Source organism: Panulirus ornatus, chromosome 2 (assembly GCF_036320965.1).
Source record: "Panulirus ornatus isolate Po-2019 chromosome 2, ASM3632096v1, whole genome shotgun sequence".
Lineage (NCBI taxonomy): Eukaryota > Metazoa > Arthropoda > Malacostraca > Decapoda > Palinuridae > Panulirus > Panulirus ornatus.
Window position 1 is genome coordinate 14864604 of NC_092225.1, and position 60948 is coordinate 14925551.

Genomic DNA, 60948 nt, shown 5'->3' on the forward strand with positions numbered 1-60948 from the left:
TATTGTCAACAAGAATGGACAGTCTGCTTCTGAGGAGGGAACATTTGAATACAGTTCTTTGTCAAATTCATCATAAATAAAAACCTTGTTCTGCTTTTTAATTTTAAGTCCTCATTTCTTAGTCCTAAGGTCAACCATCTTACTGTATAGTGTTAGACAGGCAAGTTCCAAATAATCAAACCCATTAGGATAATCAACTTCTTTACTCAGTACAGTTTGATCTGTACTACATTATTCCTAAAACCATATATTAGAACTTGAAATGAAGAAAATGCTGTTTTCAATAAATGTACAATACAGATATCATGCATCCATAGTGTTAAAAGACTAACAACAAATTTCATTTCAAACCTGCATGGAGAAGCCTTGAAAAGCACTTCACAAGTGTAGATTGCTCTCAGGAATACATGAGGTATGCTGACCAAAGTGAGTATCTTCAAAAATGGAGTAAAATGATATGCATACCTCTATGTTGGGTCTTCATCCCAAGGATGATGATATGGCACAGTCTGAACCTACTGAAATAAATAATTTGCTTCATTCACATCCAATCTCCCTCATTCACTACCCCCTCTTCCTGTGAATCATTTCAAGCTAACAAAGTTATGCAATATTCTCACAATAGGGGACTGGCCACAATTCCAGAGAACTCTGAACAAGCTTCCTACAATTAACTGTTTCAGGAAAATTCTATGAAAAATTCTGTTAAATATTTATAGATGTTAAATTTTCTGGCAAATCAAAGTGCATTACAAGGCATAAGCTTCTAAGGCCATTAACTTTTTAACTTCCTACACCTGATTCAATCCATCTTAAGAATGGGGGCACATATAATTTTATACAGTTCAAGTACAATCTTTCCTACAGTTGTCTTACTTCACTTCCTAGATGCTGGATCGGGTAAATTTTTGGGTCAAAATTCTATCTACACACAGCTATCTCTTACTGGGCTCACTCAAAAAGCTATTTCACCCATCAAAAGCTATATAATACTGTGCTTGAACAGAGAGCTACACTGCAAACTTGCACAGGCAAAATCTTTCCGGTAGTTTAGATCACAATGAGCTAGACTGTAAACTTGCAGAAGCAGACTTTTCCAGTAAATTAGGCCAATATATTTTATGTAAAAGACTGAACTGTCATACACCAATTTCATACCCAATAAGCACTACATGATATTACTTTTAATTACACAACCTCTTTCCAACTCCATTTGAAAAAGTCTCTAACTATACTTGATACCCACCAGTATTCACTACCAAATGCACACAAATTCACCACCAAACTGGCAAACTTTTTCCGTCATGTTGTCTCCCAATTTTGTAGGGTTACACTTCAAGTGTGAATGCTTAAACTGCATCCCAATTCCAGGTGTCCCATTGTCCAATTCTTTAACAATTTCAGAAAACTATATCTGTGTTCGGAAGTACCCACAGTGTCTCCAACTTTTTAAACAACCATCATGTCTGAGTAAACACTGATTTAATTTCCCACAGAGCAGGATAACAACCATCTCAGTAAGATGGCTCACATTTAAGGTGTGGGATGGAAAGTGATAACATTAAACACCAAAGTGCATTATACACTTATACACCACTCCTGAAAACAGTTTTTATGTTGTGGAATGAATTGATGGCATTACACAAAAAATGAAAACTGAGCATTGATAAAAAATAATTCATTCAATTCATGGAAGGAGCCTATACTTCCAAGCATATAAAAACATTGTGTTGTAGTTAACTAACTCCTATACTTCTGACAGATAAAACAGCAATGACCTTGATATAACATGGCTGGGACTCAGGTTAGCAGCCAACATAAAATCTACTGTTTATGTTTCAACAGAATTCATAATTATTTCCAACTTCCTCATACCTAATTATTAACCAAAATTCCATGTAAACTGTAAAAAAAAATAATTCTTTCACAATTATACTGGTTTCACTTCCTCACTATGGGAGATAATAGATTTGGTCCAAAAAACTGGAAAAATTTATTAGCAAAATGCCTTTCACTGATGCTTCAGTTCCCAACCATCATTCTGTAACAAGACTTGAAATTTTTACCACTTACATTATAACACAAGTTTCCATAGTTTCATTTCAATTTCATGAAAAGGGATGTACCATTCTTAAAACTTTCATTGTGTTCACTATGAACCTGACCAACTGTATGAGGGGCAAATGCAAGCTAAATTATATCTGAACAAGTTCCTAGGCATAGGCAGGCTAAACCATATTCTCAAGAATGAATGAAACTACAGAAAATATATGTCACTGTATCTAGAAGATTACCTGCTGCACTGATGTGATGTTTCACATAAAATGAAGGCTGGAAGACACAGTCCATTTTAATGGCACAATGGCTGCATTGTAAACCAGCTACCACAGAAGAAAGCAGCCACAAATTTGAGGAATACTTGCACTCACTGGATGCTTCTGGGGCTTTCTCTTATATCGACATTCTACAAAAAATAAAATCGCATTTTTCCCAAGACCCCTTAATCCATCTTATATTTGCAAAAGAGGCAGTTTTTCAATAAATGTAAAAATGAAATTTCTTTGGCAGACATAAGCTTACTCATGTTACATTTTGTCAAAATTTCTTGGAATGAAGTCAAGGCAATAAAGTATTCACTATTCTATAAAACTTTCGTCTTCATAATCTGGCTTCTAAGAATATTATTGTCCTTTTGGATATTGCAATAGTTACTGCAACTCAAACCTTAATTAGATTCTTGAAGCTTGGTAGGCTATGCAGTAGGAGAATGCGAGCTGCAGTCCAAACCTGAATCACTGCACAATGTACATGGGGATGTTCTTTCACAGAAGAGTATATCTGGAGAGCCACTGAATCCCTTGAAAAGAAATATCAGTAACCTACCCTATCCTGAAGCCAGCATAAGTGTTAGGATGAGTTATATTTCATCAGCTAAAAGTAAATGCATAACTAAAATCCAGAGTGAATTGAATTAAATACATGCTTTTAACTAACTGAGGCTGCATCCTTGCAACTGTGAAGGTTAAGATTGGAACAAAGCAACAAAATGCCTCTAAGTGACAAGCTACATGTTAAAAGGAAAAAATAATTCTGCCCCTAATTACTATCCTATAAAATCTCCCAAGTATAATAATTTTCCCAGAGAAACTACAACAGGCTATGTAAATGATTCCATCCCTTGACAGACAGTAATGAAGACAAAACATTTACCAAAGAGACAAAACCAGAAAATATTGATCAAAGGTTCACCAGGACTTAATCACCACAGGGAAGCAAGCTCCATTCAATGATCTGGGAAAGAATGTCCTGTATCATGATTACAATAATTCTATAGCATCCTCATGCACTATAATCAGTTGTTGCAGCCTTTTTGAATAAAACTAATTACTTCAATATGTTTAAAACCTGGTAAAGCAATACTTCAGCCTTGAGCTATTAGTACTTTTGAATGTTAGTCATTTTTTAACCATTGTGGCGGAGTGTGATTCAGAGTTAATTTTATGATATAAAAAATCAATTAACATAATACTGATGAGAGTATGAAAACCAGGTAAAATATAGAATAAATAAACATAAAAGTTGTGAAAGTTAATGCATAAAGACCTATGAAACATCACATTACCTTCCTTAACATCAAGTATTTACCTTAATTTCAATATAATTTGAAACTAATCAATTCCAGTGATCACAATATGCATGCTGCTGTTGTGCATTATGTTCCTGAATATAAAATGCTCAACAACATCTTGCAAATAGTGACTAACTTAATTAGCTTTCATATATTCAAAACTAGATATATCTAAGCTGCTGGAAGAGGTTAAGTGAGGTTTTCATAATCACTGATAATCCTAACCCAGACAACCATTACTTTCTTTTGATATTATAAAATACAGTACTCATATACACACTCCAACAATCAATCTTTTCTTTAAACATTTCACTATCATTATAAAATAAAATCATTCACAATCAAAAGCTATCAGCAGTGCAAGGTTAAATCACAATTTCATCTAAATTAAGCTCCATAGTCACTATGCTGGTAATCTTCTACACTCAGCACTTACTTGATTTGACCAGACAAGTGTTACATTTTAATTCAGTCCATGACCACATGCCCCAAGCTCTCCACAAATGTGCCATGTAGGTGAATTCTCACCTGAAACTATTCTATGCTGATGATGCAAGCACTTATTCCTTTGTAGCATTTTGGTTTCTTGCTTATGCATTAACCCTCTATAGTGTTTTGTTGTCCATCTGCCCTCTGTATCTTACTGCGATGCACTCATTCCAGCCACAAGAAACAAGCCTCTGTCATGCCTTGTAGAACATCTCAAACCCAATATCTGCTCTTCTTTGCATATACAACGATGCTCCAATCTGCAAAAATGTTAGTCCCCATACCCAAATATTTTTACCCCCTATGGTTTTCCTCTTTCAAGATAAAAAGTTTGGGCTACCAGTAGTGTCAGCTTCCTAAATTGATAAAGATAACATCTTGAATATGGTTGAAATTACTAAGAACTTGTCAGTACCTACATCCTTCAGCATTACTAAGAACTTGTCAGTACCTACATCCTTCATCTTAACAGCACCCACACTCCAGAACTTTCACCAATACAAACTCAAAAGTTGAATTTGCAAGGAAATGAAAATTTTTATCCCTAACAAAGTAGCAAAAATGAGTCCTCCTATTGTATGAAACATCAGTACATGAATTGATGTCAAAAATTCTTTAAAACTCAAGAGCTATGAAAACTGCCTGACTTCCCCACAATACTGTATATCTTTTTAAAATCTTCAAGACCAATACTTACTCACAAATAGCAGCACTACGACAAAATACTTTTCACATATCAAAACAAAAATATATTCAAACTTCTAAACGAGGTTAGGTACATTTTCCTGAAGTTCATGTGATTTCAGACAAGCATTTCACGTACATTTACATCAATTAACCCCGTATTTTCCCCAATTATCGTAATTCTCATTAGATTTCACATAATGAAATACTTCATTTCATATTCAAACTCTTGTTCTATTCCTGAAACAACAACTACCATATCAAAAAATCTCTTTATGAAAAGCTATTACCATTGCAAGGCTAATATACTATTTTACCAAAATGATCACAAGTACTGTCTATACAAGATATCTTTCACCCTAAGCTTAGGACACTAGCTAGATGTTCTTCCCCAGGATGATTGTAACACATTTCAAAAAACTATGGTCAGGGTTCTCCATGAATGTACATTGTACCTGTAGTTGTGGACTCTCACCTGAGGCTGTTCCATGGAAAGGGTGCAAACTCTTGAGACAGCAATCCTCCCATGTAGAATTCCCATTTCTCTTATGTGCATCTGCCATCTAACTTACAGCAAAGACCTCTATCCAGCCATAGGACACGAACCTCACTTAAGCCAATGAGTACCTGTCACACCCTTCATCAGCTCTTCTTTACAAATGTGGCATCCTTCCAATCTGCAAAACTTTTATTACCCATACCAAATGGCTGTCACCCCTATAATTTTAACTTTTTCACAAGTAATTCTTCATTACTAGTCCTATCCACTTCCAAAGTCAATATTAGTTAAAATCTTGCAATTTGTTGAAATTACGTTGCATGCATCAGAAACAGCTTCCTTCCTCTTAACACTTTGGCATTCAAGAACTCTACTACAAACTTACAAAATGCACTGAACAGACATTAGCAGATGCAACAAACCACAAAATGTGCATTGTGAACACATCATCAATCTGATCAAATTAGGAAAATATTCCTTACTCCAAAGCAAAATCTTCCACTGTAATTAACCCTAATGCAAATCATATACATTTTCCCGTTGAAACAAACATAAATGAAGACTTATGTTAGTGTCAAAGATTGACAGTACCTTAGTACCAGAACAAACTCGAAAAAGATGCTTTCCCTTGTTTATATATATATATATATATATATATATATATATATTTTTTTTTTTTTTTTTTTTTTTTTTTATGCTATTCGCCATTTCCCGTGTTAGCGAGGTAGCGTTAAGAACAGAGGACTGGGCCTTTGAGGGAATATCCTCACCTGGCCCCCTTCTCTGTTCCTTCTTTTGGAAAATTAAAAAAAAAAAAAACGAGAGGGGAGGATTTCCAGCCCCCCGCTCCCTTCCCTTTTAGTCGCCTTCTACGACACGCAGGGAATACGTGGGAAGTATTCTTTCCCCCTATCCCCAGGGATAATATATATATATATATATATATATCTTTTGCGCAATCCATCACTGATTCCCTAAATACATCCCATTCCTCCCCCACTCCCCTTACTTCCATTGTTCTCACCTTTTTCCATTCTGTACTCAGTCTCTCCTGGTACTTCCTCACACAGGTCTCCTTCCCAAGCTCACTTACTCTCACCACCCTCTTCACCCCAACATTCACTCTTCTTTTCTGAAAAACCATACAAATCTTCACCTTAGCCTCCACAAGATAATGATCAGACATCCCTCCAGTTGCACCTCTCAGCACATTAACATCCAAAAGTCTCTCTTTCGCACGCCTGTCAATTAACACGTAATCCAATAACGCTCTCTGGCCATCTCTCCTACTTACATAAGTATACTTATGTATATCTCGCTTTTTAAACCAGGTATTCCCAATCATCAGTCCTTTTTCAGCACGTAAATCTACAAGCTCTTCACCATTTCCATTTACAACACTGAACACCCCATGTATACCAATTATTCCCTCAACTGCCACATTACTCACCTTTGCATTCAAATCACCCATCACTATAAACCCGGTCTCGTGCTTCAAAACCACTAACACACTCATTCAGCTGCTCCCAAAAACTTGCCTCTCATGATCTTTCTTCTCATGCCCAGGTGCATATGCACCAATAATCACCCACCTCTCTCCATCAACTTTCAGTTTTACCCATATTAATCGAGAATTTACTTTCTTACACTCTATCACATACTCCCACAACTCCTTGCGCTACCTCGCAAACGCGGGAGACAGCGACAAAGTATAATAAAAAAAAAATATATATATATATATATATATATATTTTTTTTTTTGCTTTGTAGCTGTCTCCCGCGTTTGCGAGGTAGCGCAAGGAAACAGACGAAAGAAATGGCCCAACCCACCCCCATACACATGTATATACATACGTCCACACACGCAAATATACATACCTACACAGCTTTCCATGGTTTACCCCAGACGCTTCACATGCCTTGATTCAATCCACTGACAGCACGTCAACCCCGGTATACCACATCGCTCTAATTCACTCTATTCCTTGCCCTCCTTTCACCCTCCTGCATGTTCAGGCCCCGATCACACAAAATCTTTTTCACTCCATCTTTCCACCTCCAATTTGGTCTCCCTCTTCTCCTCGTTCCCTCCACCTCCGACACATATATTTTCTTGGTCAATCTTTCCTCACTCATTCTCTCCATGTGCCCGAACCATTTCAAAACACCCTCTTCTGCTCTCTCAACCACGCTCTTTTTATTTCCACACATCTCTCTTACCCTTACGTTACTTACGTAAGTAACGTAAGGGTATATATATATATATATATATATATATATATATATATATATATATATATATATATATATATATATATTTATATATATATATATATATATATATATATTTTTTTTTTTTTCTTTTAAACTATTCGCCATTTCCCGCGTTAGCGAGGTAGCGTTAGGAACAGAGGACTGGGCGTTTTTTTGAATATCCTCACCTGGCCCCCTCTGTTCCTTCTTTTGGAAAATTCAAAAAAAAAAAAAAAAAAACACGAAAAGTTACCAAGTGCACTTTCGTGTAATAATCACATCATCAGGGGAGACACAAGAGAGAAATATAACCAAATGGCGTCCTAGCTTCGTCTCTTCGATGTATATCAACTGACTTATATTTCTCTCTTGTGTCTCCCCTGATGATGTGATTCTTACACGAAAGTGCACTTGGGAACTTTTCGTGTTTCATTTTCCCCGTGGACTCATAGGAATATCTTGATCACGCGCAAAATTGTGATCCTTTCCAATATATATATATATATATATATATATATATATATATATATATATATATATATATATATATATATTCTGTTTCCCATTTTAGAAAACAGAATATATATATATATATATATATATATATATATATATATATATATATATATATATATATACATATATATATATATATATATATATATATATATATATATATATATATATATATATATATATATATATATATATATATACTGGAAAGGATCCTTGCGCTACCTCGCGACAAAGCAAAAAAAAAAAATATATATATATATATATATATATATATATATATATATATATATATATATATATATATATATATAGTCTTTCTTCATTTCAGTTGACTCCATCTAGTGCAAAGTTCTACAACATAATTATAATAAATTCAGGTAAAGCAGGACTTAGGCAGCATTAATGGCTTGAATGTTATGGAATTTGGTGTTGGAATGACTATTTACAAATTAAGATCAAGTGGGTGAGCATGATGGAGAGCATTTTAGCTTAATCTTTTTCATTTAATAAGGCAATATAAATAAGGGTTACGCATTTCAGGCAAAATGTAAGATGAATGTTTAAAGTAGGCGCAACTTTAAAAAAAATTACAAATTTACAAACAATTCCTCCAACCAGTCTATATGTACCTTCATTTATGTATAATTAGAAAAATCATGGTCACAATTTCCAAACCGTTATCATGCACTATCTACAATCTAGTAGAGAATGCCCCACAACAGCTTTCAATGGCAACCACAGTACTTTACACACAAGAATTCAGATATATCTCTAATGCTAGGAGGTTGTATACTTTCTTAGGTTAAGGTGTATTTGTAAAATTAACAAACCTACATAACTTAAAACCACACAATTTCTTAAATAAAATGATCCAATTTACGCTTTGCTAAAGGTATTATGTTCTTTAAATACTTTAGTACAACTAGATAACTTAAAATCGAAAGCTCAAATACACCTTGTCCTAAATTTAGATTTGTATCACTACTGCTTTTTTTTTTTTCTACCAAGCAAATGATTTTCATCTCATATCGATTGTACTTTACATGCTTCAGGATCTATAACTGTACCTTATGAGACTCCAGCCTCAGGCCATTCCACGTCGAGCATATACTTGATACAGCAGTTCTCTGTGGCGTTTTGGTAAATAATGTACGTCAGCTCTATTTAACTGCGGGTTGCGCACTCCTGCCAATAGACTCGCACCCAGTCTGCTCTTCCATACATTAGCAGCAGCGATCCGATCTGGAAAACTTGGTTCCAAAACCCAAGTGTAAACCCCCTTCCCCACGATTTTTCCCAATTTCATGTTTAACGGTGTATTATCATTGATAGATTAATGATCTCAAGATTTTTAAGTAATCCTCAAACCCTTAAACGTGTCTATACAGTGCATTCCAAAGCTCTCACTGAATTGGGCTTAAAAATGTTCTCACAAAAGCTGAATTGCATATAAAAGTGCCCAGGAAAGCACGAATTTAACATACCCAACACTAAATCTGGATGTCTGCTGTTTAATGTGATAGTGTCATCTTTAATCCTGCAGTTATCCGATAAGTCTGCTCTGGTTTCTCCACAACCAAATGAGGTGCTGTTGTGTTCCTACAACAATTTACTAAATCATCTCTGGTTGCCCCACCACCAAAGCAATCATGGAACTTTAGAAACTGTGGTATCTATCCCAACACTAATGCAAAGCCTATGACAGGTGTGAATACATCATGGTTAAATCCTTACTAATCTCTGTATGTTACTGTAACAATATCAAAGGGTACTGTAAACTGACACCAATGCCTCACCTCAACTTTGTTGTCAATTCTTGGTTTGTGTTGAAACATCGACAGGCTACAGCCCCAAAGCAGCAGGAACACCAACAAACTGAAAGTACTGTTAATTGTTGCCCCTAATCTAACAATATTAACCAAATCCTATATCAGATAAAAAAATCTGGCGTATTTGGGAATCGAACCCAAACTGCTTGCCCTTAGTTCACCTCCTAAGAATCCAATACTAACATAGACTAGAAAGGTATGTTTTCTCCATTGTAGTAAATATACGTGGAGATGAATTTGGTTTCACTATCTACCAAAAATATCATTCATTATTAATAAACTACATATATAATGCGATGATTAATGGGTTGTCTTTCTGTGAAGTGAAGGATGAAATGTCTCGGAGACCGAGCCCCACATGGGAAACTTTAATCTTACTCTATAAAGCTTGATGATACAGAAGATTCGTCCAATGAAAATAGTCAAACTGGGTAGCAGTTACCTGGACCCAGCGATGTGCGACGTTCACGTCAAGTTGCAACTCCCATCACCAGTCGTCCCCATCATAACGGGAACAGCCCATGGGGTAAGAGAGAGTGTAAGTGCAATGTGGGAGATGATGAGACCATGTAACAACAATTTCCAAACAAATTAAATAAAGGACTACTTTTCCACATAGAAACGACTGTGAACTGATCAGAACCTTAAAATAGCTAGCATATTAAAGTAGCTGTTATGGTATCGACACATCTTACTCGATTTTGGAAGAAAATAATTCTGCATTTAAATTGCAACATTGACATGATCAGTGGGGAGGATACTTGATACCACAAGAATCTGGACGAGATGATCAGCGTAAAAGCTGGATGATGTAGGGACTGCTCGACCACGACCACCAATCAGGACGCTGCCCTTCTGGGGGAGGGTCAGGTCAGGTGACCAGGATGCTGCAATGTAGAGTGAATACGATAGCCCTTCCCCAAGATGTCATCTCTAATATATTCCACAAAATAAGGCCAAAATTCACTCGATAAAATGCGACTGCCACATCGTCATAAACAACGAAGAGGATTGCACTGGTAAACCCTTTCTCCGGATGCAACACTTTTGCAGACCTGACCGCGGTTTCGCAGTTGGCAGCTCACCACGACTCAGGAGAACCAAGACAATACAGGTCCTCAACAGCTGGAAAAAGGAAATCATTAACTAATACGCTGATTTGCGAGACACGGTTTTCCACTTTATTGACGAAAATTCACAATACACTGCACTTAATACTAGAGTCACTTATTTCATCTACACAATTTTCATTAAAATTGGTAAATCGCGTAAATGAAAAATAAAAATTAACACTTCTGATAATATATAGATATATGTGATGAATGACTGCGTGATGAATCTTGAACTCTTCCGGAAAGGACTGAAGGCTGGTCGGAGGAGCTTGGCTGCTTTCTCTCTCTTCTCTCTCTTCTCTCTCTCGAGGTCTGCTTCCGAGTGACATAATTGCAGGTCGGGGGATGTAGTTATAGTCAGCCTCAGCGCGGACCCACCCTTAGGTGCTTGCGTATTCCTCCGCGACGGTGAAAGTAGAGCCACATCTTTTTGATTGTGTTTGCAGACTTGCCTTCACTTTGAGGCCGTATGGCAAATAATCTAATCCAATTTTACTGTGTATAAGACAGTGTAAAACCGCTTTACAGCATTATTATATAGCACATCCCAAGCAATATACGTATTGTCGCGGATGAATACATATGAGAACAGTGGTGATGCGGTCGCAGTGGGAGCAAAAGACGGGCAACAGGACGTGACGTCACACACGGTGAGGTTCGTTTCCGTTCTATTTTCAAATTCTATATACAAGAGAAATTGAACCCCATCCACAATGCAGTTAGGCTCCTGCATTATAGTATTTCTTGTTCAATTGGCTTGACTTCTACAGACATGAAAATTAAAGTTGGGTACGAGTTGAGAATTATTGATTTGAGAGGTTTTACTGTATGTAGCATATGGACCTGATATTGAAATGGTAATGAACTTGATGATGATGATTATAGGTAAATAGACAAGCCTATGGAAAATACTTGTATGCCCCGAAAATTTGGCTTTGCTTGGGAAGAATCTAGAAGCATGGCGGGGCGGGGCGGGGCCGACCAATGGAGTTTCCCCACTAGTCTATCGAAAGGATGAAATAGATGAAGAGTTTTGTGAGTTATCTATCATTTCGTAACTAAATGATTACATTTAAGTTTCCCAGTCTACATATAACCACTTGTGTAGAAATGTTTATCCTTGATTTCATGGATTTAATGAGATTACCATTGAGTACTGTTACAAGCTACAGTCGTTCTAAAATCTTGAAAAAAGTTATATATATTTTGAGTACGTAATTCCTAGGTATGCTATGAATTTTCAGATAATTCGTTTGTCGTAAGTTGTTCATACTGAATTCATCGCAAAGTAATTCAAGACTTTTTCTCAAATGTTCCAGCGTTCAATACTTTTGCATTAAAAAGGCATAATGTTGCTTTAGGTTAGGAATGTCGCTCAGGATAACGCTATTGATTTGGGCTGCATCATGACGATGCAATACAGAAATTTTGGTACACTGAATCATCATGATTCAATAGAAATTATGGTACCCTTAGTCGCCATGCATTAGAAATTATGTACAGTAAGACTACTAATCACCTACAGTGTTGTCTGCTACATGTAAACAAAAGTGGTACACAAAAGTACCGTAAAGTACAACAGAACGACCCTTGAGCACGATCCTTGAGTACGAAGAGAAGAAAAGAATAAATCTTAGTATCACGAGAATTTTATATGTATATATATATATATATATATATATATATATATATATATATACGAATAAAGTGTATATGAACGCGCACCTTCATATAACATACAAACCAACATAAAAAAAAAAAAAATATATATATATATATATATATATATATATATATATATATATATATATATATATATATATTATCCCTGGGGATAGGGGATTAAGAATGCTTCCCACGTATTCCCTGTGTGTCGTAGAAGGCGACTAAAAGGGGAGGGAGCGGGGGGCTGGAAATCCTCCCCTCTCGTTTTTTTTTTTTTTTTTTTATCCAAAAGAAGGAACAGAGGGGGCCAGGTGAGGATATTCCAAAAAAGGCCCAGTCCTCTGTTCTTAACGCTACCTCGCTAACGCGGGAAATGGCGAATAGTTTAAAAGAAAAGAAATATATATATATATATATATATATATATATATATATATATATATATATATATATATATATATATATATCATTTCCAGCACATCCATCCTCCTGCGCACAACTCTATCCATAGCCCACGCCTCGCAACCATACAACATTGTTGGAACCATTATTCCTTCAAACATACCCATTTTTGCTTTCCGAGATAATGTTCTCGACTTCCACACATTCTTCAAGGCCCCCAGAATTTTCGCCCCCTCCCCCACCCTATGATCCACTTCCGCTTCCATGGTTCCATCCGCTGCCAGATCCACTCCCAGATATCTAAAACACTTCACTTCCTCCAGTTTTTCTCCATTCAAACTCACCTCCCAATTGACTTAACCCTCAACCCTACTGTACCTAATAACCTTGCTCTTATTCACATTTACTCTTAACTTTCTTCTTCCACACACTTTACCAAACTCAGTCACCAGCTTCTGCAGTTTCTCACATGAATCAGCCACCAGCGCTGTATCATCAGCGAACAACAACTGACTCACTTCCCAAGCTCTCTCATCCCCAACAGACTTCATACTTGCCCCTCTTTCCAAAACTCTTGCATTTACCTCCCTAACAACCCCATCCATAAACAAATTAAACAACCATGGGCTATGGATAGAGTTGTGCGCAGGAGGATGGATGTGCTGGAAATGAGATGTTTGAGGACAATGTGTGGTGTGAGGTGGTTTGATCGAGTGAGTAACGTAAGGGTAAGAGAGATGTGTGGAAATAAAAAGAGCGTGGTTGAGAGAGCAGAAGAGGGTGTTTTGAAGTGGTTTGGGCACATGGAGAGGATGAGTGAGGAAAGATTGACCAAGAGGATATATGTGTCGGAGGTGGAGGGAACGAGGAGAAGAGGGAGACCAAATTGGAGGTGGAAAGATGGAGTGAAAAAGATTTTGTGTGATCGGGGCCTGAACATGCAGGAGGGTGAAAGGAGGGCAAGGAATAGAGTGAATTGGAGCGATGTGGTATACCGGGGTTGACGTGCTGTCAGTGGATTGAATCAAGGCAGGTGAAGCGTCTGGGGTAAACCATTGGAAAGCTGTGTAGGTATGTATATTTGCATGTGTGGACGTATGTATATACATGTGTATGGGGGGGGGGGGTGGGGCCATTTCTTTCGTCTGTTTCCTTGCGCTACCTCGCAAACGCGGGAGACAGCGACAAAGTATAATAATAAAAATATATATATATATATATATATATATATATATATATATATATATATATATATATATATATATATTATTCTTTTTTCATATTCGCAATTTCTCGCGTTAGCAAGGTAGCGTCAAGAACAAAGGAGCTGGTAAAGAAAAGGCCTCATTTGCTTACATCCAATGAAGTTACAAGTGGGCTTGAAAGTACAGTAATGGAGTAGAAATGAAATGAGATGCATTGATACATTTCGTTGTATGTAGAGGGCGTATTTACCAAGATGGAGAGTGACGGTGTGCTAAAGAACTTACAGAAAGACAATGGTAATCGCATGAGGAAAATAGAATTTTTTTACGTATAAAAGATGGTAGCAAGACCTAAATTATAAAGGACTGAGTAGCCTTAGACGCCATAACATCGTAGGGAAAACCTGTAAGTGCATCAGACATCACTTAGAGTAGTAGGAATGCGTCGAGGTCACAGTGGTAAGAAGTTACAGTTTACAGGCTGTCCCTCATCATACATGTGTTACTACTGTCACACTAAATCCATGTCTTAGTTTCTGTTCCCTTCCACTTTCACAGCCAGCCTCGTTAGGGTAAAATAGCCTGCTTTTATTTCAATTCCTTTGTCTAAACTGGTCGAAGCCAGGGTAATACGGGATGATACGTGAGATGGGAAGAGTGTTGTGTGCACGACTGCACAGTGGACGGTAACAAATGTGATGCTGCAGATAAAACGAATCTATAGGATGAATCATAGTGAGTCATCGTACGGTATGTGTAATTACGAGAAGGCGAAGTTGAGGCTTTCGAACAGTGAGTAATGTTAGCGTTGTATCAGTCTCAAAGGGAGCTGGAATTTGGGAATCATGTGTGAGTTATAATCTCAGACATAATGGGAGAATTAAAGTTGAGAGTTGGTTAGTTTAATGGAGAAGAGTAGGGAAAGTTACTTTAGATGTGACGAAATGAGTGGCCGCGAATCTTGAGTGACAGGGATGTATCATATATCACGAACAATTGCGAGATTATCCCTACATGCCAGACGGTACGCGACTAGAGTAGAATAAACGGCAAGATCCTTGAGCACAATTATGCAACTCTTGAATCTAATGGCCTGAGTCAGGTCACCCCACCCCGCCCCTGCACGCATCTGGAATCTTCCAAAGTAAGGCTTCACTCACGGATCAGTTTTATGCCTTTGACTTGGCCCATAAGGGTTAGGTTAAAGGCAAGGAATTATGTTGATACTGCTCTTATTTCTAATTTGAATAGTTTCACTATGATACGTGAAATGGCTGCACAAGGTTAACGGGGACAACTGCGCAACCTTGGCAGAGCTGCTCCTGGCGTTTATTGATTTTCCGTCGCCATGCGCGAGGCGGCTCGAGGTGTGGCGAACAAGGCGACATATGGGTCATTTTTCTGAAGGGCTAGGCTAGCCCCAGGGCTGTATCCCGTAGCCCAAACGTTATAGTCTTATTTCGACCATAATTTTGGTGTATATTTCGGAAGTACCAGAATTCGCGCATCATTCTCCAGTACCTTTTAGAAACTGCAGCCCATTAGAAAGTAGTTTTACACACACACACACACACACACACACATACAAGTTACTAACAGTTTGTTATATATGCTCGAACCTAGTTAGAATGTATGTCAACCACTTAGAATGATAATGAGGACACAGACATCGTCCAATAATATTAATCAGAACCTAACTTAGAGAAAACTTGGAGCTCCTTCTAAGCTTAACGGCACCAGTTTCAGAGGCATAAAAAATGGTAAATATTAAAAAGGACGAAAATGCAGGCCAATTTACAGATAATAGTGCAGTAATACTGAATGCCGAAGAAGGTTAGGATTTTGTATTGACCTAGTGAAGCGAATGCCTGTCTTAGCTTTTGATGATAGATAACTGCATCTAAATATTTGGTATTGCTGCACTAATTTAACTTTTCAAATTTTCTCATTACCAGAGGTGCTTTGACCGTGGTGCGCTTCACTATTTCCTAGAAACCAGTACCCTGTCAGGTTTTAGTCAGCTTTTTGTATCCCTGACCGATTCAAACGAGTAGCAGAGAAGAAATAGAACTATAGTCTAATATCACAAACAAGGAAACGAACAATAGTCTAATATCACAAACAAGGAAACGAACAATAGTCTAATATCTCAAACAAGGAAACGAACTGTAGTCTAATATCACGAACAAGGAAAATATGAGATTATTAAGGGTATGTCTGAGAGACACTTGATTCCATCACGGCACCGTGTAATGGACACAAAATTGGATCAGGAGTCACATGTAGGAACAACGCTTGGCCACTCCGTTTAGGGGTGACTATCCCTTCTGAGTTACTTCCTGAAATTCTAAATAGACTTAACGATCTCTTTACAGGAACCCACTATTTCGATATGAAAAAAAAGCTTTGAGCCATTTTCAGTTAGGTTATGCCTGTTTATCATGTTATAATGTTCTTAACAAGATATTGAAAGGTAGGATAAAGGTTATGCAAAATAACATCATGAAATGATGCTTTATGTTCCCTCAGAACTCAAATTGTTTTTGATCAGATGAGCATGGTTGGCATTCTCCATAGAATATATATATATATATATATATATATATATATATATATATATATATATATATATATATATGATGTCCTAGAATATATGAGGATGTATATGTAAATATATAAAATCGTTTTTTTTATTAATGTTAGGTGCTAGTATCTTGTTTACATTCAATTTCTGATTCTTTTTTGGTTATCTAAGAACTGTATTCTTTACTTTTTTAATTAACTAATTTTGGGGGGTTCATTTGCATTTTGTACTCCTTTTGAATGTATTATGAACCCCACATTGGAATTAGTATTTTTATATGCTGTAATCGCTTTTCTCGATGAAATGTTTGTACATGTACATCGTAGGTAAATACATTTTTTGCCAAACAAATCCAACTCCCTACTTTCGCCTAGACGGCCATGCACAGACGATGCAAACTTGCAGTTACGTCATACACAAAGTAAGATCTGATTGGTCGCGGCACGTCCCCCTCCCTCTTGGCTGCTTGATTAATCTTGTCCAGCGTATTAGTCTAAATCATTTACAAATTTTGTGTAGAATAAGGTAATGACTCAGCGATTGCTCTGCTTAAAAAGAGAACACATACAATGATGAAAATATTTACCAGTAAACTCTAAACATTACATCGCGACCGGTACCACGCCGCCAGTCAACTCTGGTCCGCCACATACTCTAGTTCCACAATTCTGGTGTCTTTATATATCATAGACACAGATTATATACTAGTATTGATGTGGTGAATTTTAATGTTGTGTCTAGTAACTATTATTGCTAGTGTTCAAGTATTACATTCTTTGTGCAAGTTGTTGTTCATACGTGTTGTATAGCACACAAAACCACGTTCGGAAATTTAGTTTAGGTATATATACTTATATGTAATATTCTCAGTATGAAACACTTATCTCTTTAAGAAAGAGATGTGGATCTTAATTTTCCTCATAGTCTGCAAGAGATTACTAGACAAATTAAAAATTTCCCCTTGCAGTTCTCTCTAAATCCATATACATTTCTTGAAAATGCCAACTAAATTTTCAGTAAGATATTGAAATTGATACATATTAGTTTGAACAAAGCTTTCAAAGAATCAGTGCATGCAAAATTAGAGTGTAAGTGTTCTTACAATTATCCTTAACACCTGAAGGTGTTGAAGTACAATTCGGTAGTGGATGTAGCTTTACGTTAACATCTTCGTGGCCTAAGTGCCCGTGGGAACACGAGCAGTATTATGTAATCCGTTTTCTCTCGTCCATTACTTGGACAGTGATCACTACATGTTAGTTGTAGGTCTCCTGGATTACAGTGATCAACGTAGTTTGTGGTGTAGCTATGAATGTCTGTGAAATATGGCCTCGAGTATTCCTGCTCTGTTAGCAATACAGGTTATATAGATTGTTTGCATAACAATGGTAAGAACGATATTGCCATCGCTGGAAGTAATAGAATATATATTAGATATATGTATATGTCTTGATATATACCTTCAGTATTTCTTAAGTTCCCCTAAGTATTATCTATGTGTTCAAAGCTACTATGATAAAGGATACCGTCTCTAATGCATAGATCGAGTAAAGAAAATGAATATGGCATCATCGTCCTCTACCCAACGCCCTCTCTGGAAGTCACGTGGTGTCGTGCGTGCCGCAACACGCCGTTGTGGAATTTGTTTCGTGCTAAAGCGCTTATCTCCGTCCATTGTTTGATGATCACGTGAAATTACTTCTTTTGACCCCAGTCTCTTCCTAGATTTGGCGATCATCTCTGCTGATATACAATCATTTCATTATGCGGTGGTTAACATAAATGAAAACTTGCAACTCAGCAAGTCAATATGCAATGCAACAGAGTGTAAAAGAAAGGAGCATATCAATGCACTTGCTTTTCTCTTGTGAATAAACTTCTGAATTCTGAATGTAGAGAAAGAAGGATTGAGCCGAGTGCATTGGGCCTTTATTACGATTTGGAAAAAAAAAAAAGATAATCATTTCCTGGATCTGTATTAGCTTTTAAAAACCGGAGGCTATGATTACAGCACAGTGAAAGCTTTAAACGCACATGCCGACCTTAGTCAAAGGCGAACGTGTCGATGGCCCCTGGACCTGCACTATGAGTTGCCAACCTGTGAGATGTGTTAGTCCTCTTGGACAGAATACATAAGTCCACACTCCATCCATTAACTCTCTGCAGGTATTATTATCGGCGTTTGAGACAGCTGAATGTCCATGTACTTTACAATACAGCATTAGGGAGAAAATTAAACATCTCAGAATGGTAGGAGCTCTAGACCAGGTGGTAGTGCCTTTGGAACCCCTATTAGGTTCTCGGCTTTTGGCTTCACAGCTGCATTTATGGAGGATTTCAGCACTCGGTGTTGTGCCTCTGGCCCTTCATGTATGTTGAAGATCACCCCTATTGTTTGACGGTATTTCTTAATATAATAAGCTTGACATGAAGACACTTTACCCCCATTGTGCAGCCTTAAATCTATTGTTTTGTGTGATTTTACTTGCATAGGTTTAAGGAAGAAGTAAGTTGTCAGTCGTCTTTAGTTGAATACAGTTCTGTGCGATTTTGTGTTTTCGGGTATAGTTCCGAACAGTTTCAAGAGCGTTGCCAATCATATTCTCTGGGATACATTTGTGTTCCTCGTGGATTTTTGTGAGCAAGAACGTAACCATTATCCCCCATAGTACACACACACACACACACACACACACACACACACGCTCAAAAATCCACTCCGTCACTTGAAGGTAAGGTACGGGTGAAATTTGATGAACGACAGCGGCAGCCATACACATAACACATTCTTGGAACAATACATTCGTCAGCAACTGAGTCAATCCCAAAGCCGACTGCAGACGGCGGTCCTAAGTTTGAGCATAACGTATGTATGGTTTCAAGGTATCATAATCAAGCACGAGAGAGCAACTATGAAAGTAAAATAACTAAAACTTTAGCAAATGCTACGACATACAGCAGGCTGTGAGAATATTTTTACGCCATTTACCCCTCTAGAGTTTACTACAAAAGTTTGCATCTGGAATCAGGCGTGACGAAACGTTTTAGTCTTTAAATTTCTCCTCTCTTCCACTCCTTCAAATTTGTATTTTGAAACTACCATGCGGGATTACGAAGTCAGTATTTTGTACTGTTGTAGTGAACCGAGGCTGTGCAACAGACCACACAGAACCAAGTGGTGTAACAATGCAAAGGACGGTAGTGGTGCAACAGAGCACTCGGGACCGAGGTGGTGCAACAGACCACAAAGGACGAAGGTGGTGCAACTGACCACAAAGGACGATGTTGCAATAGACCACACAGGACGACGGTGGTGTAACAGACCACACAGGACCACGTGGTGCAACAGACTACACAGGACCACGTGGTGCAACAGGCCACAAAGGACCACGTGGTGCAACAGACCACAAAGGAAGAAGGTTGTGCAACAGACCATACACGACGGTGTTGCAATAGACGACCCAGGACAACGGTGGTGTAACAGACCACACAGGACGAAGTTAATGCAACAGACTATATATATAGGACAAAAAAGCACTAGTGGAAGTGTCTTCAAGTGTCAGAAAAAAAAGTTTTGCCATCAACCCACGCAGCTACCGATGCTTACCACACAACACCCTTTAGAAGTGTTCTGAGATGATTTTCAAATGCAAATACAGTGTCTTCTTATCACACGGTATGACACGGTGAAAATGCCCTTGGTATAAGGAATTAAGCGCCAAGATGAAAAATAAAGTCGGGTTTCTTTACGAGTGCATTGTATTTATGAAAAGTCTAAGCACAGGCGATGTGCTTGCACAAAAGAAAGCTGTTTACCATTAATAGCAAAATGATGCATAGTGTTCTCGAAAGACAATCCAGTGGACGGAGCTCTGATCGTCTAAATATATCAAGGTTTTCCGTAACAAACTTCACTATCAGACCGTACGTAGAATTAAAGAAAAGCAAAAAGTGGCAATGGTGTAGTAATGCAACGCTCTGATGAGCGTCCCCCGGAAAGCATGTCGCAGTCGTAGCAGCCGTTGTTGTTGCCTAGCTAGGACTTGCCACCTGCCCTCTCTTGGGAATTTTTCCATGCTCAATATATGTCTACGTCTACCCCTAGCCGTTAACGGTAAGGGTTGCCCTCTTCGGTTAACTATGAAACTCATAGATAGTTCTGAACAGCCATAGAGATAAGGGGGGTTGGTCGGTTAAATGGAGAGAAATTTAGGGAACCTCATGTGGTGACAGTGTGGTCCCGGTACCTGGGAACGTCCCAACCGTCAACGGTTTCACCCCAAGCCACTTTGGTGCCATCTTCTCTTTAAAGCACTTGGGAATTTAACTGTCTTCTCTAAAGCCATTATGATTGACAAAACCACCACCATATATATATATATATATATATATATATATATATATATATATATATATATATATATATATTTTTTTTTTTTTTTTTTATACTTTGTCGCTGTCTCCCGCGTTTGCGAGGTAGCGCAAGGAAACAGACGAAAGAAAGAAATGGCCCAACCCCCCCCCCATACTCATGTATATACATACGTCCACACACGCAAATATACATACCTACACAGCTTTCCATGGTTTACCCCAGACGCTTCACATGCCTTGATTCAATCCACTGACAGCACGTCAACCCCGGTATACCACATCGATCCAATTCACTCTATTCCTCGCCCGCATTTCACCCTCCTGCATGTTCAGGCACCGATCACTCAAAATCTTTTTCACTCCATCTTTCCACCTCCAATTTGGTCTCCCACTTCTCCTCGTTCCCTCCACCTCCGACATATATATCCTCTTGCTCAATCTTTCCTCACTCATTCTCTCCATGTGCCCAAACCATTTCAAAACACTCTCTTCTGCTCTCTCAACCACGCTCTTTTTATTTCCACACATCTCTCTTACTCTTACATTACTTACTCGATCAAACCACCTCACACCACACATTGTCCTCAAACATCTCATTTCCAGCACATCCACCCTCCTGCGCACAACTCTATCCATAGCCCACGCCTCGCAACCATACAACATTGTTGGAACCACTATTCCTTCAAACATACCCATTTTTGCTTTCCGAGGTAATGTTCTCGACTTCCACACATTCTTCAAGGCTCCCAGGATTTTCGCCCCCTCCCCCACCCTATGATTCACTTCCGCTTCCATGGTTCCATCCCATGCCAGATCCACTCCCAGATATCTAAAACACTTTACTTCCTCCAGTTTTTCTCCATTCAAACTTACCTCCCAATTGACTTGACCCTCAACCCTACTGTACCTAATAACCTTGCTCTTATTCACATTTACTCTTAACTTTCTTCTTTCACACACTTTACCAAACTCAGTCACCATCTTCCTTCTGCAGTTTCTCACACGAATCAGCCACCAGCGCTGTATCATCAGCGAACAACTGACTCACTTCCCAAGCTCTCATCCACAACAGACTGCATACTTGCCCCTCTTTCCAAAACTCTTGCATTCACCTCCCTAACAACCCCATCCATAAACAAATTAAACAACCATGGAGACATCACACACCCCTGCCGCAAACCTACATTCACTGAGAACCAATCACTTTCCTCTCTTCCTACACGTACACATGCCTTACATCCTCTATAAAAACTTTTCACTGCTTCTAACAGCTTGCCTCCCACACCATATATCCTTAGTACCTTCCACAGAGCATCTCTATCAACTCTATCATATTCCTTCTCCAGATCCATAAATGCTGCATACAAATCCATTTGCTTTTCTAAGTATTTCTCACATACATTCTTCAAAGCAAACACCTGATCCACACATCCTCTACCACTTCTGAAACCACACTGCTCTTCCCCAATCTGATGCTCTGTACATGCCTTCACCCTCTCGATCAATACCCTCCCATATAATTTACCAGGAATACTCAACAAACTTATACCTCTGTAATTTGAGCACTCACTCTTATCCCCATTGCCTTTGTACAATGGCACTGTGCAAGCATTCCGCCAATCCTCAGGCACCTCACCATGAATCATACATACATTAAATAACCTTACCAACCAGTCAACAATACAGTCACCCCCTTTTTTAATAAATTCCACTGCAATACCATCCAAACCTGCTGCCTTGCCGGCTTTCATCTTCCGCAAAGCTTTTAGTACCTCTTCTCTGTTTACCAAATCATTTTCCCTAACCCTCTCACTTTGCACACCACCTCGACCAAAACACCCTATATCTGCCACTCTATCATCAAACACATTTAACAAACCTTCAAAATATTCACTCCATCTCCTTCTCACATCACCACTACTTGTTATCACCTCCCCATTAGCCCCCTTCACTGAAGTTCTCATTTGCTCCCTTGTCTTACTCACTTTATTTACCTCCTTCCAGAACATCATTTTATTCTCCCTGAAATTTAATGATACTCTCTCACCCCAACTCTCATTTGCCCTCTTTTTCACCTCTTGCACCTTCCTCTTGACCTCCTGCCTCTTTCTTTTATACATCTCCCACTCATTTGCATTTTTACCCTGCAAAAATCGTCCAAATGCCTCTCTCTTCTCTTTCACTAATAATCTTACTTCTTCATCCCCCCACTCACTACCTTTTCTAATAAACCCACCTCCCACGCTTCTCATGCCACAAGCATCTTTTGCGCAAGCCATCACTGCTTCCCTAAATACATCCCATTCGTCCCCCACCCCCCTTACCTCCTTTGCCCCCACCTTCCTCCACTCTGCACTAAGTCTCTCCTGGTACTTCCTCACACAAGTCTCCATCGCAAGCTCACTTACTCTCACCACCCTCTTCACCTCAACATTCTCTCTTCTTTTCTTAAAACCCATACAAATCTTCGCCTCCACAAGATAATGATCAGACATCCCTCCAGTTGCACCTCTCAGCACATTAACATACAAAAGCCTCTCTTTCGCGCGCCAGTCAATTAACATGTAATCCAATAACGCTCTCTGGCCATCTTTCCTACTTACATACGTATACTTATGTAAATATATATATATATATATATATATATATATATATATATATATATATATATATATATATATTTTTTTTTTTTTGCTTTGTCGCTGTTTCCCGCGTTTGCGAGGTAGCGCAAGGAAACAGACGAAAGAAATGGCCCAACCCACCCCCATACACATGTATATACATACGTCCACACACGCAAATATACATACCTACACAGCTTTCCATGGTTTACCCCAGACGCTTCACATGCCTTGATTCAATCCACTGACAGCACGTCAACCCCGGTATACCACATCGCTCCAATTCACTCTATTCCTTGCCCTCCTTTCACCCTCCTGCATGTTCAGGCCCCGATCACACAAAATCTTTTTCACTCCATCTTTCCACCTCCAATTTGGTCTCCCTCTTCTCCTCGTTCCCTCCACCTCCGACACATATATCCTCTTGGTCAATCTTTCCTCTCATTTTCTCCATGTGCCCAAACCATTTCAAAACACCCTCTTCTGCTCTCTCAACCACGCTCTTTTTATTTCCACACATCTCTCTCACCCTTACATTACTTACTCGATCAAACCACCTCACACCACACATTGTCCTCAAACATCTCATTTCCAGCACATCCACCCTCCTGCGCACAACTCTATCCATAGCCCACGCCTCGCAACCATACAACATTGTTGGAACCACTATTCCTTCAAACATACCCATTTTTGCTTTCCGAGATAATGTTCTCGACTTCCACACATGCTTCAAGGCTCCCAGGATTTTCGCCCCCTCCCCCACCCTATGATTCACTTCCGCTTCCATGGTTCCATCCGCTGCCAGATCCACTCCCAGATATCTAAAACACTTTACTTCCTCCAGTTTTTCTCCATTCAAACTTACCTCCCAATTGACTTGACCCTCAACCCTACTGTACCTAATAACCTTGCTCTTATTCACATTTACTCTTAACTTTCTTCTTTCACACACTTTACCAAACTCAGTCACCATCTTCCTTCTGCAGTTTCTCACACGAATCAGCCACCAGCGCTGTATCTCAGCGAACAACTGACTCACTTCCCAAGCTCTCTCATCCACAACAGACTGCATACTTGCCCCTCTTTCCAAAACTCTTGCATTCACCTCCCTAACAACCCCATCCATAAACAAATTAAACAACCATGGAGACATCACACACCCCTGCCGCAAACCTACATTCACTAAGAACCAATCACTTTCCTCTCTTCCTACACGTACACATGCCTTACATCCTCTATAAAAACTTTTCACTGCTTCTAACAGCTTGCCTCCCACACCATGTATCCTTAGTACCTTCCACAGAGCGTCTCTATCAACTCTATCATATTCCTTCTCCAGATCCATAAATGCTGCATACAAATCCATTTGCTTTTCTAAGTATTTCTCACATACATTCTTCAAAGCAAACACCTGATCCACACATCCTCTACCACTTCTGAAACCACACTGCTCTTCCCCAATCTGATGCTCTGTACATGCCTTCACCCTCTCGATCAATACCCTCCCATATAATTTACCAGGAATACTCAACAAACTTATACCTCTGTAATTTGAGCACTCACTCTTATCCCCATTGCCTTTGTACAATGGCACTGTGCAAGCATTCCGCCAATCCTCAGGCACCTCACCATGAATCATACATACATTAAATAACCTTACCAACCAGTCAACAATACAGTCACCCCCTTTTTTAATAAATTCCACTGCAATACCATCCAAACCTGCTGCCTTGCCGGCTTTCATCTTCCGCAAAGCTTTTAGTACCTCTTCTCTGTTTACCAAATCATTTTCCCTAACCCTCTCACTTTGCACACCACCTCGACCAAAACACCCTATATCTGCCACTCTATCATCAAACACATTTAACAAACCTTCAAAATATTCACTCCATCTCCTTCTCACATCACCACTACTTGTTATCACCTACCCATTAGCCCCCTTCACTGAAGTTCTCATTTGCTCCCTTGTCTTACTCACTTTATTTACCTCCTTCCAGAACATCATTTTATTCTCCCTAAAATTTAATGATACTCTCTCACCCCAACTCTCATTTGCCCTCTTTTTCACCTCTTGCACCTTCCTCTTGACCTCCTGCCTCTTTCTTTTATACATCTCCCACTCATTTGCATTTTTTCCCTGCAAAAATCGTCCAAATGCCTCTCTCTTCTCTTTCACTAATCTTACTTCTTCATCCCCCCACTCACTACCTTTTCTAATAAACCCACCTCCCACGCTTCTCATGCCACAAGCATCTTTTGCGCAAGCCATCACTGCTTCCCTAAATACATCCCATTCGTCCCCCACCCCCCTTACCTCCTTTGCCCCCACCTTCCTCCACTCTGCACTAAGTCTCTCCTGGTACTTCCTCACACAAGTCTCCTTCGCAAGCTCACTTACTCTCACCACCCTCTTCACCTCAACATTCTCTCTTCTTTTCTTAAAACCCATACAAATCTTCGCCTCCACAAGATAATGATCAGACATCCCTCCAGTTGCACCTCTCAGCACATTAACATACAAAAGCCTCTCTTTCGCGCGCCAGTCAATTAACATGTAATCCAATAACGCTCTCTGGCCATCTTTCCTACTTACATACGTATACTTATGTAAATATATATATATATATATATATATATATATATATATATATATATATATATATATATATATATATATTTTTTTTTTTTTGCTTTGTCGCTGTTTCCCGCGTTTGCGAGGTAGCGCAAGGAAACAGACGAAAGAAATGGCCCAACCCACCCCCATACACATGTATATACATACGTCCACACACGCAAATATACATGCCTACACAGCTTTCCATGGTTTACCCCAGACGCTTCACATGCCTTGATTCAATCCACTGACAGCACGTCAACCCCGGTATACCACATCGCTCCAATTCACTCTATTCCTTGCCCTCCTTTCACCCTCCTGCATGTTCAGGCCCCGATCACACAAAATCTTTTTCACTCCATCTTTCCACCTCCAATTTGGTCTCCCTCTTCTCCTCGTTCCCTCCACCTCCGACACATATATCCTCTTGGTCAATCTTTCCTCACTCATTCTCTCCATGTGCCCAAACCATTTCAAAACACCCTCTTCTGCTCTCTCAACCACGCTCTTTTTATTTCCACACATCTCTCTTACCCTTACGTTACTTACTCGATCAAACCACCTCACACCACACATTGTCCTCAAACATCTCATTTCCAGCACATCCACCCTCCTGCGCACAACTCTATCCATAGCCCACGCCTCGCAACCATACAACATTGTTGGAACCACTATTCCTTCAAACATACCCATTTTTGCTTTCCGAGATAATGTTCTCGACTTCCACACATTCTTCAAGGCTCCCAGAATTTTCGCCCCCTCCCCCACCCTATGATCCACTTTCGCTTCCATGGTTCCATCCGCTGCCAGATCCACTCCCAGATATCTAAAACACTTCACTTCCTCCAGTTTTTCTCTATTCAAACTCACCTCCCAATTGACTTGACCCTCAACCCTACTGTACCTAATAACCTTGCTCTTATATTTTATTTACTCTTAACTTTCTTCTTTCACACACTTTACCAAACTCAGTCACCAGCTTCTGCAGTTTCTCACATGAATCAGCCACCAGCGCTGTATCATCAGCGAACAACAACTGACTCACTTCCCAAGCTCTCTCATCCCCAACAGACTTCATACTTGCCCCTCTTTCCAAAACTCTTGCATTCACCTCCCTAACAACCCCATCCATAAACAAATTAAACAACCATGGGGAGTGCTCATCCTCCTCGAATGCTCAGATTGGGGTGCCTAAATGTGTGTGGATGTAACCAAGATGTGAAAATAGGAGAGATAGGTAGTATGTTTGAGGAAAGGAACCTGGATGTTTTGGCTCTGAGTGAAACGAAGCTCAAGGGTAAAGGGGAAGAGTGGTTTGGGAATGTCTTGGGAGTAAAGTCAGGTGTTAGTGAGAGGACAAGAGCAAGGGAAGGAGTAGCAGTACTCCTGAAACAGGAGTTGTGGGAGTATGTGATAGAATGTAAGAAAGTAAATTCTCGATTAATATGGGTAAAACTGAAAGTTGATGGAGAGAGATGGGTGATTATTGGTGCATATGCATCTGGGCATGAGAAGAAAGATCATGAGAGGCAAGTGTTTTGGGAGCAGCTGAATGAGTGTGTTAGTGGTTTTGATGCACGAGACCGGGTTATAGTGATGGGTGATTTGAATGCAAAGGTGAGTAATGTGGCAGTTGAGGGAATAATTGGTATACATGGGGTGTTCAGTGTTGTAAATGGAAATGGTGAAGAGCTTGTAGATTTATGTGCTGAAAAAGGACTGATGATTGGGAATACCTGGTTTAAAAAGCGAGATATACATAAGTATACTTATGTAAGTAGGGGAGATGGCCAGAGAGCGTTATGGGATTACGTGTTAATTGACAGGCGCGCGAAAGAGAGACTTTTGGATGTTAATGTGCTGAGAGGAGCAACTGGAGGGATGTCTGATCATTATCTTGTGGAGGCTAAGGTGAAGATTTGTTTGGGTTTTCAGAAGAGTGAATGTTGGGGTGAAGAGGGTGGTGAGAGTAAGTGAGCTTGGGAAGGAGACTTGTGTGAGGAAGTACCAGGAGAGACTGAGTACAGAATGGAAAAAGGTGAGAACAATGGAAGTAAGGGGAGTGGGGGAGGAATGGGATGTATTTAGGGAATCAGTGATGGATTGCGCAAAAGATGCTTGTGGCATGAGAAGAGTGGGAGATGGGTTGATTAGAAAGGGTAGTGAGTGGTGGGATGAAGAAGTAAGAGTATTAGTGAGAGAAGAGAGAGGCATTTGGACGATTTTTGCAGGGAAAAAATGCAATTGAGTGGGAGATGTATAAAAGAAAGAGACAGGAGGTCAAGAGAAATGTGCAAGAGGTGAAAAAAGGGCAAATGAGAGTTGGGGTGAGAGAGTATCATTAAATTTTAGGGAGAATAAAAAGATGTTCTGGAAGGAGGTAAATAAAGTGCGTAAGACAAGGGAGCAAATGGGAACTTCAGTGAAGGGCGCAAATGGGGAGGTGATAACAAGTAGTGGTGATGTGAGAAGGAGATGGAGTGAGTATTTTGAAGGTTTGTTGAATGTGTTTGATGATAGAGTGGCAGATATAGGGTGTTTTGGTCGAGGTGGTGTGCAAAGTGAGAGGGTTAGGGAAAATGATTTGGTAAACAGAGAAGAGGTAGTAAAAGCTTTGAGGAAGATGAAAGCCGGCAAGGCAGCAGGTTTGGATGGTATTGCAGTGGAATTTATTAAAAAAGGGGGTGACTGTATTGTTGACTGATTGGTAAGGTTATTTAATGTATGTATGACTCATGGTGAGGTGACTGAGGATTGGCGGAATGCGTGCATAGTGCCATTGTACAAAGGCAAAGGGGATAAGAGTGAGTGCTCAAATTACAGAGGTATAAGTTTGTTGAGTATTCCTGGTAAATTATATGGGAGGATATTGATTGAGAGGGTGAAGGCATGTACAGAGCAGTGTGGTTTCAGAAGTGGTAGAGGATGTGTGGATCAGGTGTTTGCTTTGAAGAATGTATGTGAGAAATACTTAGAAAAGCAAATGGATTTGTATGTAGCATTTATGGATCTGGAGAAGGCATATGATAGAGTTGATAGAGATGCTCTGTGGAAGGTATTAAGAATATATGGTGTGGGAGGCAAGTTGTTAGAAGCAGTGAAAAGTTTTTATCGAGGATGTAAGGCATGTGTACGTGTAGGAAGAGAGGAAAGTGATTGGTTCTCAGTGAATGTAGGTTTGCGGCAGGGGTGTGTGATGTCTCCATGGTTGTTTATATATATATATATATATATATATATATATATATATATATATATATATATATATATATATATATATAATCGCTGTTTCCCACGTTACCGAGGTATCACCAGGAAAACAAAGAATGGCCCATCCACTCATGTACACACACACACACACACACAGGGATATATATATATATATATATATATATATATATATATATATATATATATATATATATAATACTTTGTCGCTGTCTCCCGTGTTAACGAGGTAGCGCAAGGAAACAGACGAAAGAATGGCCCAACCCACCCAAATACACATTTATATACATACACGTCCAAACACGCACATATACATACCTATACATCTCAACGTATATATATATATATATATATATATATATATATATATATATATATATATATATATATATATATATATATATATGTATGCACACACACACACAAACATATACATATATACACATGTACATTATTCATACTGTCATACTGTCGCCACCCCGCCACACATGAAATGACAACCCCCTCTCCCTGCATGTGCACGAGGTAGCTCTAGGAAAAGACAATAAAGGCCACATTCGTTCACACTCAGCCTCTAGCTGTCATGTATAATGCACCGAAAACACAGCTCCCTTTCCACATCCAGGCCCCACAAAACTTTCCATGGTTTACCCCAGACGCTTTACATGCCTTGGTTCAATCCATTGAGAGCACGTCGACCCCGGTATACCACATCGTTCCAATTCACTCTTCCTTGCACGCCTTTCACCCTCCTGCATGTTCAGGTCCCGATCACTCAAAATCTTTTTCACTCCATCTCTCCACCTCCAATTTGGTCTCCCACTTCTCGTTCCCTCCACCTCTGACACGTATAACCTCTGTCAATCTTTCCTCACTCATTCTCTCCATGTGACCAAACCATTTCAAAACACCCTCTTCTGCTCTTTCAACCACACTTTTTATTACCACACATCTTTCTTACCCTTTCATTACTTGCTCGATCAAACCACCTCACACCATATATTGTCCTCAAACATATCATTTCTAACACATCCACCCTCCTCCCCAGAACCCTATCTATCGCACATGATTTACAACCATGGAACATTATTGGAGCCACTATTCCTTCAAACATACCCATTTTTTGCTTTCCGAGACAACGTTTGCATATAAATACATAAATTATAAATATATATATTTATTTATTTATTCATTTTGCTTTGTCGCTGTCTCCCGCGTTTGCGAGGTAGCGCAAGGAAACACGAAAGAAATGGCCCAACCCACCCCCATACACATTTATATACACACACGTCCACACACGCAAATCTACATACCTATACATCTCAATGTACACATATATATACACACACAGACACATACATATATACCCATGCACACAATTCACACTGTCTGCCTTTATTCATTCCCATCGCCACCTCGCCACACATGGAATACCATCCCCCTCCCCCCTCATGTGTGCGGGGTAGCGCTAGGAAAAGACAACAAAGGCCTCATTCGTTCATACTCAGTCTCCAGCTGTCCTGCAATAATGCCCGAAACCACAGCTCCCCTTCCACATCCAGGCCCCACACAGCTTTCCATGGTTTACCCCAGACGCTTCACATGCCCTGATTCAATCCACTGACAGCACGTCAACCCCGGTATACCACATCGATCCAATTCACTCTATTCCTTGCCCGCCTCTCACCCTCTTGCATGTTCAGGCCCCGATCACTCAAAATCTTTTTCACTTCATCTTTCCACCTCCAATTTGGTATGCCACTTCTCCTCGTTCCCTCCACCTCTGACACATATATCCTCTTGGTCAATCTTTCCTTACTCATTCTCTCCATGTGCCCAAACCATTTCAAAATACCCTCTTCTGCTCTCTCAACCACGCTCTTTTTATTTCCACACATCTCTCTTACCCTTACATTACATTATATATATATATATATATATATATATATATATATATATATATATATATATATATATATATATGTATATATTCAGAAGTGGTAGAGGATGTGTGGATCAGGTGTTTGCTTTGAAGAATGTATGTGAGAAATACTTAGAAAAGCAAATGGATTTGTATGTAGCATTTATGGATCTGGAGAAGGCATATGATAGAGTTGATAGAGATGCTCTGTGGAAGGTACTAAGAATATATCGTGTGGGTGGCAAGTTGTTAGAAGCAGTGAAAAGTTTTTATCGAGGATGTAAGGCATGTGTACGTGTAGGAAGAGAGGAAAGTGATTGGTTCTCAGTGAATGTAGGTTTGCGGCAGGAGTGTGTGATGTCTCCATGGTTGTTTAATTTGTTTATGGATGGGGTTGTTAGGGAAGTGAATGCAAGAGTTTTGGAAAGAGGGGCAAGAATGAAGTCTGTTGTGGATGAGAGAGCTTGGGAAGTGAGTCAGTTGTTGTTCGCTGATGATACAGTGCTGGTGGCTGAGTCATGTGAGAAACTGCAGAAGCTGGTGACTGAGTTTGGTAAAGTGTGTGAAAGAAGAAAGTTAAGAGTAAATGTGAATAAGAGCAAGGTTATTAGGTACAGTAGGGTTGAGGGTCAAGTCAATTGGGAGGTAAGTTTGAATGGAGAAAAACTGGAGGAAGTAAAGTGTTTTAGATATCTGGGAGTGGATCTGGCAGCGGATGGAACCATGGAAGCGGAAGTGAATCATAGGGTGGGGGAGGGGGCGAAAATCCTGGGAGCCTTGAAGCATGTGTGGAAGTCGAGAACATTATCTCGGAAAGCAAAAATGGGTATGTTTGAAGGAATAGTGGTTCCAACAATGTTGTATGGTTGCGAGGCGTGGGCTATGGATAGAGTTGTGCGCAGGAGGGTGGATGTGCTGGAAATGAGATGTTTGAGGACAATGTGTGGTGTGAGGTAGTTTGATCGAGTAAGTAATGTAAGGGTGAGAGAGATGTGTGGAAATAAAAAGAGCGTGGTTGAGAGAGCAGAAGAGGGTGTTTTGAAATGGTTTGGGCACATGGAGAGAATGAGTGAGGAAAGATTGACCAAGAGGATATATATGTCGGAGGTGGAGGGAACGAGGAGAAGTGGCAGACCAAATTGGAGGTGGAAAGGTGGAGTAAAAAAGATTTTGAGTGATCGGGGCCTGAACATGCTAGAGGGTGAAAGGCGGGCAAGGAATAGAGTGAATTGGATCGATGTGGTATACCGGGGTTGACGTGCTGTCAGTGGATTGAATCAGGGCATGTGAAGCGTCTGGGGTAAACCATGGAAAGCTGTGTGGGGCCTGGATGTGGAAAGGGAGCTGTAGTTTCGGGCATTATTGCATGACAGCTAGAGACTGAGTGTGAACGAATGAGGCCTTTGTTGTCTTTTCCTAGCACTACCCCGCACACATGAGGGGGGAGGGGGATGGTATTCCATGTGTGGCGATGGGAATGAATAAAGGCAGACAGTGTGAATTGTGTGCATGGGTATATATGTATGTGTCTGTGTGTGTATATACATGTGTCATGGGGTGGGTTGGGCCATTTCTTTCGTCTGTTTCCTTGCGCTACCTCGCAAACGCGGGAGACAGCGATAAAGCAAAATAAATAAATATAATATATATATATATATATATATATATATATATATATATATATATATATATATATATGCAAAAAGTACAAAAGTAGTGGTTGTACATAAGATGCAAGTAAGACACAAGGAAACGGAAAATACAGTGACAGAGATTTCGTATAATGTATAATTACATCTTCAGAACTGAATACAGATATAGAGAACCAGAATATGATATACCAGCCACCACTGGGTGGGCCCGAGAATGGAATCAAGAAACAAGGTGAAAGGATTAGGGAACAGGTCACCGATGACAATATGCTGTGGTGATTTTATTTGTCTCCTACTTTGTTCTGTGATTTTATTTGTCTCCTACTTTGTTGTAAGAATGTTACCTAAAGTTTGTCGGTGTCTTTCTATCATCAGCTGTTATATTCTTTATGTGTATCTTGTAGATATGCGAGTCTGTTAGTTTACATTTGTCACCGTTGAATTCTAACACGTGACCACTAATATGATCATGGTTGCACAAAGTAAATTTAAAATCACGGACGCCCTGTTCCTGTGGTAACGTTACCCTGCTACTCCCACAGACCATTGTAATTCAGGTTGGTGTAACGCAATTAATAAACTCTGCTTAATACTCGAGTATACCTCAAATATTTTGCCTTTTGTAAGTTGGGTATTCTCAACTTGTTCCATAATCCATACCTATATATGTTTCATTTTTGACTTTGCGAATATTCATTTCTTCAAGTAGAGAATTTTAGAAAAATTTCATTGGCCTTTAGGAGAGAAAAACTCTTTGCATAACTATTTCTTTATTCTGCAGAATATTTTTTTTTCTTCCATCCATTAACATGCAAAAAAAGTCATGAATATGCATAAAAGTAGTTATGATGTAAGGAAATTGTGACGTGTAAGGCGGAGAGTTCAATGCCGAATATACCTGTAACAAAAGTTGAGTACATTTCAAAAAGATTTTTTTCCCCCAGCAAAATGAAATGTTCCTTTACGTAGAATTACCATCCATCAAGTTCAACTATTCATCTGGTTAGACGTTTTCCAAAACTGGAGCAAAATGAAATGTTCCTTCACGTAGAATGATTATCCATCAACTATTCAACTGGTTAGACGTTTTCCAAAACTGGAGCAAAATGAAATGTTCTTTCACGTAGAATGATTATCCATCAAGTTCAACTATTCAACTGGTTGGACAGACACTGTGTCCTCTTTCAACCTCGAGATGGTGTGAATACAGTATTGAGACAAGCGACGATGAAACTGCATTTCAAAATTGTTCATAAAACCTGGGTCTTTCCTCAACGGTGATTTTGTTAACGTTTTCACACTAGCTCCAAGAATCGGAATAACCAATCATGAAGCTGGAATGCGTTGCTTCGGGGCCTAATTGTAATCACCGTTAACAATGATCTCGAGCCATGTGATGCGAGCTGAGTCTCTGTAGATAACGCTCTGGAATTGCTGGTTTAGTTTCTCTGCACAGAATCCATGGCAGAAAACATATATCACTGCTTCTGTTCATGTAGGTAGGTCGTGGAGAACAAAATTATTGTCTACAAAGAACTCTTCGGCAGCTGTCTTGCCAGTCACAACCCTGACTCGCTACAACCTGTTGATCGACCAAGTCGTTTGTCCAACCTGTTTCTCCAAACAGTCATGTGTTCCACGCTTTCCAATTAGTATCAACAACGAAAATGGAGAACCTGAAATTGGCGAACATAAATGAAAGTATATTTTCCTGCTAGCGTCAATACTAGAGTTTCATGCACGACGAAACAAATTTCATTGACAATATCAGAGTTTAGTGAATTATGTACAGAACAAAATATACATGGTTCAACAATACTATTTATGATAAATGTACTTTGACCTTCTGAAGAGGAAATAAGTATTATTTAATGATGCAGTTTCGTTTCTAAGAATTTACTTAAAATTCATACTTACCTTTCGAAAATGGAATGATACAAAATACCAAACTTTGCGGAGAGCCTCAACTCGCTGAAACTTCTTTACTCGTTAGTGGAATACTAGAAACTTGTTTGCATATAATATGCAACCAGACCTCAAAAATTTCTGCCACATCCAACTCATTGTGTGCACTAACATCCACAGACGGCGATTTGAAAAACACGTTCAACGACGACCACCATGCCCGTCCTTATCTGGGCACGACGATTATGCCTAGCCCTCAAAGACGACGACCAAGCCCATCGTTCAAGATCGCGTCTCCAACCCTTTAATCAACGTGGCCATTCCATGACAACGATCACGCCCGCCCTCACCACTCTTACAGGGATGACACCGACTACGCCCGACATTGCCACTCTTTACCAGGATGACACCGAACACGCCTGCCCTCACCACTTTTACCAAGATGACATCGACCACGCCCGTCCTCAATACTCTTCACTCTTACCAGGATGACAGACCAAGACCACGCCCCTCCTCTCCCAAATTTCCGGGATGACACCGAACATGCTCTTCCTGGCCATGCTTTCCGGGAAGACAGAGAACGCCCTTCCTCGCCATCATTTCCGGGATGACACCGACCACACCCTTCCTCGTCAACCTTTCCAAGATGACACCGATCACGTCCTTCCTCGCCTCTCTTCTTGGATGACATCGACACGCCCTTCGCCACACTTTCCGGGATGACACCGTGTCAACCAAGGCCTTCCTCGCCTCTCTTCAAGGATAACACCGACCAAACCCTTTCTCGCCTCTTCTGGGATGACACCGACCACGCCCTTCCTCGCCACTCTTTCTGGGATGACACCAACCAAGCCCGTCCTCGCCACGCTTTCCGGGATGACACCGCGTCGAAAACAGCCTTCCTCGCCTCTCTCCTAGGATGACACCGACCACGCCCTTCCCAGCACTCTTACTGGGACGACACCGACCACGCCCTTCCTCGCCTCTTCTGGGATGACACCGACCACGCCCATCCTCACACCTCTCCTGGGATGAAACCGACCACACCCTCCCTCGCCTCCCCTCTGGGATGACACCGATCACGCCCTTCCTCTCCTCCAGTCTGGAATGACACCGACCACGCCCTTCCTCGCCCTAAGATGAAAACGACCACGCCCTTCATCGCCTCCCCTTTTGAGATGACAACGACCACGCCCTTCCTCGCCTCCCCTCTGGGAGGACACCGACCACGCCCTGCATCGCCTCCTCCTCTGAGATGACAACGACCACGCCCTTCCTCGCCTCCCCTCTGGGAGGATACCGACCACGCCCTTCCTCGCCACTTTCCGGGATGACATCGACCACGCCCTTCCTCGCCACTTTCCGGGATGACATCGACCACGCCCTTCCTCGCCACTCTCCGGGATGACATCGACCACGCCCTTCCTCGCCTCTTCTGAAATGACAGACCATGCCCTTCCGCGGATGGCTCCGACCACGCCCTCCACCCTTCCTTCCGGGATGACTACGACCATGCCCTTCCTCACCTTCACTTTCGAGATGACACGATCATGCCCTTGCCACCTTTCCTTCCGGGATGACACCGACCAAGCCAAAAGATGCTCCTTAAGTTGCATGTTCATCTTCGCATTCTGGGATGACGCTGCAATTCCCGGAACAAAGCCGTCCTTAATCTCCATTCCCGTAACGGAGCCAACCATGCCCTCCAAGGATGACGCCTACCATAACCTTCTTAAACGTTCACAGGGACGACGCCAACAAACACATTCTCCAGTATCCCTGGCAAGACAACCGACCATGCCCTTCCTCTTCATACCAGGATAGACGGCGGCCAAGACCTTAGTTATGTTTATTCTATTTGATGTTATAACCTAACCGTAACCCTCTGCAATCGGTTGAACATCTCAACTTCCTTTTTATTGACTAACCACATCCTTAAGCTGAAAGTCATAAGTTATATTAGACTTACAAGTAACAAGAATTTCATGTCAGCATTTTTCCGGCAGTTGTCAGCAATTGCCTCGTCAATATGTAAATCATGACTCGAGCATTAGCTTCACAAACTTAATTGGTTAATTCCATTAACATTAATTGACCATAAGCATTTTTAAAAGAAATGTCCTAAGAATTCTCTTATAATTGATTACCCTTTCCCAGGGTTGAAGAGAAGTCTTTACATAACATTCCTAAAGCACAAATAGCAAATAAAGAAAAATATTTCCAACCAGAGATTTTTACATAAATGCAGTCTTTTCCACACTGACCAATTACAAATCTCTAGCATCACCCTCGCATTCTGAAGTTGCAATGACATATATATAACAAAAGGTTAATATTTTTTTTTGATTATATCAGGCTTGGTATCTTAAGTCGAAGTACTTACTATGCTTAGTATTAGATACGTAGTATAGTGTTATCTTACTATGCTTAGTCAGATACGTAGTATAGTGTTATTATCGATAGGTAGTATTAGTAATTTGTGTACCTGTTCCTGGTTACCATACTCGGTCAAGTTGATGGGTACGATTATTTTGATTTGTCAAAAAAGTATCTAGATTTTATATTTCATTCTATACAAAAGTATGTATAGCATATTGATAGCTTCCCTCAGTAGAGACAAAGTAATCAGTATCTTCCTTATGCAGCAATTAAATAATTTAGCATATCTCACCTGTACCAAATTGGTTTTCTCATCAGACCCCATTATTAGTACCTTTACACATGTGGGTATCTATCTACTCTTACTCTCATTCATGCATCAATTTCATAATTAGGCATATGTTAACTTTACATTCGGCGAAGTTTCACCTTTCTCAATTGGTGGACTTAATAACTTATTTGTATTGGTTTCAGACATAGCTCTTAGATATTGACGGGAGAATATTCATTTCCATTTTGTTAACAGCATTTCTATTTGATAGATGTCAGTAGAATACGATCAAGATTTTCTTACATTCTTCAGTTTACATGTTCATTAAAATTATGCATTCTCTTTTCCTGCTTGACCAAAATAACTATATCGTTTCATATTTCCCATATTTTTGGTAAAACACTCACCAAAATTTGTAGGTATGGAGAATACGACCGGCTTCAAAATTTCCCGAGGTAAAATTTGCTTTTCATTTTCTTCACTTTAAAGCCTGAAGCTAAATAAAAAAATCAACTTATTTTCCAAGAGAAGGCAACATTGATCAACGTTTCTTTCTTCTCAATTGATGGCATGACGGATATTAAAGGATATAGGAAGTGGAGGACATGTAGCAACGATGAGAAACACGGTCTCGGACCTTCATGAGATAGGAACAAGTTTTGTGATGCTACTATCAAGTATTGTTCCTAAGACTGGCCCTTCTTTTTTTTTCGTAAGCTATTCAATTTCAAAATCTACATTACAAGATTCACGAATACAAAAAAAAAAAAAAAACTAACAATGAGAAGAAATTTCCAAATACATTCTAAGTCATCTCGGTGTTGTATACACCCAAATGATTCCAGTTCCTAAACGCAGTCAACCAACACCATCCGTAACCATTAACAAAGAAATCAAGTCTACAAATCCTTTAAATAATAAAGACGACGACGATCAAATGTAGAAAAGCTGTCCCAAGTAGCACGGTCAGGTGCACACAGCAGCATATTACATCCATTCATGGTGTCCGTATCTCCCTTTGAGCGAATCTAACGCAACCAAACACTTCTGAAAGAGAGACACATGAGGGAATATGGGTATAAAATGAACTTCAGATGTCCTTCAAATTGCAATTTCCAAGCCCTAAAGAGTATCTTTACTTTCTCAGTAAACCTTTCATATATTTAAACAACTGGCAAGCACAGTAAATCTACTTCACTGTTCTAGGTGTACTTAACAAACCCACCTTTTACGCTATCAATTCTGCTTCTCTTCAACATGTTAAATGCTACACGCTGTGTCGATAACTAAGGCTTCCCACTACAAACTCTCTCTTGTGGTCCTCTACGGCGAAAACAAGTCTTGATCGGTGCCGTATGTAACCACAAGTTACAACCTTCACTTAAACTTGGATGACAGCCGGAAAAGCTTCCAACACTTCCAACCCTCAGAGAAAGGCAAGCTTCCAAAACCACCATAAAAATATCCTGTTTCAACTAGACTGCAAGACAACCACCCTGTAAAAAAAAATCTATGCTATAACAGAATTAAGCACCACATAAAGGCAAATAATCATTTATACGAAATACAATAAAAGTCTTGTTTGAAATTCATCTTCGATCATACCTTTTTCTCCTAGAACGCACTTGATAGCGCTCATGCTTCTGGACTGAGGTGGAGGAATATCTGGTCTCGAGCACTTAGATGTATCTCTGACTCCTTAAAGAAGACCGAAAGACAGCCAGCCTCAACAACTTAGACGACGTCTAACACGATGAAATACCCAGAAATAAACCCGGTCTCAAGCACTTCTATGTCGCTCTGACTCCTTACAGACGAAATAAACACCAGGTATTTCGTCATTTCTCACAATTCTCTTGTGGTGAAGACTCCTAGTCGACTTTCACTGATGCAGTTCAAGTCCTCAGTACCATCCCATAATCGGTGACGGTGTAACTCCACATATCCTTTAGGTAAGAACATTCGAAATCAATGAAAAAACAAACCATAATACATCCCCTTACGTTAAATAAGCATTGCAGTTAACTATTGACAAGTCAAATATTTTAACTATCAACAAGAACTACTTTTATGGAAACCCTAATCAGATGTTTGGTACTAGACAGTTCATATATCCGGATAAAGTTTCAAGCACTAACCTTCAGTTACTATCTGCTATACTTCTATCTTCATCTCCAGTATCCAGACTGTTGGGCTTGGTAAATTTTACTTGGAGGAAAAGTCCCACCCTCTTTCCCACTCTCCTTGTAAGCCTTATTATAAGATTTACAACAGAGTGACCAAAACTTGAATTAACCAACCTAGTTCTAAATGAACATAGGATAATTAATGCAAGCCAACGGTTCCTCCAAGTTTACATGATACAACAGCAACATATATGCATTACATTTTAATAAAACTATACAGCTGACCAAATGATAAATTTCACCCATTAATTTCACACTAATCATAACAGTATGCCAAACATCTAAAAATGAATACATTTCACATGTATAAAGCAATATTCCAACATAAAATATAGCAAATATTTTCAACAATGTTAAACTTACATGGTACTACTGCTGGTATGTGATTTGAGATCTTAGAAATAGTGGAAGTAATTCCACTATTCCATAAATCTTATATGCAAAGGGCACTGCAAAGGTTTCAACATATCTATACGAAACTCGTTACCAACAAAGTAAGCTTGTTTGCAAAATTATTTCAGGTCAGCCACTCGTAGAGGTTTCACCCCTTTCAAGTCCTGTTGCAGCTTGTACTATCCCAATCCACTAAATGAAATTGAAATTTATAGCAAAATTTAAACACATCGTAATGCATTCATACAAAACTAATTTGAAAGAAATAAAGCTTGAAAACATTTGAATTTTGGGTTAGTAGCTCCTTATACTTTTACCCATTACAGGCCTTATTGCAACTTATCCTATGAAATTCCAATCCCGCAATCGATTAAACAATGGAAGATTTGTACTGAACATGCAGACATGGCCCATCAATACCAATAAAGGACGCTTGGTTGCAAAGTAATTTGTCAGTAACAACAATGCTTTTACCGCCTCTTTATAAAAGCCCTGCTGCAACTTTATGCTACAGTCTCTACAACAAAAATCTAAAATATAAAAACATCCAAATATTAACAATCAAATCATAAGGCAGTGTTAACACAGTATACTTCAAAGCAAATTAAATACATCCATAAACTTTTTGTTAAGTTTGTCAAGCAATTTGTCAACATTAAATATATATGTATGTGCATATCTGATTATTACTGGAAGGATTATATTTCAATATTGTGGATGATTCAGCATATGATCCCAGAAAATGTCACTCGGAAACGTTTTCAGCACTGGGGCAAACACAAGAAGCGTGGCATGTCCAGCAAAGTTGCAATTATTTAACAAACAAACCGCACTACCATAAGAGTATAAATTCCATGAATGGACATAACTTACAAGCTTTATCCAAATCACTGGGAGACCTTGCACAAAAGTAAATATTCACAGGCCTCTACACCAGGAGCTGTGATTATACAATCAATCTAATTGTACTAACTTAAATCAAAGCACATCCATGAGACACATCAACCCTCAAAGGCATTAACTTTGATGTGCTGTAGCTATGCTATCAAGACAAACTCAGTTCTGAGAAGCAATCTGCAATTCATAAGAAAATGACAACTGGCATAATCAAACTATAAACTATTCCTGCTGAACCACTGAATAAATTTTTTATACATTTATGTAGAGCATTAAGCAGTTTCCCAAGCAATGACGACATTCTCCACTCAAGGAATTCAGAAGGGGTGGGCTATAGTTTGTCCCAACCTCCCCATTCTATCCTATCTAATCAAACTCTTTTGCTACAGCTTTTCCCGACAAACCCAACTGATGTGGTTAGTTTTGCTGCAAATTAACTAAACCAACAGTATTAACATTCAAGAACAGAGATTAAAGTAGATAAATATTTTTGCAGTAATCTTTGAAATAAAAGTTTGTCAGTCAAGCAATAACTTGTCTCTCAATTTACAAAAAACTACATAAAGTAGGAACTGCAAGGAAAACTGCTCTAGACAAACCATCCAAAATCCATTACGAGTCATTCAAAGATGTTTATAGCACTGCAGCACATACACAACAGTATTAAGAAATATCCAACTCCAGCACAATGCTTCATGTGGAAAACTCTAGCAACAAAACATTCCTTTAACACAGAGTAAACACAATTGTCATTCTGTGAACACATTTCATGGAAAGTTCAAACCTTCTTATCATTAGATTTTGTACAAAATTACAAATATTCAACAGCCCCTGCAGGAAGTGTGTTCAGATTAAATGACACACAGGTAAAAACTAGGTTACATAAAAAACAAAACATAAAACAAAAAAACCAGTGTTGAAGGCATGCCAAGGACACAAGCATTTACCTTCCTATGCACTATCAGCCAAGCTATCTTACAAACTAATGATTTAATACATGGAGAGCTTTTCAAAGAAAAAATCAACATTTGTTCTTATACGAGTATTTTCAACTTTTGTAACTTTGAATCTACATCAGTGAATTACTCAAAATCAGTAAATTTTCTGACAACTAAACTGATGCTAAGTTCAACTGTTTCTCGATCAAGAGTAACAGCTCCTCCAACAGTTATAACAAGGATCTGCTGTTGTTTCTGCCTCATGGACAGTTTCTATCTGTAAATACAGAACTTGCTTACTTCACCCTCCCTTATATTGTTCTGAAGTAAGTTCAACCATCTTTCATTTTCTTTCCCACTTTCACAGCAGGGTTAGTTACTAGAAGCCTTATTTTTCTTAACAAAATTTCTTGCATTGTTCAAGGGAGTCATAAGTTTTTAATAACGAAAATGAATCGAAGGCTTTAAGAATTCATGGTGCAATCTATTTTTTTTTTTTGAGGTACATCAGTTATATCTACTCGAACCTGATACCCTTTCTTTAATCTAAAACAATAGTTTCCTTTGGCCTTCTATATGCCTTGTCCCATTACATGAAGTGACATTAGCAATTAAATACTTATAATTCAAACAAAAGATTTTTAAACAAATAAAAGCAAGAATACCATCCACATACCAGTCTTACACTCTGTGAAGTCAGCTTCTGTTGAGGACACTTCCTGAGAAGCTATGTATCATGATGATTTATCAGTTTCCCAGTCTTAAGAGGGAATCTTATCACCAATCCTGTAACTGGATTCTGAATTTCTCCCTAATTCTATCTAACTTAACATTGTAATTAGACAAGTAGATACATTATATTTCACAGAAGATATTACAGCCAGAAAATAAAGGATATGGGCATCTACTTACTTTGAACTCAAAGGGGAAACTATCATGAGAGTAACTTTACAAAGGTGCTGGTACAACCATGTAAAATTCAACCTTACAGTAAACCTGTACACAAAGCAATCATGCTTTCTTGCCATGGAGGACAAAACATCCAATACCCAGAACCATTAGTGTAGTCCACAAATGAGACTGCAAAGCTGTTTTTAAATGGTATAAGTCAAATCCCCCCCCAACTCTCATATACAGTTACAACTCAACCTCTACTTATTAAATAAATATTATGAAATATGAAATAATAATAAACTAGATACAATAACATGCACTTCAAACATAATCAGAGTATTTCACTACAAAAACATGTTTGTGATGGCGTCAATTAGCGATACGCTGTTTTAGGCGATTGCATGAACAAGGCTTATTTGAAATACAGGGTCTAGTTACATACCACCAACCCATAACTGAAGCTAAGGAGCATATATGCAAGCAGGAACATACTAACTCAATATAAAAGGAAAGAATTGTACAGTTGTGTGCATTGGCCCGATGCAGTGTTGACCACAACCATTAAGTAAGAAATGTAAATCACACTTTCAATCCCTAAATAAGAAAAGTAACATTTGCCCTTCAAGAAATTCGAACAGAATAAAGAATTACTATTCATTTTACTACATTACATTAACAAAAACAAAACTTACAACAAAGTTACAAACCTAAATGGACTCCATGGAGCACTCACAACTGCAGATCAGAGCGTGGTCTCAAGAACATACTCATAGCAAAAACCGATGCATAACGCTGACCTTTTCTGTTCAAAGAGTTTAAAACTATTATTTCCCCCTCCCCAACCCCCTTTGCAAATGTGCAAAATCTCCAATGATTACTTCACGCAAAAGTTTCTTACTCAAGAAATGTCCAGAGTAAAAGCTACTACATATAGCAAATGCCAAAGTTCTTGCTTAGCTATAAGATGCTAAAGGAATAACTTCAAAATTTTTTAAGACCCAAAAACTTGCAACAAATGATGTGCAACATTTCAGTCCAAACAAAGCTACGTGGCTATTTCCCTATTAGAACACTAACATCAAGAGAAAATTAACATTTATTACTTCAAAACATAATTCATATCACCCATAAGCATTACAGAAATCCCAATTAAAATGACCTTACAAAATTTCATCATTTACTTCTTTAATTATTAATTTTCAAGAAATAATCCCATGAAAACTGCTTACAATCAACCAGTGCTTTATTCAATTAACTGGACTTTCTAGCAACAATTGAAGATTCAGGTACCTGTAATGTTGGGGATATGCTACTGAAAGAAATCAGTGCATGTTGTCATGATGTAAATCTTTGAACCCAAGTCAAAGCGTGAGTAACTCAGCCATAGTGCAAGAATTCAGAGCTGATTGACACTAATGCAAGTAGCTGAGGATGGCCCAATCCTTATAATGGCAATTAATTACTGTGCTCCCTTTCCCAATGTATTATTTCAAGATACTTCATAATGATTCTACCTTATCAAATACAGCAGTACTAAGTATCCAAAGATGCAGACACTGCTAACAGAATATTTTTTCTAAACAACATGGCACAATGAACTTATAAGGGAACTTGCAAGATATCATACCTGAATGATAAAGTGTTTGTTTGACTGTAAAAATACAAATCTGGGTCAATCATTCATTGCATGTGCAATCAGTATCATAAATACAGCAGTGATCTACTATGAATGAAACTTAACAGCATAATGGAAACTTAACAGCATAATGCTACCATCTGAAGGGTAACAAAGAAAGAAAATTAGAATGACAACTACTGATGCAGACATTAACTTTCCCAATCCTGGTTAAAACCAGTTCTTTCATGGTCATGGATAAACTGTTCGACAACTAAAACAAACTATCACAATCCATCAAATCACAACTCATTCCATGCAATATTGCTTTACTTAGCATTCTGCATCGCAAACAAATAAGAAAAACGTGCACTCTTTCCTATTAACACCTAAACAGACAATCCTATCATTTACGCACAACAAAAATTGGTCAGTGTTAGTCTAAATCATACATGAAATATTAACTTTTTCATCTGACTGCAGAAATGCATAAAGAATTTCTGGCAGAGACTATTCTAACAGATACTGGCATTGCTGACTGGAGCAAATGTTCACTCACCAATTGGAAAAACTTAAAATGTACACGCCCTTCAGCCCGCTGCAGTCTCCAAACATTTGGCAATAAAAAATTTCAATCATACTGACCCTCCCCTATCTATCATCTTTCTTCATATCTTACTTCCACAGCATAAAATCATTTTATATTTTTCATCGGGTAATGGATTCAGTGATACTAACTCTATAAATATTCTAAAGTTTTCAATATATCATTTTCAATCTATAAGGCATTTACAAAGCATCTGTTACTGGAATTATTGTTAACCCAATAATCCATTAATAGGAAATTTCAGTCTGAAATCTTTTATTCACTTTTTTTTTTTTTTTTGAAAAAACATCTACCACACTGAAGGTTCAATCCAGTCTTCTGGAAGCTGTCCTAAGTCTGGTGTCCTATAACATGACACTGGTTCAGTCCAAGCCCCTAACTACTAGTTCAACCAAGTTTTTTTTTTTTTTTTTGTTAGTTTAACAAATCATCTAAATGCAAATTCAATCCATGAAAATTTTGTTACACTGTCAAAAACCAGAAGTGTGGTGGTGTAGAATCATACTGTAAATGGCAAGACTCTTTCTGCCTATCCGGACTTCTACAAACTAAATAATATTCATGAATTATTTAAAGTTCCCTAAAGCATACTTCTACTTAGTAAGTATACCCAAGATTTTCATCTTTCACTACAAATGTCACTTTCATCTATCATTTCAGCATCCAGAATGTCATCAAACTTCAAACATAATCTTGATATGATAATCACAAGGTATGGGGGTACCTGCAACGTTGAGAATCTGCATTTGATGAAAGGCAAGAGGAAGGCATATTGTAAAGACGTAAAGTATCTTCCCAAACCACAAGTCAGAGCTTAAATACGTTGAGACAATCTGGTTCAAGAGACAAGTGCTGGTCAAGGCCAATGCTGATCTTCCAAGGATTCAATAGTAGATGGGCCAATCCTATCAAAGAAAAATCATTACAAAGACCCCTCCCAGTTCCCAAGGTTACAATACATTTAAGAGCAAGTTCATATGGACAATATCAAACGAAGTATGTTTACTGCACCAGCAACATTAGAAACTATGGTAGAAAAAACAGCACAATATGGGACACTTTTTTTTGTAAGAGTTCAAGGAAAGTTACGTTATCACCTTCCTCCATGTTATTGCTGAAACCACAACCAAACTCAAATGAAATCCTTCAAAAATTACATGGTAATTACTCTTATCTAACTCAAGGCACATTTATCAAAGAAAAGTAAACTTTATGTGATAATCTGAAAACAACACATACAATGGAAGACCTGTTGAACTTGGGACCTTGGTATAAAATTAATTGAACTAATCATGCACCCATTTACCATCAAAGGTAAAAAGACAAATATAAATCCTATTGTTACCTGTTGGGGAACTGAAAAAAGTTTGTGGCTGATAATACTCATTGGAAAGCATGAAGACTGCTCATCAGTTAATGGCCACACAAATGCGAAAATATAAGATGCCTGTACCTCAACAGTGGACCTTCATCCCAAAGGCAATCACAAGACACGGTCCATGAACAGTAAACACCTACTGAAATAAACAATTCATTTCATTCATACCCACCCTTCCCCAAAACTTAATGAGCTTTATTACTATTTACTCTGCCTTTTCCCACCTACAAAATCAGCTTCTGTGAAATTTAATACTTCTGGTTCTGCATCTTTGTCTCTTGAACTTAATGCAAGCTGTCAGTAAAATATTTGATGTACATTTGAAAAATATAAAAACGTTTAACTTCAAAAAGAGCATAGTTGCTTTGCCCCAATACTGGTTCAGTTCAGTCTCCAGAAAGCTGGATTAACAGAAATTAGTCCAATTAACTTGAGGATGATTCAGTCTAATCTCCTTGGAGATGGTTCAGTCCAGTAACCTTGGAGTCAGTTAAGCACAGTTCCCTTTGAGTTTGTTAAATTTTACGAATCTTTTAAGAGACAACTATGTATAAGGTTTTGAGGGTACAAGTTACTAACCAAAGAAAATGATACAATAGTGCTCACTCACTGTCCAGGTGCTTTGAGAGTAGTCTTGAAGTATCCACAGCGACGGATGCTGTACACACTGTCCACAAAATCTAAATAAAGTTATTAACCCCTTCCCTTGCCCCATAAGATCATTATCATAGAAATTAATGAGTATTATACTTCTCCATTGCATTCTAATGCTGTAATACTTTTTTCCAAAGATTTTTACGTTTCAATAAGTTTACCTTCATGATGTAAGCTCTTCCACAGAAGTCAAGTGCTTGAGTTACGACCTTGAGTTTGCTCTCATGGAAGAGGTAAGTGCCCATCAAGGATGATGTAGGTTGCAGAGGGATTCAATTTCTGATGGGACAGACCTAACAAAGAAAAACAATTACCGGGCCCCTTTCCCATTCCCACGTACAATATTCACAGGTAACTTCAAAAAATATGCTGAATGCTTATAAGAGTATTACAGCAATACTAACAAACAACAGCATTTTTTCAAGCAATAGGAGAATATTTGGGAAATTATAGTTCTTACTAATATATTCACATTAAGCATACTAAAATGCTGAGGTTATGATGAATAGATAAAAATCATCACTCACCACAAAGCTACTACTGCATTAGTGTGTTCTGCAACATGGGTAAGGCAATATATGCTACAATTTAATGTTAAACCAAAACTAGTTGCTGAAGCATGCTGAATTTTTTTGCCAAAAAATCCATTATTAATACTGAAATGGGATATAAACTCCTACTCACGGGTAGCTTTTGTTACAGTAACCCATTTCTTACTATTGGAAACTAAATGAACAAGCTCCCAAGAACTAAAAGAATCAAATTATTGTTTAGCAACTTTAACATGGTCTGATTTTGCAATTTTCGGCATATTATGACAATTCACCACTTACAGTTACATAAAATTAGTTGCAGAAACTAATACGTTATACTGCATATCTTTTGAACATTAAATGCAACATGAAACTAACCAAACAATTCATTTTCAGCAGCTTATCTCCTGCATAGTTCAATCCAGTCTCCTTGGAGTTGAGTCAGTCCAGTCTCCTAATAGTAGTTCATTTTTATCTCCTTTATGCTCAAACAGACTCAACCTAGCAAATTTTCCAAATGACACATGCAAGCAGAATAAAGACGGTTAAATTTACTAACCAAAGCAGAAATCTATACTTCTGTGTTCATTCAGCTGCCAGATGCAAAAAAGAAGCCCAGAAGAATTCACAGCCACAGATGCTATACACATACTGTTCATAGAATCTATGAAATGTTATTTACCCCTTTCCCTTCCCCCTTTTAATTACTTGACTAATTAGATATCCTTTTAATTACATGACTAATTAGATATACCTGCAAGTACTGTCAGACTCCATGATTCTTTTTGTTTCACATTATGCTATGCATTATTCAGAAAGTTCATAAACAATCTAAAATAATTTTGATATTTTGACAATCATAGTTTGGTATTGCACTATAAAATGTTCAGATTTTAGGCATGTATTAATAATATTCTACTCAAATAAAAGGTACAGGTACCTGTACTGCTACAAATGTCTGCAATCCATGGAAGGATGTGCTGCACAAAGCCTATTCCACAATCCAAAGTCGGAGCCTGAATGAGTTCAATACCTTAAGATGTGATCCAGTACACGAAGTGTTGTATGAAGCAAATGCAGGTCACAAAGGGATACAATTCTTGATGGACCAGTCCTAACAAAGAAAAATTATTACCAAAACCCCTTTCCCATTTCTACATTCATGTTACAATGAAAGTTTAAAAAGATACTATACACTTATCAAAGAAGTACATCAATGCTAATTGAATAAATGAAATATACGCAGACAGTAATAGCAATATTTCTGATAAGTACTCACTAAGGTACAATCAAGAAATAAACTGACTTGCGTTATGAAGGAATGTTGTTGATCTTAAGATAACTTATAACTCAATTTACTACTTGTGTATCACTTTCTCACCCACTGCTGTACTCAGCATCAAAGATGCTCCAGTCTGTTGTTATGCTAAAAAGTGGCAGCCAATATATAAATTCTTATAAATGTGAACCAAGCTTCCTTCTTCCATTACAAAAGTCCTACATATTAGAGATAAACATAAAAAAAAAAAAATCTGACAAAGGTGCTGAAAAAGGGCTTCATATACTTTAGACAAGTAATCTTGTGTGCAAAAAAATATTCCTTGCCATATATTTTACCTTCTGATTAACTGAACTACATGCCATGAGGTCAGCTTTGTGCTGTTTCCAATAATACAATCCAGAAAGTTAATCCATTTACATCAAATCAATACCAAGTGTCTTAATCTGCATTCTCTTAGTACATTATTTTCTTAATTCATACTTGACAGCTCTATTGTAATATTTTTTATTTCTAATTTTCAACTTTTTGCAGAGATCATGCAACATCAGTTATAAATATTAACAGCAAATCCCATCTCTACCTGTCAAGAGGAGCCATGGAAATCATCTCAAGTGTAGAATATCCTCATGAAAATATGGGGAACTGGTAAGTGAATATTCTTGAAATCAGAGGAATAAAATGATGTGTAGATCCATGTGCTGGATCATCTTCTCGGGAATGATGACGAGGTATGGTCCACCAACTTTCACAACCTACTGAAGTAAGTAATTTGCTTCGTTCACAGCCCCCCTTCCCCAATTCAGTTACCCTCTTCCTATTCTATTCTTTTGAGTCTACAAAATCAAAATATTCTTAATATCTGAAACTGGCATTAATTCTCAAGAACTTTTCTACATGTTTTCAAAGTTAAAATTCACTTATTAATGTATGTAGAAAGATATTGTACAGTGTGAAAATAAAATAAATCTATATCTATCTATCTACCTATGTATATATATATATATATATATATATATATATATATATATTTTTTTTTTTTTTTTTTTTTTTTTTTATACTTTGTCGCTGTCTCCCGCGTTTGCGAGGTAGCGCAAGGAAACAGACGAAAGAAATGGCCCAACCCCCCCCATACACATGTACATACATACGTCCACACACGCAATATACATACCTACACAGCTTTCCATGGTTTACCCCAGACGCTTCACATGCCTTGATTCAATCCACTGACAGCACGTCAACCCCTGTATACCACATCGCTCCAATTCACTCTATTCCTTGCCCTCCTTTCACCCTCCTGCATGTTCAGGCCCCGATCACACAAAATCCTTTTCACTCCATCTTTCCACCTCCAATTTGGTCTCCCTCTTCTCCTCGTTCCCTCCACCTCCGACACATATATCCTCTTGGTCAATCTTTCCTCACTCATTCTCTCCATGTGCCCAAACCACTTCAAAACACCCTCTTCTGCTCTCTCAACCACGCTCTTTTTATTTCCACACATCCCTCTTACCCTTACGTTACTTACTCGATCAAACCACCTCACACCACACATTGTCCTCAAACATCTCATTTCCAGCACATCCATCCTCCTGCGCACAACTCTATCCATAGCCCACGCCTCGCAACCATACAACATTGTTGGAACCACTATTCCTTCAAACATACCCATTTTTGCTTTCCGGGATAATGTTCTCGACTTCCACACATTTTTCAAGGCTCCCAAAATTTTCGCCCCCTCCCCCACCCTATGATCCACTTCCGCTTCCATGGTTCCATCCGCTGACAGATCCACTCCCAGATATCTAAAACACTTCACTTCCTCCAGCCTCTCACCATTCAAACTCACCTCCCAATTGACTTGACCCTCAACCCTACTGTACCTAATAACCTTGCTCTTATTGACATTTACTCTTAACTTTCTTCTTCCACACACTTTACCAAACTCCGTCACCAGCTTCTGCAGTTTCTCACATGAATCCGCCACCAGCGCTGTATCATCAGCGAACAACAACTGACTCACTTCCCAAGCTCTCTCATCCCCAACAGACTTCATACTTGCCCCTCTTTCCAAAACTCTTGCATTTACCTCCCTAACAACCCCATCCATAAACAAATTAAACAACCATGGAGACATCACACACCCCTGCCGCAAACCTACATTCACTGAGAACCAATCACTTTCCTCTCTTCCTACACGTACACATGCCTTACATCCTCGATAAAAACTTTTCACTGCTTCTAACAACTTGCCTCCCACACCATATATTCTTAATACCTTCCACAGAGCATCTCTATCAACTCTATCATATGCCTTCTCCAGATCCATAAATGCTACATACAAATCCATTTGCTTTTCTAAGTATTTCTCACATACATTCTTCAAAGCAAACACCTGATCCACACATCCTCTACCACTTCTGAAACCACACTGCTCTTCCCCAATCTGATGCTCTGTACATGCCTTCACCCTCTCAATCAATACCCTCCCATATAATTTACCAGGAATACTCAACAAACTTATACCTCTGTAATTTGAGCACTCACTCTTATCCCCTTTGCCTTTGTACAATGGCACTATGCAAGCATTCCGCCAATCCTCAGGCACCTCACCATGGGTCATACATACATTAAATAACCTTACCAACCAGTCAACAATACAGTCACCCCCTTTTTTAATAAATTCCACTGCAATACCATCCAAACCTGCTGCCTTGCCGGCTTTCATCTTCCGCAAAGCTTTTACTACCTCTTCTCTGTTTACCAAATCATTTTCCCTAACCCTCTCACTTTGCACACCACCTCGACCCAAACACCCTATATCTGCCACTCTGTCATCAGACACATTCAACAAACCTTCAAAATACTCATTCCATCTCCTTCTCACATCACCACTACTTGTTATCACCTCCCCATTTACGCCCTTTACTGAAGTTCCCATTTGCTCCCTTGTCTTACGCACCCTATTTACCTCCTTCCAGAACATCTTTTTATTCTCCCTAAAATTTACTGATAGTCTCTCACCCCAACTCTCATTTGCCCTTTTTTTCACCTCTTGCACCTTTCTCTTGACCTCCTGTCTCTTTCTTTTATACTTCTCCCACTCAATTGCATTTTTTCCCTGCAAAAATCGTCCAAATGCCTCTCTCTTCTCTTTCACTAATACTCTTACTTCTTCATCCCACCACTCACTACCCTTTCTAAACAGCCCACCTCCCACTCTTCTCATGCCACAAGCATCTTTTGCGCAATCCATCACTGATTCCCTAAATACATCCCATTCCTCCCCCACTCCCCTTACTTCCATTGTTCTCACCTTTTTCCATTCTGTACACAGTCTCTCCTGATACTTCTTCACACAGGTCTCCTTCCCAAGCTCACTTACTCTCACCACCTTCTTCACCCCAACATTCACTCTTCTTTTCTGAAAACCCATACCAATCTTCACCTTAGCCTCCACAAGATAATGATCAGACATCCCTCCAGTTGCACCTCTCAGCACATTGACATCCAAAAGTCTCTCTTTCGCACGCCTGTCCATTAACACGTAATCCAATAACGCTCTCTGGCCATCTCTCCTACTTACATAAGTATACTTATGTATATCTCGCTTTTTAAACCAGGTATTCCCAATCATCAGTCCTTTTTCAGCACATAAATCTACAAGCTCTTCACCATTTCCATTTACAACACTGAACACCCCATGCATACCAATTATTCCCTCAACTGCCACATTACTCACCTTTGCATTCAAATCACCCATCACTATAACCCGGTCTCGTGCATCAAAACCGCTAACACACTCATTTAGCTGCTCCCAAAACACTTGCCTCTCATGATCTTTCTTCTCATGCCCAGGTGCATATGCACCAATAATCACCCACCTCTCTCCATCAACTTTCAATTTTACCCATATTAATCGAGAATTTACTTTCTTACATTCTATGACATACTCCCACAACTCCTGTTTCAGGAGTATTGCTACTCCTTCCCTTGCTCTTGTCCTCTCACTAACCCCTGACTTCACTCCCCAGACATTTCCAAACCACTCTTCCCCTTTACCCTTGAGCTTCGTTTCACTCAGAGCCAAAACATCCAGGTTCCTTTCCTCAAACATACTACCTATCTCTCCTTTTTTCACATCTTGGTTACATCCACACACATTTAGGCACCCCACTCTGAGCCTTCGAGGAGGATGAGCACTCCCCGCGTGACTCCTTCTTCTGTTTCTTCTGTTTATATATATATATATATATATATATAAACTTTTGAGTCTATAATGTTACAAGACACAATCTTGATATACACAAGAATAGCACCTATATGTAGCAACCATGTAAACAGTCATCTGAAAGCCACACTAGCTAATGTTTTTATTTCATATAACAAATTTCGTAATTCTCTAAAACATCCCATTTACAGATGACATCTTAAGTATCTTAAGTCAAAACAGAGGGAAAATCCTAATGATCTGGTCTAAAGAACTATAAAGAAAATTGCCTGTAAAATGCCTATTGATAATGCTTTTCTTCCCCATGCACAACCAGTGATGACCTTTTATATTCCAAATAATGTTCCATATACTAGTCTATATGTGACACTTCTATGAATCTAGTTTCTACTGCATAAAAAGTGGTCCCACACTATTCTTTTATACAAGTTAATATGTTGATCTGAAGTTCTTATGAAGAGCAAATGAAGAATGCAACTGCTTTATCCGGATAATAAAATGCAGATATATACAACACCTGAAAGGTTACCTGTTGAACTGATGTGATGGGTTTTGGACATTATGGAAAGTTAGCTGCTCGAGAAGCCATCTACCACATAAGAAACCAGTCACGAAAGTTGAGGAACGCCTGAGATCACTGGATGAACCTGGTACTATCGCTTATATCCAAATCCTACAAAAAATAAAACCCCATTTCCCCCCAAACCCCTTCAACTATGTTTTGCCAAATGGCAACCTTTCATAAATGTTAAGTTTCCATGATAGAACAGCTTATTCTACCTATAAATTTGCTGAAATGTCAAGGCAAAGTGCATCTTTCTCCAAAAAGACTATATCAATCATGATGTCATATTACTATCATGTAATGACTACAATGAACATCCTTTCGAAGACTGTAATGGTTACCTCTTCTATAACTTTGCTGGGGTATGTGAGGCAGGTGGAGGCTGGGCAGTAGGGTAATACACTGAGCAGCAGTCCAAACAGTAGGGTAATACACTGAGCAGCAATCCAAACAGTGGGGTAATACTCTGAGCAGCAGTCCAAAACTATGTCACTGCATGATGTATGTGGGGAATGTTCTTGAACAGAAGAGAGGACTACAGGAGACCAGCCTCAGCCCTTGCAAAGAAACATCAGTACCCTAACCTAAGCAGCTGCCTAAACATGTTAAGAATTTATTAGTAACATTTGAAAGCAAAGTTCAAATACTGTGCTAAAATCCAATCAATGAGCAGTGCCTCCTAAAATTATACAAGACACCCAATTGGTTTTAATTTTGCAATCACAGTGGGTTAGTTGGTCTTAGGCTTCAAAATGTCTTGAATATATAATTCTCATGTATTACACATAAAGAGCACTTAAAATTTAAATTTCATCCAAGCTTCAAAGACAATTTACATTAATGTGCTAATATGAACAAGTTTCTAAACAGGATTATCAAATGGATTCCCTAAGTACCTTACAGTTATTTCAAATATTCAATAAGAATTACACATATCGATGACTATCAATTTACATTAAGCGTTACTTACTAATATGGATGATATGACAAAGAACCTATTAGTATTTTCACCATTTATCTTGACAGCATCCTCATTCGACAACAATTGCGGATACAAACTTCAAAGCTGCTCTTATGGATTTTGTGGATGAAATAAACTACCCGTTGTGCAACCTGAGCACGACACAGCAGTCTGTTAAAAAGCAAGAAATTTTCTTCTCCCTACCTACTGAAAAAAGTCTCCTCACTAGATTATGGAAATTTTCCCATCATCAGACATTTATCAGTAATATTACAATTATGACAGTGCCCAGTTGCCCTAGACAATTACCCAACCCGTAACAAACAATTATGAAGAGAAAACCACAATGTGCTTTCAGTATTTGCCAGGCTTTAGCCACAAAAGAAGAGAGCTTTAGACAAAGGAACACAAACCTTCAGTAGAACTTCTGTTAAGCTCTTTACTAACTGGATGAGCTATCATCTAACAATGTGCCTAATCAGATGAAGCAACTATAAGTTGTACATCAGACATTTTCTCTCTCAAAAAAAAAAATTAACTCCATAAAATTATAGCCAAATGAAGCTAAAACGTAAAAATACCATTGGCTTGTACTATGTGTGTACAGATCATGATGATTCTGCTCAGACAAATATGATCTAGGCAAAGACAGGAGCTCATGCCAGATATATACCATAGCCAAAAGTATCCATAACTGAAGTTAACATATATACAGTTCCATGACTAAAGTGTATTCAAGACTATAACTATATGTAATGTCCATCGTTCCATATCCTATGAACATAATAATGCAATTTTTTGATAAGCAAAAGTCAATTTTGATTCACTTAATACAGAAATGAGATTTCTTCCAAAGCAAATGCATAATCAGTAATCCTACCCTTTACCCATGAAAGTAATATATTGAAGTATAAGTTCAAAAAGGAGCCGCTTTACAATTAATATCTTTACTTTTCATTAAGGAACTTACTTGAGTTTGAAAATTTATTTCTTACTTCAGAAATTCCTGCTTCGGGTTCTACCTGAATGTCATTTGTCTCAAGACCGCCTCTTCCACACAAGTGATGCAGTCAACTTGTACTGAACTCTTTACATGTAGTTCTTTGTATTTAGTCCTTGTGAATGCTTGTGTATGGTTAACCTCTTTATTTTGGTGAAGACCTCAATCCAGTCGCATGAAATGAATCTCATGTCTCCAAGAACTTCTCAAGTCGGCTTTTCCTTAGATGTAAAACTGCTCCAATCTGCAAAAACTTATATCACACATACCCCAGTCTTTCCATTTCCTGTATATTTTCTACTTGCAGATAATGTACATAAAATGTCATAACTTGAGTCAAAGATTAACATCCCCTTAAGAAACATGAAATGGTTACCTCCTCTCCTAGCTTCACTCAGGTACCTAATATGGCGGTAGACGTGCAGTGGAGGGATACACTTGACTGAAGCTGTGGTCCACATCTGAATCACAGCATGATGTATATGGGGATGCTCTTGCAAAGTGGTAGTAAAACTGGACTCACAGTGCGGCCCTTGTAAAGAAACATCAGAAACCTACCCTAGACGCCACAATGAGAATTCTGGTAATATTTACCAGGCCATTTACAAATACTGAAATACTAAAGTCCACCAAGTTATCACTTAATCCAGAAACATTTTATACACTATGTTAAGGTTGCATCCTTACAACTGCAATGGGCAAGATCAGTCTAAAGCTTCAATATACCCCCAAGTTACCAGCTTTGCACTTATTTTATGGGCAAAGGAAGGCTAATAAGTAATAAGAATAGCTTGAATAAATCTGGATAACTGTGACCATGTTAATATGCTGCTGGGATGGAATGCTATGAATGAATTATCTTCGTGTGGTACCTTACATGCTTCCCAGTAACTACATAAGCAATTACCAACCAATCACACACGTTACTTACAAACTTGGCTGAAATGACTGTGCCTATCAGTATCAGCATATTACAGCTTGACAGCATCTGCAGTTCAAAACCCAGGGAGATTCAAAGCTTGAAAGCTGCATTCAAATCGATTTTCCAGCCGAAACGAACAATTGGGCAGGCAACGTATGACGAATCAATCTGTTAAAATCAAGAAAATTTCCTTCTCCCTAGCTACTAAAACACTCGACGTCTTAGTTGAAAAAACTTTGCCAATCATCAAAACACTTGACCATATGCAATAAGAATTACCTATTTCCGAATGATTCCCCAACCAAACAAAACTTAAGTAAAACAATTTTCAATTTTGTCTTGTTACTCTGATCATTCCAAAACCAACCCTCTTGCCCTTTGCCTCCTTTCTTTAAGTTTTCCACAAATTGGTTGCACGTTTCACTTATGACAATTCAGATTACTGGTGCCAAAGTTCATGGTTTCCTATCACATAGTCAAATCACTTCTTTAACCTTACAAGCTACATAATTCATCATGACTAATTTCAGAAAGACCTGCTCTGGTTTTGACGACTAGGAATCCTTCCTGAATTTCAGAAATACCTGCTCTGGTTTCTACTTGACTGTAGTAAGAATCCCACTTGTAGATGGTGGAAACACTAAAGAACTCTTCCCTTGCAGTACTGTGGTTTCTTAGTTTGAAGAATCTCGAAGCTTTCACTCCAACACTAGTGCCCGTCCTGCTTCACAGCTCCTTATCCCAACGTATACTTTTCATCCTTGCAGATGTGACAGAGCTCCAATCTGCAAAACTTTTCTCCCCATACCCAGGTATTGTTACCCCAATTCTTTTACTTGCAACAATGACATCTTTGATATGTAATATCCATACTTTCTATCTACATAACATCCAATATCTTAAGCAATCCTCATATCTTAGATGTGGCTTTACGCATTGCAACACAAATCAATCGGAAATGGGATAACTGCACTCACAAAAGGAGTGGGGAAATATTTCATGCTAGATATACTCATGTACGTCAACCCCAAGTCTTGCTACCTACTTCACTGGGAATTAGTGCACTAATATAACAATTCAGTACTAATGCCCAAAAATATGGAAAATCATGTAACTAATTCTGCAAACCCTTACCGTAAAGTAAAAATCTATACCATATTGATAAAATATGTATGTATATGTATATATATATATATATATATATATATATATATATATATATATATATATATCCCCACTAAGCTTTCATTGTGCAACAGCTAGGGTATGGTGAAATGTCTCACTACAACTTTGCTGTAAATTTTGGTGGTGGAACAGCGAATGGTTACCACTCCATAAAATCAAAGTAATGGCCAAAATGAAAGCAGTTAATGGTTGTCTCTAATCTCAATTCGTTGATCTCAAAATGTTTGCGGAAACAGAGAATAAGGCCTCAGATGATGTTTGGGAATCGAACCCAAACTGTAATGTCCTAAATCTTTTACCTTCCATTTGAGCAATACATTTTTAAACTTTTGTCCCTCATTTAAGAGTTGACCTACCAGAGGGGGATATTATACATACATCAGGCCTTTGTAATATCTAGCATGTGAGAACTCATATTCCCTGGAAAATCCTGAATCCCCCCCCCCCCCCAGATTATGGTACCAGTCATATGTGCTGAGTTGGCAACTAAACTAGTATAGGAATGACACCTAATTTGGCTTTGGAGGTTTCAAATCTCTCCATGATCACCTACAATAAATGGAAGCACTATATCAAGTACATGCTAAGAGGGAGGACATGTCACGGAATTCGAGCCCCACCTGGTAAATTGTGCTCTTACTCTGCAAAGCTTGTAAAAAAAGGTGACTCCTCCACTCAAAAGAATACCGAAACTGGGTAGCAGGAACCTGGACCCAGCGATGTGCGACGTTCACGTCAAGTTGCAACTCCATCACCAGTCGTCCCCATCAGGACGGGAACAGCCCATGGGGTAAGAGAGAGTGTAAGTGCAATGTTGGAGATGATGAGACTATGTAACAAGTGAATACCATGAAACAAAAGTTTCTAAACCTCTACGTAGAAACGATTATGGATCACATCGGAGGCAAATTACTAATAAGAGTTGGACTGGACTTGTAGAGGTCGTCAAAGTTCACCATACTCGTTTCTACGGAGGAATACAAATCAACAATTGACATGGAACATGGGAATGATCAGTGGGGGGATACTTGACACCACATGACTTGGGATGAGATGATCAGCATAACAGCTGGGTGATGGGACTGCTCGGCCACAACCGATCAGGACTCTGCGCAGCAGGGAGTGGTCGTGTGGTCTGGATGCTGCAATGTAGAGTGAATACGATAGCCCTTCCCGAAAGTCATCACATACATATATATAAATTAACCAGATAAAAAAAAATATTTTTTCACTCGATAATAACGATTGCCACGATATAATACGAAAATGAGGATTGCACTGGTAAACCCTTCTCCGGATGCGACTCTCGTCTTGTGCAGACCTGACCGCGGTTTCGCAGTTGGTAGCTCGCCACGGCTCAGGAGAACCCCAAGGAAGACAAAACAGGTCCTCAACAGCTGGAAAAAGGAAATCATTAACTAATACGCTGTACGGAAATTACGAGTTTCACTTTATTGATTTAAAATCACATACACTGCACTTAATGCTAGAGTCACTGATTTTAACTATTTTACACTGATTTTCAATGAAATGATTTTTTCGAATATATGTATAACGCTTTTGAAAATTTGAAAGAAGTCGGTTGCTTGAAGAGGTCTTCATCTTGATCTTGACGCCCTGTCGTCTCAGCTCTCAAATGACGCGACGCTCAGGTAGTGCAGATATTTATAGCCTGCCTCTGCGTGGACCCACCCATGAGTGTCTATGTGTTCCTCCGCAATGATGAAAGAAGTAGAGCCACACCTTTTTATATATCCTTAGGGAATTTGAAATTTATTTGACATCAACTACCTAACAATTGAATTCAAATCTATTTATGACGAGAAAAAATAAGATAGACCGGGAAAGTTCCTTTTGAAGTTCATTTCTAGCTAAGCATTGTCGCGGAGGAATACACGTGAGAAAAGTGGTACTGCGGTCAGCGTGGGAGCGAAAGGGGTGGGCGACTGGGCGACGGGAAGTGACGTCACAAGGCTTGGTTCAATACCACCAAATCTAGAAATATTTTCATTATATGTTGTGTTTTTTCCAAACTGTGAACCATTAAGGAATAGGATATCTCTAAGACGAAACTGTGCTCCTTTTTCTTCCATTGACGATGATAATACATCCCTGAAGGTCATAATTCATATATATATATATATATATATATATATATATATATATATATATATATATATATATATATATATATTTCATACTATTCGCCATTTCCCGCGATAGCGAGGTAGCGTTAAGAACAGAGGACTGGGCCTTTGAGGGAATATCCTCACCTGGCCCTCTTCTGTTCCTTCTTTTGGAAAAAAAAAAAGATATATATATATATATATATATATATATATATATATATATATATATATATTCCAAAAGAAGGAAGAGAAGGGGGCTAAGTGAGGATATTCCCTCAAAGGCTCAGTCCTCTGTTCTTAACGCTACCTCGCTAACGGGGGAAATGGCGAATAGTATGCAAAAAAATGTATATGTATATATATATATATATATATATATATACATATATATATATATATATATATATATATATATATATATATATATATATATATATATATATATATATATGCGCACCGTGAAGATAGAGGGAAACTCCGCTGGTCACTCCAAAATGCTTCTAGAATGATCCCAGGTAAAGCCAAGCTCTTTCGTTTCACATACACGTATTTTCCATTAATGTATCTGCTGTATCTGCTTATGTATCATTGTTGAATCCATTTCAGATTCTATAAAGGGTGGATAAGGATCGTACACTTTATAAAAGACATTCATATTCAATCCATTACCAAGCTCCTATTCTTATCATTCATCCCCTTACCAGCTATTTTTATCTAAATGTCTAAATGCACTAGGATTCTGAATTT

At 38.7% G+C, this 60948-nt stretch overlaps 2 long non-coding RNA genes across 2 annotated transcripts; both read right to left on the minus strand.

The window, feature by feature from the left end:
- Window positions 1-34029: 34029 nt before the first annotated feature.
- Window positions 34030-40114, minus strand: LOC139753617 (uncharacterized). The gene is made up of 4 exons (XR_011713739.1): window positions 39970-40114; window positions 39437-39777; window positions 39057-39327; window positions 34030-38878 (listed from the first exon to the last, which is right to left on the minus strand). It is a non-coding gene; the product is annotated as an uncharacterized lncRNA (long non-coding RNA).
- Window positions 40115-45708: 5594 nt separating this feature from the next.
- On the minus strand, window positions 45709-59710 carry LOC139753624 (uncharacterized). Its single transcript, XR_011713740.1, has 3 exons — window positions 54346-59710; window positions 49789-49963; window positions 45709-49040 (listed from the first exon to the last, which is right to left on the minus strand). It is a non-coding gene; the product is annotated as an uncharacterized lncRNA (long non-coding RNA).
- Window positions 59711-60948: the final 1238 nt, after the last annotated feature.